This window comes from Quercus suber, unplaced genomic scaffold (genome assembly GCF_002906115.3).
Source record: "Quercus suber isolate HL8 unplaced genomic scaffold, Cork oak 2.0 scaffold_238, whole genome shotgun sequence".
Classification (NCBI taxonomy): domain Eukaryota; kingdom Viridiplantae; phylum Streptophyta; class Magnoliopsida; order Fagales; family Fagaceae; genus Quercus; species Quercus suber.
This window is the reverse complement of record NW_027069695.1, coordinates 691,330-763,418: the sequence shown is the minus strand read 5'-3', so window position 1 is coordinate 763,418 and position 72,089 is coordinate 691,330. Positions and strand designations below refer to the sequence as shown.

General features: G+C 34.4%; 4 protein-coding genes across 7 annotated transcripts; 2 read left to right on the top strand and 2 right to left on the bottom strand.

Moving 5' to 3' along the window:
• Nucleotides 1-8,530: 8,530 nt before the first annotated feature.
• On the top strand, nt 8,531-12,190 carry LOC112004484 (receptor protein-tyrosine kinase CEPR1). The gene is made up of 2 exons (XM_024036743.2): nt 8,531-11,190; nt 11,618-12,190. Exons 1-2 carry the CDS (start codon nt 8,700-8,702, stop codon nt 12,010-12,012), a joined length of 2,886 nt encoding a protein of 961 aa, XP_023892511.2. The 5' UTR covers nt 8,531-8,699; the 3' UTR covers nt 12,013-12,190.
• Nucleotides 12,191-36,890: 24,700 nt separating this feature from the next.
• On the top strand, nt 36,891-38,955 carry LOC112004381 (tubulin alpha chain). 2 transcript variants are annotated; one of them, XM_065780523.1, is made up of 5 exons: nt 36,891-37,108; nt 37,336-37,570; nt 37,674-38,044; nt 38,136-38,596; nt 38,679-38,955. In XM_065780523.1, the coding sequence occupies exons 1-5, from the start codon at nt 37,016-37,018 to the stop codon at nt 38,860-38,862; spliced, it is 1,344 nt and encodes a 447-aa protein (XP_065636595.1). In that variant the 5' UTR covers nt 36,891-37,015; the 3' UTR covers nt 38,863-38,955. The 2 variants fall into 2 exon arrangements, with proteins under 2 accessions (XP_065636595.1, XP_023892391.1); XM_024036623.2 differs by having other exon boundaries at nt 36,892-37,108; nt 38,136-38,955.
• Nucleotides 38,956-41,918: 2,963 nt separating this feature from the next.
• On the bottom strand, nt 41,919-47,381 carry LOC112004467 (xylulose kinase 2). Its single transcript, XM_024036723.2, is given in 12 exon segments — nt 41,919-42,349; nt 42,648-42,822; nt 42,902-42,996; nt 43,446-43,499; nt 43,583-43,624; nt 43,627-43,656; nt 43,743-43,863; nt 44,135-44,190; nt 45,452-45,516; nt 45,849-45,937; nt 46,092-46,743; nt 47,077-47,381. Coding segments are annotated over 12 exon segments (1,671 nt in total). The 5' UTR covers nt 47,136-47,381; the 3' UTR covers nt 41,919-42,116.
• A 1,071-nt stretch (nt 47,382-48,452) lies between these two features.
• On the bottom strand, nt 48,453-60,573 carry LOC112004398 (uncharacterized). Of its 3 annotated transcripts, XM_065780521.1 has the most exons (17): nt 60,417-60,572; nt 59,506-59,683; nt 58,939-59,375; nt 58,599-58,684; nt 57,480-57,634; nt 57,308-57,372; nt 57,016-57,210; nt 56,838-56,889; nt 55,017-55,247; nt 54,778-54,911; nt 53,863-54,052; nt 53,665-53,724; nt 53,324-53,578; nt 51,315-51,573; nt 50,991-51,196; nt 50,150-50,200; nt 48,453-49,236 (listed from the first exon to the last, which is right to left on the bottom strand). In XM_065780521.1, exons 3-17 carry the CDS (start codon nt 59,112-59,114, stop codon nt 48,946-48,948), a joined length of 2,406 nt encoding a protein of 801 aa, XP_065636593.1. In that variant the 5' UTR covers nt 59,115-59,375; nt 59,506-59,683; nt 60,417-60,572; the 3' UTR covers nt 48,453-48,945. The 3 variants fall into 3 exon arrangements, with proteins under 3 accessions (XP_065636593.1, XP_065636594.1, XP_065636592.1); XM_065780522.1 differs by lacking the exon at nt 59,506-59,683 and having other exon boundaries at nt 50,150-50,197; nt 60,417-60,573; XM_065780520.1 differs by lacking the exon at nt 59,506-59,683.
• Between the last annotated feature and the right edge of the window lie 11,516 nt (nt 60,574-72,089).

The following is a 72,089-nucleotide window of genomic DNA, read 5'->3' as shown; positions in this document are numbered from 1 at the left end:
ACCCCTTCCTCCTTTTATAGCACAACTTCGGGCTCTGAGGGTACTAACGATTTCTCTCTTTTGCCCCTTAGAGCTCGTGCCGTGCCAGGTTGCTCAGGGTCATGTCTTTTCCCTTTTTCTTCATAGTTTCTTGCTTTTTGGTCCGACCAAGTGAAAGTCCCTTAGCTAGTTTTCTATTTCCAAATTTTTCTGTTGGCTGGTCTGAAACTTTTTGGCTTTTTTTCTTCTCAGCGCTCCAGCCCTTTTTCAGTTGTACTCTTCCTTGTCACTTTCTCCAAATGGTTGGGACCAGGCTCCTGCGCGTACCTCCTGGCTCTACTGCATGTCTGGAGCATGAGACCCGCATGCCCTTTGTCTTTTATCTTTCTTTGAATTTGCTTTAATCTCACTTCGCACGTCCAGGGATCTTCTAACTCTAGGGGCTTCTGGGATCCTAACCCAGTTCTTCTTTCTGGGCTTTCTTCGGTTCGCTAGTTCCATTCCTCTGGGCTTCTTCCCCTTTCTTTCTTTCTTCTCTCTTTTCTTTATTTATGAGAGCCCAGCCTTTCCAGTTTTATTATTCATTTATTTTTTGTGTGAAAATGGGCCCAACATTTTTTTTTACTTCTTTGGGCCTTAGTTTGTGGCCATTTAGTTTTTGAACCTCAACAAAGTGGTTCAAGATGGAGTATTGGTAATAGGGATAATGTAAAGTTATAACTTATAACCCCTCATAAATTAAAAAATCTCAAGTTTGAAAATCAAACAATCGAAATAGTTTCACAAATATAATTTTGTATTGATAAATTTGTAGGTACAATTCTCTATATTTAGATTCTAATACAATAGAATAATCATTTAATTCAATCTCATTGGAAAAGTCTTCAATTCAAGTATAATGTCAGTGTAGTCTTGACTCAAACACAAGATATCCTCCACTTGGATTGGAAAGTGGATTGAAACGTCGTTGGTACAAAATTGTGATAAATTTCTGGCTATGTACTTGTTAGACATTTCTTGTTCTTCACATTCTTCGTATTCTTTGTGTGTTCTTCAAATTTTCTCTAAGGGATACATGACATTATTTGATTAATAAAAGTGTTTTAATTTAAAATAACACATGACAGCCTTTAATTAGATGGCTTATGTCATTTTAAATTAAATATCAACACATGTCAATTTGTGATTGGTCCTTAAGTATTCTTTGCAATTTTTATTTAGAAACACTTGAAATTTTCTATTGGTCTCTAAATAACGACAATAAGGCCCACTAAATAGTACGTGGCATCTTGTAATTGTTTGCAATATTTCTACTTTCTACACCCCCCTCACCCTCCCCCTCCCCCAATCCCCTCTGCTTTCCTCTACTCTTCCCCGTTCAAACACGTTGTTAAATTTGGAATATCATGATAAAACCTTTGATGTTTGAATAAAGAAAAAATAAAATACTATTTTTTTGCAGTAGAATATTCCTATTTGTTTGTTTGTTGTATGCGCACTTACATTTGTGAGCGTGACGGAGAGAATGCTTACTCTAATGATGAATACTTATAAATTTTATTGGTATTATATTGCACATTATAATAGTGAATAGGTTCTCCAAAGCAAAACCCTATTCTATCATGTAAACAAATATAATATTAGAGAGGAATTGACTTTCCAAAGTAATCTCAATTCCATAGAATAAATTTGCCATGATGTGGTGGGACGCGGCCCCCGGCAGCATGAAAGAAAGAAGCTTATTAGATGCGTGTGCTTATTCTTATCCTCAAATTCCAACTTTGATTTTCTTTCACTTTTCCAGTGGAAAATAACCAATTACACCAGTGAACTAATTGGCTGTCCAATTTGCAATTTGTCAAAAAATGCACTAAAACCATTTTGTTTAATATATAATATATAATTTTTTTTCCCAGTTGGGTGCTCATGATTCAGGCTATTGTTAGCCAATCCAAAAGAAAATGTCGGTGAAAAAAGCAAACGCAACCTATAAGGACTGGCCATGTCAGATTTGAGCAAATTCCCATTTGGCAAATCAATTCCAGTACTTTTGAAGAGTGGGCATCTTTAGCTTTGCACATCATCATTGAGCACTCCTATCCAACAGAGATTCCCATTAATTATGAGCAATGCTAGTACCATAGTATTTTACACCATTTTTATCAAAATTTGTCACTTAGCAAGTTATGTGTGGCTAAGAAAAAAAATGAAAAAATTCAAGTATTTCGGCAAAAATTGTGTAAAATTTTGTGTGCTCGTTAATTATAGATAGGCTGAATTAACTTTTTGGGCCTCTCTATAGGGCCTACTGGCCTGTACTAGACTCCAGCTATAGAACATGACATTTGGCAAGTTGTGGGACCAAGTGTGTGCTGGCAATTGTTTATTTGTTCAATGTTTTTTCCTTCTTTTTTTTTTTTTGTCTCAATTGTCTTTTTATTTTTTTGGCAAATAATCTAACTTTTAATTTTTTTTTTAGTATTAATAAATTCACCTTTAGTTTTTTGTCACATATTTAACATAAAAACTATCAAAATTTATATATTTTAATAAACACAATGCAAATAAGTTACTAAAAATAAACAATTTTCAAACTAACAACAAGTGAAATAGAAAAAAAAAATTATATGTAGAATCCACTAATTCAACTATCAACACCAATAGAGCATGAGTAATACCAATTTAGTTACTATAATTTGAGATAATTCTAGTCTCAACATTGAAAAGCTGAGAGAATTTTCTTGACTTGAAATAATATCCCTTAGTATTTGTCATGTTCAAGAATAATTATTGTCGTATTTCCTCATATGTACACATACTATATCTATCATGAGAGGAAAGAATAAAAAACTTTTTCTTTTTTATAAGCAGCAGATGAAACTCCTGGATTATTCTCTCTCCCATGACACATCACAGTTCTACAAAACCCTTGACAAGAAAGTGTAAAAACATACATACTGAGTATTGAAACAATATTATCTTTATTTCCAAAATAGCCAAAAAGGAAAAAAAAAATGGTTCTAGTAAGATGTTGATTCCATAAGGGGTAGCATAATCATTTTTATGAGTTTTTCTTTTCTTTTTTTTCCTATTTCAGTCAGCAACTAATAGTAATTATTAATAGGACCAGGAGTCTAGGAGTATAGAATTTTAGCGGCTTCCACACAAGTGAGGAAAGTGTATATAGACTAAAGGAATATGATCTACTCTGCCTTAAATAATAATAATAATTAATTAAAATAAAAAAAAATAAAAAATAAAAAAGGAAGATGATCTTTAGGTGATGTGCCTCAAGGTGATGCGTATGCTTGCACTAGGAGGTTCAAAAATATAATTGGCTCATCAAAATGATCCAACTTGGATTCAACTTAAGTGATAGGTCATCTGTGCACTCTCTCCCTCACCCTAAAAAGATCCTCAAAATTGTGGACTAATAGAAATTCAACCAAATTAAAACTTTAAACTTTTTGACAAAAAAAAAAAAATGGGGGGGGGGTGGTGTTGGGGTTTTGTGTGGTAACTGCTCTTGGCTTTTCAAAATTTCCCCTGCTTCTAAAGTTCTTAAACAGAAATCTTAACAAAGCTTTAATTAAACTCCAAACAACACTTCTTAGAAGCAATATTTCGAATTTTATTTTGAGTACCATTTCATATACTATCAGATAGTTTAAGGATGTCAAACAATATTTCATAAAATATTAATACATAAAAGTAGAGTTTGAAAGGCCAAAATTTAGTTGGAATTTAACAAGAATGACCGGTACAAAAAATTGTACTAAAATCGAATATGAGGTATTATTGTATTGGTTTACATACTGAAATAGAAAATTATCTCCCATTAAATAAAAAAAAATTTTAAAAAAATCCTTGACATACAATAACAAAACGAAATTCAAAACTTTGCTTAGACTTCATACATGGGTAAGGAAATTAATACCTTTTCTTGCCAATACATTTCTCCTTTAAGATCATTAATACAACTCACTTTCATAAGAACTCCAACCTTGCTTTGAGAAAACTGATTATGCTTGGCCTTTCTTTTTTCCACGTAATGAATATATTCTTAGCATATATGGTCATTTTAGGTAAACTGAAATAAGTCATTGGTCGTAGCTTTAGAGGTCCAACGATCAAATTTGCTCAAGCCCATTGAAATCAGTCTACATACATGTCAAGCACATCCAAGATAAAGTATTTCATGACAATTACATGGAACTTCCATCTCATATTTATTAGACTTTCTACATACTTATAGAATCCATATATTGTGAGATGCGTATTTTATGAAACAGTCTTATGAGATTAGTTTTTGACATCTAGATTTAACCGCTTAAGTTGGAAGCACTTGGGGGAAAAAATGCTAAACAAATGACACAAGGAAAACGGGAAATGTATGCCATATTAATCTTTCCTGTCTCCACCATTATCTTTCCTGAGATCCAAGCAAAAGCTAATGATAAAAGAAAAGTTTTTTGTTTCAAACAATCTGGTGCCGACAGATCAATGTCTCAGCAAAGTTGTCCTAAGTGAACGACATAGAATCTATACTATGAGAAATACTTTTGAATGTGGTCCCTAATTCAGACCAAACAAAATAAAGAATATGGTACCTTCTAATGCAAAATAGTGATACCCAACTAGTATTTTGTAATAGGATGTTATTCCAAATATAGCCACTCCATCTAGTCAGGAATCTACACACCGAGCAAAAAAAAATCAACAAATTCCATACACGTGCAGTCGTGCGTGTAAATAATAATCAAGAGCGGAACGCTCCAGAAAGAGAAAGTAGAGCCCCAAGCCAGCAAGAAGTACAAATTTGTCCCCTACAAACAAAAAACAAAAAAAAACCTTTAAATATAAATTTGTGGGCCCTATATAAAAAATGAAGTTAAACGTGTTATTGGTATTGGCTGATCCAAGAATAAAAGCAAAATAAAAAATAAATAAAAGGTTTGCACTGTATAATAATTTCTTAAAAAGAAGGCAAGGTGTATATGATTTTTTTATAATTATTTTAATCCTTCTAAACTATATATTTTCTAATAATTTTAAGTGATCAAAATCCCTATTTACTTTTTTCATACTTAGGTTATTTAATTGTTAATTTGTTCATGACTATATATTTATCAATTTTGTTTATATCATTTAACTGAATAAAATATATACATGCAATTACACGAGTTTACGAAGATATTTGAATTTAATAATGATTAGAGTAAGACTTAGGTACAGTACTTAGGTACTGTTACTTAGATTTTTATTTTAAGATTCTGTTATGTAGATTTTTTCTCATGGGATGGAAGTGTATTTTTTAATAAATAACTGTATGATTGAATTTTAAGAAAGAAATTTAAGGAACAACACCTAAAGTACTGTACCTATATTTTGTCCTAATGATTATACTGAGGCCTTATTAAATACTAGGTGAACTCATATTAAGGTAAATTTTGTGAGAAACCTATATGCCAACCACCCAGATAGTCTAGCACCTCCCTAGATAGTTACCTAGGGGTTGAAGTGGAGTGAAGAGGCTTGCGTAGTAAGTAGGAAATTCTAAACACATTAAAAAAACAAAAGTAGGTATGGATAATGAGAGAGTGTTGTACATGGATTTGCCTAAAAATGATGTTAGAGATGTCAATCTAATTCTAAGCTATATAAGCAATGAAGAACAAACAAGTTCAAATTGTGACTTGTCCTTCAAAACTATTGCACATACATTGTAAATGTCTTCTTAGTTTATAAAAGTTATAGTTTAAGGATGCCTATATAAGCTATATAAGCTATTCCGATAAAAGTTGCATTTGTTTCAACAAAAATTAATTTTTTAAAAATATTTTTCTCAATTGCAGGTGTTTGGGTGAAGAAATTGCTAGTCAACCTAGAAATAATTTTTTATTGACCCTAAAATAGAGGCATTTTGTGTGTAAAATATTTTATTTTTTTATTTGTAGTCCTAACATTTTACACCTCACTCAAAACTCATCAACCTAACCTCCACCCTCACTCTTATTGTTAGCAACCCAACCACTACCACCACCCCCACTGCATCACCTGTCTCTGGTCATTTGTAGCTAGCTGGTCACGATTTTCATTTTACCTAAACTTCTTCTTCTTCTTCTTCTTCTTCTTCTTATTATTATTATTATATGTGTGTTTGAGAGATGAGAAGATTTGTGAAAGAAGTAAAAATATGTTTTTCATTGCATTTTCAATAATGCAACCAAATACTTGAAAATATATTATTTTTTTTTTTAACTTATTTTCCCCTAAAAATATTTTCTATCAAAAAAAATGCAACTTAAGTAATTCCATTTAAAATTAGGCTACTTCTAGGCGATTGAACATATATTATATTTGTATTGTAATATAATACAGATATTTATGTTATATATTTCTTTATTTTATTACTCATATATATATATATATATAAGCAAAAACATCATGTGTGAAAGTATGAAGTTTTGCCATATGACACATTCTTGAAGAATTCTTCCATCCCTAAGGTAAAAGTTTTAAAGAATTGATTCATTTAAATTTTCACCTAAACAAAGCTTTTAATAAATTATTTTTTTTATAATTTATATTCCACAATAAATAATTTTATTTGCTTAGTATTTAAATTTTATTTTGTGTGAGAACATGAGGTTATGCCAGGTAGTGCATTTTTTGAGAATTCATTCATTTAACCTTCCACCTTATCTTTTTAATTAATGCTATGTGTCACTCTTCTTTAAAAGATTTTAGGTTTTAATGAAATGGTTCACTTGACCTTCCACCTAGATAAAGATTTTAATGAATTATTTAAATTTTTTCATTCATTTACCTTCCAACTAAATTGTGGTTTTAATGAATTATTTAATTTTTAAAAAATTTATGAGAATTCTATCATTTAGCCTTCCATCTCATCTTTAAGAGCATCCTTAACAAGAATGCTAAATTTTTTAGCATTTAACACTTTAAAAATCTACTTTATTTATTATACCATCTCACTTTAAAATCCATCAAACATCAAAACTTCTATATTTTTTACTATTTTATTTAAATAATATAAAATACTCATTAAAATAAGAATAAAACAACTTAACACAAACAATCAACCAACCACCTCACCAACATGAGAATAAAAAACTATATTTTTTTTTACAATTCAGGCTACAGTGAGCTTGTATTAATACAAGCTCACTGTGCAAGTATGCCAAAAATTTTACAATTTGAAAGTTTTGATGGAGTTGCTTTTTTGGTGTTTTGATGCTAAAATTTAGCATATACCCCTTTTAGCATCCTTAATGAGGATGCTCTTAAGGTTTTAATAAACTGGTTCATCTCATACATAATTTTCGAGCATGTAATCTCATATTTCAAACAAATTTCACTAATACATGCATAATCCAATTAGTAAGAGACTAATTACGTACTTAAATCAACATGTGTGTATCTAAAATCATCCAAACAAGTCATATAAAGGAGCAGAGAGAGACATATATTCAAATAATACAAAATCTCTTCAACATCCGAATTCCTTACATTCATAATTTGCCATTTTCAAAACCTCCAAAAGCTTTAATTTATTTTGCTACGAATAATTATTTGCCAATTGCCCTAAGAAGTAAGGGAAGTGAGGTAGTTCAAAAGGAAAAATTGTAATTGTCTTTTCTATTCACATCTTCCTTCATTTTTTTTCCTCTCAAATGTAGTTGATTGGACTCTATAGGCCCGAAAGAAAAACCATAAACCTTAACTTCTACTCATATACCAAACAGAATAAATTTTTAAGGGAAAAATACACAAATTTCCTATGTGTTTTTGTCCGTCATAAAACTCCTCAAGGTTTTGAGTGTTACACTTAACCACTTAGTATTGCACTATTTTGTGCGTAAAAAAAAAAAAAAAAGTCAGCTACACATGTAAAAAGTAAATTCATCACATGAGCAGCTCATTGTTGATTGCAATAAATGTTTAACTATTTATATGTAAAATAATACAACAAAGGATTATGCATTATACTCAAAACTATGAAGGTTTTGTGTTTTAGGGAGAAACCATCTCTACCATATTTTCATCTCTCATTTTTCATCATCCCTGAAATCATCACAACTAAGTGTGTGTTTGGCATTGATTATTTTTGCAAGCTTATTTTTACTATTTTTCTTGGGTCATTCTGCACTTTTTAATACTATTTATGGATCTCACTCTGTACTATTTCAACTAACTTTTACCTTTATCTATCGTAATTTCAGCAAAAAATTTATAATTTCAGTTAAATAAACTGTTTCTAAACGGACATTAAAAATAGCCTAATGGTCATCAGCATTGTCTCTGATTTTTAGCAGTGGCCATCCAACATAAAGAGATTGACCACATCGAGTTGAACTTGAGGTGCTGGTCAAGAATACAAATGGTGATTAGGATCAGTTGCAGTATATGTACAGAGGTCTTGTCAGTATAAAGAACTTTCACTGAAGTTATATTCTCTACATAAGTTAGTGGAGTATAAACATAAAGCTTCTTTATGCAAAGATATGCACCACTTTCTCTCTCTCTCTCTATCACCCTCGGTACTACTGCACGAACATTGCTTTTCATCATCAAGGCTTATTACTGCTGCACCCAATGATCCCCACAATCATTCCACTTATATACCTACTTCTCTTCCCCACTTCCTTCCTTGCAACAACCACCTTAACAACCTCTCAACCTCCCCAGTTCTCTCCCAAATGGCTCCTCAGTCTATTATCTTCCTTTTTGGGATGGTATTACTCTTATCACTCTCTTATCTCTCTCAAGCAATCAGCACTGACATGCAGCCTCAGTTTTTCACCCTCATGAAACAGTCTGTCTCCGGGAAATCCTTGGCGGAGTGGAATGTCTCAGCTGAAGGAAAGCCTTACTGCAACTTCCGTGGAGTTGGTTGTGATGATCAAGGTTATGTTATCCAGATTGATGTCACTGGTTGGGGACTTTCTGGTCACTTCCCAGCAGATGTATGCTCTTACTTGCCAAAGTTGCGCGTGCTCCGTCTCAGCTACAACAGATTCATTGGCAACTTTCCTTACAGCATCGTCAACTGCTCGGTCTTAGAAGAGCTTAGCATGCATCACCTGAATCAAACAGGACCACTCCCTGATTTCTCACCCTTGAAATTTTTAAGGATACTTGATTTGTCAGACAACCTTTTTGGGGGTAACTTCCCTATCTCGGTAACTAACCTGACCAATCTTGAGGTGCTTAGCTTCAATGAAAACCCGGGCTTCAACTTATGGCAACTTCCAGAGAATATTTCAAGGCTGACAAAGCTCAAACGTATGGTCTTGTCAACATGCAAGGTGCAAGGTCTAATCCCTGCAACAATAGGAGACATGACATCCCTTGTTGATCTTGAATTGAGTGGAAATTACCTTGTGGGTCAAATTCCTAAAGAGATTGGATTGTTGAAGAACTTGCAACTGCTTGAGCTTTACTACAACCAACTTAGTGGTTACATACCAGAGGAGATAGGAAATCTGACAGAGCTCATAGACTTGGACATGTCAGTGAATAAATTACAGGGCAAGATCCCCGAGTCCATTTGTAGCCTTCCAAAGCTCCAAGTCTTGCAGCTTTACAACAACAGCCTCAGTGGAGAAATCCCAGGTGTGATTGCAAACTCAACAACCTTAACTACTTTGTCACTTTATGCCAATTTTCTGACAGGTAAAGTTCCACAAAATCTGGGACAATCATCATCGATGGTTGTTCTAGACCTGTCAGAAAACAATCTGACAGGTCCTTTGCCACCAGAGGTTTGCAAGGGAGGCCAATTGCTTTACCTTCTTTTCCTTCAAAATATGTTCTCTGGAAATTTGCCTGAAAGTTACACAAAATGCGAGTCTGTTTTAAGGTTTCGAGTTAGTAAGAACCGTTTAGAGGGGTCCATACCTGAAGGACTTCTCAGTCTTCCCCATGCTTCAATCATTGACTTGGGTGACAATAACTTCACTGGTCCCATTGCTGATAGAATTGGATATCCTAGAAACTTGTCAGAACTGCTTCTGCAGGGAAACAAGATTTCGGGTGCTATACCTCCTAGTATCTCTCGAGCAACCAACCTGGTGAAAATTGATCTAAGTAATAATCTCCTGTCTGGTCCAATACCTTCTGAAATTGGCAATTTGAGAAAGCTAAATGCACTGTTTTTACAAGGCAACAAGCTTTCATCTTCCATCCCAAGTTCACTTTCTTGGCTGAAATCTCTCAATGTCCTTGATCTCTCAAACAACCTCTTGACAGGAAGTATCCCAGAAAGCCTATCTGAATTGTTACCAAACTCCATCAACTTTTCAAACAATAACCTTTCTGGTCCAATTCCTGTGTCTTTAGTAAAAGGAGGGTTGGTCGAGAGCTTTTCAGGCAACCCAGGTCTCTGTGTGTCAGTCAATGTGTATTCATCCGATCAAAATTTTCCCACTTGTCCACAGCCTTCCAACCGAAAGAAGCTAAACTCCATCTGGGTAATCGGAATTTCAATAGCTCTCATTGTGCTTGGAGCTGTCCTTTTCCTCAAGCGTCGATTTAGTCAACAAAGAGCTTCCATAGAACATGATGAGACCATGTCTTCTTCATTCTTCTCATATGATGTAAAAAGCTTCCATCGAATAAGTTTCGACCAACGTGAGGTCATTGAAGCCATGGTTGACAAGAACATAGTGGGACATGGAGGATCTGGGACTGTGTATAGGATTGATTTGAGTAGTGGGGATGTTATTGCAGTGAAGAGGTTGTGGAGTCGAAAAGCAAAAGACACAGCTTCAGAGGATCAGTTGTTCTTAGACAAGGCGTTGAAAACTGAGGTGGAGACTCTGGGAAGTATAAGGCACATAAACATAGTCAAGCTGTACTGCTACTTCTCAAGTTTAGATTGCAGCCTGCTGGTTTATGAATACATGCCAAATGGTAACCTTTGGGACGCCCTTCACAAAGGGTGGATTCATTTGGATTGGCCAACTCGCCATCAGATCGCAATAGGGATCGCACAGGGTTTGGCATACCTCCACCATGATCTGCTCCCTCCTATCATTCACAGAGACATCAAGTCCACCAATATCCTCCTAGATAGTGAGTACCATCCAAAGGTTGCAGATTTTGGCATAGCCAAGGTTTTACAAGCAAGAGGAGGGAAGGATTCAACTACTACATCATTTGCTGGGACTCATGGTTACTTGGCACCAGGTAATTTTCTAAGACACTCAAAAGGATTGCAATTTAATCGACATGAATTTTATGATGTTAAAATGTTGACGCTTTATTTTCTGTACCATGAACATACATTTTTTTTTTTTTTGAGGTGTACCATGAACATACATGATCGATCATAGAGTTGTTTTCAATTCTATTTTTAGCTGTTACAAATGTTGTTAGTCGTTTTGACTCAAGTAATCTGAAAAAATATTTGATTCCATAATATACTGAGTTGCATCTTAAGGCATATATAAATCCTATGAATACTAACTTTGTGTTGAAAATTTTCCATTTGCCACTTCTCCTTTTAATTTAATTTATTCATTTTGTCCAATTTTGTGTTGACAGCTTTATCACCAAATGTTACATTTTTATTTAATTTCTTTTCTCAATTTAATTGATTAATGTTTTGTGACAGAATATGCATATTCTCCGAAAGCAACAACCAAGTGTGATGTCTACAGTTTCGGAGTAGTGCTAATGGAACTGATAACGGGGAAGAAGCCAGTAGAGCCAGAGTTTGGTGAGGGCAAGAATATCGCATTTTGGGTCTCAAACAAAGTGGACACCAAAGAAGGAGCTTTCGAGGTCTTAGACAATCGATTATCAGGGTCATTCAGGGACGAGATGATCCAGGTTCTTCGGATTGCCATTCGCTGTACCTACAAGTCACCAGCCCGTCGCCCAACTATGAAGGAAGTAGTTCAGTCACTAATTGAGGCAACCCCATGCAGATTCGATTCTTACAAGTTGTCAAATAAGACCAAAGAAACACCAAATGTCACTAAAATAAAGAACCAATTTGATTTATGATTCCATGAGGAGTTTGCAAGGTTCAAGGTGATGTAATATATATCTATAGAAATATAGTCTCTCAAATTACACTAGAGAGAGAGAGAGAGTGAGACTCATCATAAAGGGAAACTTACTATGTAATTTTTAACAATAGCTTGTAGATTCTGTCTTTAATCTATATACTTCTTTTTTATTTTGTTTTCTGCTCTTTTAAGGATTTGAAGAAATTAGTCGTTATAACTGCTTTACAGTAACGCACAGCATCTATATTTCCAAGACCCACAACTGATATCATATCCTAGCTTTTGAGAACTTTGTTTTTTTCTCTTTATCTTTGCTTTTTATTTCATGACACTCATCCAAAAAGAAACTCCACCAAGGGCAGATATGTTGATCAGGAATTGAAGGTTGTGATTTGCAAAAAGCATCTTTTTGCATCAAAGTAGGTCCAGATTATGAATTAAAATTAAGGCATGATTGGTATGTGGAGGCCCCGCTTCATGGAAGCTATCCATTGGAAACAAAATGGGCTTTGATTGATTGATAAGCATTTTTGTATCCATATAAGAATTAGGGACAGATGAGAAAGCAGAGCTTTTATTCTTTGAACAACTTTTATTCTTTTTCTTTTTCCTGTTTCTTTCTTTTGTATTGGGTTTGAATTATTTTGTTAGAATGAAGGTGTATGGATGGAAAGGCACCAACCTTGTTTCACCGTAGATAGTGAGCCATGAGCCTCCACTTAACAAGGTGGAACGCACTTTTTCATCAAAGGTGTTCTGAGTGAGATACTGGATTCTTTTGTTTGTCTGAAATGCATTAAGTTCATATTTCTATTAGAGCAATGTGGAGCCATAAATTTAGTAATATGGCTCCACAAAAAGTTATTTTATCTATTTTATCTTCTCATTTTATAAAACACAATAAAATCATATAAAAAATACAATAAAATAATATATCTACTACAATAAAATAATATATTTACTACAAAGTAGTGTGGACACATAAATAAAATAACATATTTAATACAAAACAGTATGAACACACAATTTAATAATACTTTTTTTTAACCGATGAGCTACAATGCACAAGCACTTTTGACTGTGCATTGTAGCTGTGGAGCCAAATTATTTGGTTTTGGCTCCACTAATGTGGCCATAAATTTGTATTTGATGATATTAAAAATAGCAATATAGCTTTTTAGCACCACTAATACTAATGCTCGATAGTTTTATGCTGTTGTAATATCTTATGATGTCTACAATGCATTCCATTACAAGTGTAGTCATGACTTGGTGTAACATCTAAGTCATGGCTACAACAACATTGTTATTAAACGACTTCTAAATTTCTAATCTTCGTCCATATTTTTATTATAAGAGCAACCACATCAATTCGTCTAAAAATTTTCATCTAATTTACACTAAAAATCTACTTTTTCTATTTTACACTACCACATTTCCAAAACACCCACATCAGTCAATCTATTCTAATTAAATAATATTATTTATTGATTTATTATTATTATTATTTATTAATAACAGTTTCTCTCTTTCCCTCACCCACTCTCTTTCCCTCATAATCTATTTTCCTTTTTCAGCTCACTCACCTGTTTCTCTCTTTCCCTCGCTCACTCCCAGCTCACTCCTAGCTTGCCGATCTAGCTCGCCACCACCATCGCCTTTGCCATCAGTCGATTCGGCCTCCCTTTTGCTTTCGCCCTCCCTCTCTCCTCCACCACTAACCCTTCGCCTGCCACCCCCAACCGTCGACAGCAATGGAAGATCCGTCGGCAGTAATTGAAGACCCGACGGCAGCAGATCAGGCGATAGCAGTGGCAGCAAATCAAGCAGCAGATCCGGCTCTGTTGGGCATTTCACGTGAGTTTTCTGTTGAGTATGGTTTGGGTTGGGTTTTCCTGTGGGTTTGGACTATTTTTGGGTTGGGTTTCTCAGTGAGATTTGATTGATTCTGAGTTGGGTTTTCTAGTGGGTTTGTCTTGATTTTGAGTTGGATTTTTTAATTGCTTTTCCGTTGATTTTGGGTTAATTTTCTGTTGATTTTGGGATAGTTTGTTGTCGTTGATTTTGGGTTTGTCTTGGTATGAGATTTCTTCTTACTTCTTATTCTGCCGCGCTGGTTTGTTGTAGTTTGATAGAGGAGAGAGAAAAAAAGAATTAAAAAATCATTTACAAGGTGAACAGTAACCGTGCATATATAAACGGTTACTGTTCATTTACACGGCCATGGTGTATATTTACACATCTTTACAAAGACTAATGTGGGTGTTTTTTGAGTTAGAATGTGTAAAATTGGTACTTTTTTCTATTTTAGAATATTATAGATGAGCTAATGTGGTTGCTCTAAGTTCAAATACTCTATCTGCAATGCATTTCACCTAGATATTTTACATCTTGTTTTATATATGCAGCTATAAGTTAATAACTAGGTAAAATTGTAGAAAACATTTAAGCTGATCTAGTAATTGATCAACTTGCAAATATTTTTATTCGTTTAGCAAGTCCACAATAAGATCCTTCCCCTTCTTTTCTTCCTAAACATTTCTTCCAAGACTTCAAACAAAAAATCAAAAGTCCTTTAATATCAAAGTACAATATTGAGTTCAAAATTCAACTGCTAATCATGAGTTTGTACTTTTTATTCATTCTGCCTTAAGGCAACCTGTGACAGGCATATATCCTGGCAACAAGTCGTGTTTCTCATCCGATTATCTGAACACGAGGGCGCACATTGCACGTGTATGTGCGTGTGACTGTGTGTGTCCCAAGTCCCAACTTTGCAAGTGGTCCGCGGGGTCCCTTAGAAGAATAGATTCATGGAGGCAAATATTTCCTTTGGCTTGGTGGACAGTCCATAAACAAAAAGCAAGGAATTTTGATGAAACGAATAGTTCTTGAATGAAAAGACAGGGTATCAACTCTATCAAGGCATGACTAGCTGTAATTACAAGCTACATTTCGGGACAGATATGTCCTCCATAAGTACAGGAAGCAAAATGATCAACTACAGGGAACTCAGCACATTTAGTTTTAGTACACGTCCTGTAGAATATGAATATAGTAGTATCATAAAAACCAGAACCATATTCTTCACTTTCTAAATTGTTTGCCATGATAGAGGATCTAATGATAACTTTCACTTAAAAACACATAATCGAATCAATTAATTAAAGTAATCTATGTTTTTTTGAATTTTACCTGTTTGCACAAAAAGAAAATGCTAATCTGAATGCCATTCCCACTGCCTGAAATGACAATTTAGTAGAGTAATTTAAAGTAACTATAGGCTACACACTGACATTGGCAAACAAATTAAAGACAATGATTATGGACTCGACTAGTGAGACACAAAATAGTATATGTATAAAAAAAAATCTATGAATGCAAGCCATTATTATTTTTAAGTGTAATGAGTGTGTTCCATGGTGCCACGATAAGAAATGCACCCCTATTGGGTTGCTTTAGTTATAGATTGACAATACTAGCAAGAAGAGCCAGTAAATAGGTAATCCGTTTCTCTACCCCATAGGACAATTGAGATTCACCGTTCTTATAGTGCATGTGGCCTAAAATTGACATCATCAAAAATAAGAAATAGTTTTTTTAGCCGCACTTAAAAAAGTTGTAGATACCCTTTTAATGATTTTTCCTTTTTCAAAAGAAACATGATGCATGCGCTTCTAGAGTTGATAGAGGAGTGGGTTTAAATGGTTGAGGATGCATTGGGACAATGTTTCAAATGTGCATTATATAAAAAGGTTCATGCTAACAAGTGCACTAGTTAATAATCCATTTTACGAAAATTTTGATACAACTTTTATGGGAAATGAAAAAAACTGTCAAAATATTAATTACATCTTTTTCATTTCCCATAAAAACTTTCTTTAAATGAATTATTAACCAGTGCCCTAAGGGCACTCATTAACATTTCCCTTATAAAAAATAAAAAAATAAAAAATTTGAAAATGGGTGTCATACAATGGTGAGACACATTCAAAATTACCATTAATTTGCATTAGCCTTCGTTTGGATAGTGCTGAAAAGCACTGCGTCTACGTTTCACTTTCTTCTTTTTTTTTTTTTTTTTTTTTTTTTAAGAAGAGCGTTTCACTATGGGTCCTGTGTAGGAAGAGAAAGCAAAATTATGCTCTTTCAGTGGGTCTCGTATACTGTTCACAGGACCCGCAAGTACTTTATAAAAAATTTTAAAAAAAAAATTTAAAACTGGATCCTATAGTACTATTTACCTATTTAAAAATTATTTTTAGTATTCAGCAAAATAAGCGGTACTCAAACAAACCCTTAATATTTTACCTCAAATGATGATTTTATCCAAACTTTTTTTTTTTTTTGATAGGTATCCAAGGAATATTTTAATCCTTGTTAGAATCAAGAACCTTTTTTTTTGAGGAAATGAAGAATATTTTACTCCTTGTTAGAATCAAGAACCTTTGGGCCAGCAGCCAACCATTCCACTACCACTGGGCCAGAAGTCCAATTCTCCCAAATACGAGGAGCCATGAATCTAGAGTGGAGCTTACTGCTTGAATTTTTAATTTATAATAAAACCAAGCCTATTGCCCAAAATTGACAATTTGTATTATGAATTGAGTCGGACCAAAAAATCCTCACTGCTTGCTTATTGGACCAGTAAAGCCCAAATTGCTTTTTTTTTTTTTTTTTTTAAGGAGAGCCCAAATTGCTCAATGATACAAACTGATGGACACTTATTGCACTCGTTAGTCCGGACCGTACCTAGTCAGTAATATTTCTAACGAAGCTAAAAAAAGACAGTAGTTTCTCAAAAAAAAAAAAAAAAAACCGGTACTAAGTTTTAGTTAGTTCAAAGGATAAAATCTCTTATGATTGAATAAAAAATTTGAGATTTATTTTTCACTTTCACCAAAAACCAATTTGTGTCTAAAAAAATAATAANAAATGAATAATACTACATAGTGATACAACGTTACAGGATTTGCAAACAAGTTGTCCCTTAATTGTTACTAAGTAAATGAACAAAATGGTTCCTTTGGATGTTTAAGGGGCTTTTTTTTAATTGATAATTTGATAATTTGGAAAAAGAGGATTTGAACTTTGGATGTCTAATTTGGAAATATTAGTAGATACAAACCAGCTATATAGAGCTATTGGTGGGGATATTTTGTTTATTTTGAAATTTTGGGGTATTTTGATTCCTTTGATAGTTTTATGGGTATTTCGGTCATAACAGTGTAAGATTTTAATAAAATTTTATGTGACCTACATTTAAATGATAAATGAAAATTCATGTCTTAAGGATTTTATTTGAAAATGTTATAGTGAATAACAATTTTTAAGCAACTCTCAATTGGTATAACTCCTTTTTGTTAATAAACACTTTAAAATTACAAGTTTTAAACTTCTTGATGGAAGTAGATTATGGAACAAATCTTAATTTAAAAGGGTCCCTAGTCTAGCCTATATATAGAGCCTCTCTCCATTAAAAGGATATATGTAAGGTAAAAACCATAGATTAGAAAACACATTTTATAGATGCACTAAAATATAATGAATCTTTTTTTTCTCTAAACACTTAAACAACTATGGTTGAAGATGTGTTTATGTTTGTTATTTGTTTTGTTTCCGCTAAACTTTAAATTTATCTTACAAACGGGCCTAGTAACTGGCGTAATCATCTCTATCATGACCAAGAGTTTGGCCATGTAATTACAAATTCTTATAATTGGGGTAACGGTTTCTTGGATATTGGGGGGGTAACGGTTGCCTATATGATGCTCGTCGAAGAATTCTCCATGCGTCTAATATTGTTGTCAAGCCGCAAGCGGACAGTGGCAAGAAGGATGACATCTTCCAAGTCAGAAAGAGCATGATCCCTAGACTCGAGAATGTGATCCTCCCCCTATAAACCCAAAAGTGCTAGACATGGTGCAAACCCCAAGATTCTCACCCATGAATGAAGTTGATCCATCTTTGCACACCATCATTATGGAAAATGAAGGAAATTGTGGGAAAAATAGTCCAACTTAGGCCCTATATAAACACCATATCATACCATTCTAAGGTTCGAGAGAAAAAATCTTACAATTAATTATATTTTCTTGATATTGGGTTTCACTAAGTTTTGACATTATATTGGTGCCACTCTGATAGTATGCCCTTACCTTAACAAATCTTTTCATTGGGCTCTGTCTAGCAAGTGTCTCACAATGATTTGTAGCATCGACATTCTAAACTCTTTGTGCTTAAGCTCAAAGTGCTCGTACTCTTCGTTCCTAGTCATATACTTGAATTATTCCTTAGGTTCACGCTAAACAAGGTTGAGAGATTTCTAGATTGGACTTTTTATTTCGCTATCCCCGCGTATTAAAAACCAAATTCGTTACTTTTATTTTGATAAGCAAATATACATTATTTATTAAATAAAAAAAAAGTCTCCAAAGACAGTACAATATATTCATTTGATTAAAAAGCTTGCAGGCAAGACAATTCAACTATTGGCAATTTAAAAAATAGAAGAGGAAAGAAAATGCGTAGAGAAGATGATTTGAAGGTCATGACTGAGGTAAGCCTCTAAAGTGCCTAATAACTAGTAACTACCCGTTGCAGGCCATAATGTTAATGTTTATCACTTTGTCCTGCACAAAGGTACTTTTAACATAAAAGGAAAACAGAAACTTAAACAACAAAATAATAAAAAATTGTTGCGCATCGGTGTGAGAATGTGAAGGCAGAGACTTTTGGTCATGCAGCCCATGCTTTGAATTTCTAGCCAGGGATGCTTCTTTTTTAGGCCCCTGGCAGGCTGGCCCTAAATGCTGGGGATTCGGATCTTGCGCTTTCCTGACAATAATCGCAAACCCAGTTCAAAATTAAGGCACAACAACAGCAGCTTTCTAATGAATACACACACACACCAAAAAATTTTAAAAAGGTCTGGCTGTCTTCTTACAAAACACTTACTAATAATAATTAAACACTTCATTGACTACACCCATCTACCTCTCCATATTTCCTTTAATGAACTATGGTTGTTACTTGTTACTATAAATAAAATAAATAAATAAAAAATTTAGTAATGTATACCCTTAAAGTATACATTAGTAAATTATTTAAAAAAAATTTATTAAAAAAAAAATTAATTAATTGTTTTAATAACTTTTTTAATTTTCCATAAAATATTTTTTAAAATGAATAGTTTTTTTTTTTTTTTGAGAAAGTTTTAAAATGAATGGTTAATTTATATCTTGAATAAAAAAAAATTAAAAAAAAAACTTATAGTTGTTACTACAATATTTGCTTTACGGATTTAGCTAATGTTTACAAAACTATTTAGTGTATATTTTTCAGATTTGGCTTACCTCCAATTCTTTTTTAGCTGGACATGTCCTTTTATTTTAAATATACAATAACAAATGGTAGTGAGTTTTAATCTCTATCTTTTATTTAGTCAGTGAATGATGTGGTAGTTTCTCATTAAAACAACAAAAATTAATTAAAAATTATTGAAGATAAACCAAACCCTATTTTTTCAATATGGCAGTTTGTGAGTGAATTTCATATTCGACAAAAAACACCACCAAATCAAATCATCCTCCACGTTTGGAGCAACAATTCTGTGGGGACTAGGGCTTCTTATTTGTCTTTTTGTTTGGTGGTCTCATGTGTTATGCCTACCTGTCTCACATATTTAATGGTCCGTTTGGATTGAGGAGAAGGAAGAAGAAGTAAAGTTGAGTAGAGTAGATTTAATACAAAATTAGCTTATTTTTAACCAACTCTACTCTACTTTACTTCCTTCCACTCCCCCCTCAATCCAAACAGGCCATAAATAAACAGCAATGGCCAATGGAGGTATTACTTACCTGTAAAAAAAATTTGTTTCTAATGAATAATATCTTCTTGTTCCTTTCCTAAAATAAAATTTAAAAATTAAAAACCTAGCCGACCTACAACGACGGCTTTGAGAGTGATTAGTGATAAAAATTAAAAAGCCATAGTAGTTGGTGGCAGGTTTTGACAACTATAAAAAATTACCTCAAAAAATAAATAAATAAAAATGGACTAATCTTTCCACTCCTTCAAAAATTAATTTTGCCTTCCCTTTCCATCCAAAAATCATTGCCACATTGTGAAAAACGACCACCTGCAAAATCTTTGTAAGTCGTTCACCTACAAATCATATCTTTAAGTTATTTTTTTAACATATGCTTTTCCCTCTCTCCAAAAGTCGATCAACAAACAATATTACATTTTTCCTTTTTCTTTTTCTTAGCCCTCATTAGAAAGCCACCTCTACAGCAATGGTTCAATTTTTATGAAATTTGACTAGGTCATTGCCGCCCAAAATCATCTCTTAAAATCGGCCACACCAACCAATGAACACTAAAAATTATCATAAGGATAAGAGACTTAAGACTTATAATCGTTTTATAAATTTTATGAATTTCAGCATTTGATCTAAACTTTCATTCTCCGCGCAACGTTTTGGTTATTTTTGGATTATTCATAAGATTAATAAGTTTTGGACTATTTTATTGGACATGTTATCTATATTAAGTAATTAAATGAAAATTTCAATAAAAATTAATTTAATTCACTCTAATTTTGCATTGAGGATCTATTTAGAATTCGTTTATTTTGCTGAAACTTAATTTTTTACTGAAAGTACTATAAATAAAGGTAAAAGTTAGTTAAAATAGTACAGTGGAACTCATGAATAATTCCAAAAAGTGCAGTGGAACCCATGAATAGTAGCAAAAATAAGCTAAATAGTAAAATAAGCTGATTTTTTAATTTAGAACCAAACGCACACTGAATGTCACAAATTAAATTTCAAATCTATCTCATTATATTTTCGTATTAACTGTCCCTCCAATCTAAATTATATTATTCTCCTACTTTCAATCCATTTTATTATAATGAGAATCAAAGTCCAAATATTGCATACCCACTTGTTGTAATAATTGAATAATAATTCTAAGGGCATGTTTTGCTCCACAATCCAAAAAATGGATGGACAAATGTTCAATGAGCCCAAAACAATGAATTTGTTAGAGAGTGGGCTTGAGATTGAACATTCAATGAGTTAGGAAGATATTGGTCACAATAGATTAGTTATTAGTGGAATGAACAAATAGTTTAAACAAAAAAGGCTCTCCTCGGTCAAGTCCGAGAAAGGTAAGTTCTTATATATTTCTCTTAGACTTATACAAAAATTACGGTTCTTTGTTACACAGTGATGTTTTCTCTTGATTTCTCCCCCGCCCCCCCACTCTGTAAGGGAGTTCATCCCTTTTTTACTTCCTTTCTTTCTTTCATCTTAGCCCTCCATATGTAGATCAAACCACTAATCTTCTCGATGCTTGTTCCATTAGCACATTTTTGAAGTCTTTGGGGGTAGCTGTAAGGCTGAAAGTTACTGTTCAGACATCACTTCCGCATTAGTGCAATCAGGGAGTTAGATGTAAAGCATTCAATGCAGTGGTAACAGATTTATTCTCAGATATTTCTCACTTCTCTTTTGTCTTATATATTTTTGACGCTTATCCATCCAAGCACGATTGCCTGCTGCCTAGTACTGGATGGGTAGTCGGACTTTAGTCCCCCGTACTATTGGCCGAGGTGGCATTGCTCCTCGAACAACATCACCTACTCATCATGTCCTGACCTTTTCCCCGGCCCAATATCTATCTGCCTTCATTTGCACTGGTTTGTCCTCGGATTATTTGATGTCCTCGGGCGCGGCTCACATCCCAATATTCTCATCTGGGCGCTTCATCCCTATAATAATAATAATAATAATAATAATAATAATAATAATACTTAGGACTAACCTAGACAATAAATTTTCAATTGTATGGATCTTAAGCGGTATTTAATGTTGAAAATTCATTAAAAAAAAGATAACATACTCATTTTATTGTGTTTTTTTTTGTTTTTTTTTTTAAAAAAAATATGAATAAAGCGTGTTATAATTTTCTCGTCATCAAAATTCAACTTATATGTCTCAAGATTAAATTATACAATTTTAAAACACAGATAACCATTTGTATATCTAAAATTTTAGAGTTCAACTTAAAATAATTTATTACTTATACACTCATTTTTATGAAAAGTAATAACTAATTACTTATAAAGTTTGAAATTTTACACTCTTAGAAGGTAACATTTTTTTAATAAAAGGATAAATAAAATAGAGGGGAGGGTAAATTTTTGGTGGGGCATGAGGGGACAGTTGCCCGTCCCCCTCTCAACTCCCTTGTTCAACCCTTGTTTGAGCCCAGGCACTTAATAGCACTACCTAATTCTCCCAAGAAAGATAGCTTAGCTTTGAATCACCTTCCTCCTCTTGTTATAGGGACAAAAAGTTAAAAAAAAAAAACCTTGAAAGTAGGAAAAATGCAAATTATTAGATGATAAAAATATAAATATATATATATATATGATTTATACAAAGAAATTTTCTGTTTTCATTATATGTATATTTATTTTATCGTAAAATCGTACATATTGTACAATACATAGACAAATGCTTTAAAATAAAATTTTTTGTTAAAATTTGTACTTTTTTTTTAATCTAACAAGTTGTTAGACTTGTTTTTAACACTAAATTATTAGGTTACTTAATTTGGCCTAATTAAATAACATTTTCATGAGTTTTTTTTTTTTCTCCTCTCTTTCTCCTATAAAATTTGAACTACATAGTACACACTTATACTTCACTTTAATATTTGCAAATTTATTTTCTATACTATTAATAAGATATTAATTGACAATATAATTATTTTTTATTTTTGTCATTATTGTTGTAAGTCCAAGAAACTAGAATGCCAAGAAGATTTTTTTTTTTAATTATTAAAATAAAAAGAATAAGACAAGATAGTAAATGTTAATGATGAAAATAAATTATTATTAGGCAATATGATGAAAATAAATTATTATTTTGGGTCATTTGTAATATATTATCACTTTTAATTTTAAGCAATTTGAATGTGTATGTTATTATGTTATAAACACATGCTAGTTTGATTTATTTAGTTAGCTTGTTAAATATTATTACATAAGTGATGAATAAATTAGTGATTAATTGAATATATTTAAAATACCATTTATATATGTATATCTATAATTTTTTATAAATTTGATTAAGTATTTATGTATCTTATGATACACGATATGATATGATATACTATATGAAAAAATCAAAAATTGATTTACAATACGATTCATGTTTTGATAACTATAATGTAAATTATGCTTTTGAAGCCAAACCAAAGTTTACTCTCACCTTTAAAAAATTTAAATTAGAAAAAAAAAAAAAAAAAAAAAAAACCTACTCTCACCTTTAAAAAATTTAAATTAGAAAAAAAAAAAAAAAAAAAAAAACCCTCCATCTTAACCCCAAGCCCTTATATGTAATATTTTAACACACAATTTAATGGTGGGTTTCAATATAAATTTAATTAATAAAATCTAATATGATGTGGGATGATAAAATATCGCTTTCTTAGTACTAAATTGATTTTTTTTTTTAATAAGTTGTACAGAGAAACCAATAAATCATAACAACATGCATTTTACGTCTATATTATCATAGAAAGTCAGTAACTTATTAGTGTAAATTTAAATTTTCTTTACACTCACCTACAATAATTTTTGTTTCTCAAAAAAAAAACCCACAAGAATTTGTTTTTTTTTTTTTTTCCTTTTTCTTTCCCTTAGGAGTTAGGCCCCTTCAAAGTGATATTCCAACCCACAATTTAGTTTTAAAATAATCTCATGATGAGATAAAAAGAATATATTGGTCAAATTGTATTGGGCAATAAGCTGAAGCACAATTCCTCTACTATTTGACCGGGTCATTGTAATGGAATGAAGATGTCAACTATCTAAACTAATAAAAAAATCTCTAGATTAGGATTAAAAAAAAAAAAAACTCTAGATTAGATAAGTGGAAATTAATTATACTTTCACTAAATTAGAAGTTCAGTTATGATTTTAAAAAAATTATAATAAATAAATAGACTCAGCGCTTCAAATTTCAAATAGATGGTTTATCTATTTTATTCTACGAGAGTTATTATACCGACAAAAACAAGTTGTCACAGTATTTTTACAATAGCATGGTTAAGATATGACCTTTTTTTTTTTTTTTTTGAGAAACAGTTAAGATATGACTCTTTTGTCAAGTTAAAATAAAATAAAATAAAAAATATTATTATATTAGAACTTACCATCACCATAACTGAAACAAGAAAATAAAAATATTGTGATGTTTTATTGTACTTTCTATTAAAGTTTTGAAGATTCATGTTTTTTTTTTTTTATAAAATAATATATATTTTTGGGGACAATGGTTAAATGGACAGAGAGAGAGAGAGAGTGGGGAGAAAGACAAAACGGTGAGTCTCTTGGCAGAGAGGAACAAAGAGAAAGTTGAAAATGGCTTTTCACCGGCCTCCCCAAATCCAAAAATGCTTAATGCCTGCCTAAAACTACTTCTCTCAACCAATCAAATACACAAGCCACTCTATTGCACACTGAACCTTATATACTCACTCTCTCTCTCTCTCTCTCTCTCTCTCTCTCTGAAAACACCAAAAAAACCACACAAAAAAAAAAAAAAACCCAAGAAAAAATTGCAAAAACCCAGAGGAGGGAGAGCTTGTGGGTTTGGGGACTTGGGCTTGGCTACCTCTTTCGTTTTAGCATCTCTGTTGTGCAATGGCTGTGGAGGACTCCTTGTCTTTCTCTTCCATTTTGAGCAATGACCAAGCTGCCCTTGCTCCCAAAGAGGTACACTCTCACTATCCATCTCTAACTCCAAGGTCCTTTTTGGGCTTACACAGATTTGAGAGCAGCAGTACAATGTAGCTCTCTCACTGCGTCGAAAAAGGCAGACAGGATGGAGCCAGGCAATATATATATATATCTATAATCTATATATCTATATATATTTATAATATATCATATATCAAATATATAGTTTCTCTCAAAAAACTTTCACACCCTTTTGTTTTTTTTTTCTTCTTTGCTGAGATTTGAAAAGAAAGGAGGAGGAGGAGGAGAAGCAACAGCATCATACGGTTCATCAAGAATCATGGGTATTCATTTGAAATGCGAAAGAAGATGAAAAGTGTGTTAATACATTTGAAAATGTCTTTTTTGTATTTTCTTTTACATGTACCCGATTTTCTGTAGTTAATGTTCTTATGATGACGATGATGTATGTTCTTCTCAAATTTTCCATATACTGATCAAAGTTGGTTTTATTGACACAACCATATGGTTCTTTTATTTGCTGCCTCAATATTTGTTTCCATGTTTTTTTTTTAATGTTAAAAAAAAAAAATCTTTATGTTTGGGTTACTGTTGAAGCTATACCAATTTGCTTTTAATAGCCATTTGAAGTTAGTCTATTGGGTTTCTTCTAGAATTTTCAGTTGATTCTATTAGTCTTCCATCCTTGTATAGTCTGTGAAATTGATGCTATTAATCATTTTATTTAATCTGGTCCATAAATGTTCCTAAGCAAATGGGCTGAGACTTTTTTTTTTTGGGATATGTTTTGGTAAAAGTTCTATTACTAATTTTACATTAGGGAATATCAGTTGAGCCATTTCAATATGACATGAATCCCACCTTGCTATATACAGGAGAATATCATCTGTAATTTATTTTATGTAGGTAGGAATTTGAGCATCTTCCACATTCTTATTATAATCGTTATGATATAGTTGTTTTGGTCCAAGGTGGAAAGCTTTTCCAAGCACAAACCTTGAGTGTGGTGTATGATTATTGCATTCATATTTACCTTTAATCTTTTTCTCTGTTGTATTTTATCATATCAATATTCCTTATGCACGAAGATCCACTCAACATATTTGGAAAAAGATAAAAGGATAAATAGTTGGTCAAAAACATCATCCTAACTCATATGCTGGTGCTAAATGAATCATTGCTGCAATAACAATTTGAAGTTGGTTGACTTATGAAAAGGTCATAAGTGACCATGGGTACTTCTTCGCAAATTATTATTGCATTGCAATCTCTCTTGTCTTATATTTTTAGATTGGGCAACTCCAAAACTTTTCTAGAAAGACTTGTGAGCCAAATTGATGTTCTGTTTTGGAAGCTGTGTACCTCTTATGGTCTTTATGAATCAAAGCCACAGGCAAAGAATGCTTCAAATTTGGATGCTTTTGCTTGCTACACTTTGATTTCTGTTGACAAAAGATTTATAGAACCATGCTTGCATGTGGAGGTCAATTATGTAATTAAATGGTGGTGCTCTGTTTCATTTCTCATGCATTTATTTAATCAAAATCCTACCAAGTAAAACTACATTAGTCTTATCACTGTTTTTTTTTTTTTTTTAAATCCTGAAATTATCATATCAAGGGATGAAACCCTAACTAAAGATATTGTTTACCCACTTTATCTTTTAGCTTACCTACTTATAGTTTGCGTTTCAACTACACCTAGCTTAATTCTTATGTTTGGATGGGACTTGCTGGTTGCTGAGTATACTTCACATTTTATGCTTCTGTCTTGCATATGGCAAATTGACCCTTAGATCATACCTAGCCTGTCTACCACCAATTAGTCTCATGTTGATTCTGTTTGATTTCATGAAAATCAGCTGGTAGTTGGGAAAAAAGGAGACCCGCCGCCTGGGGGTTGGGAGGGTGGAAAACTGATGGTGCATCTACATCATCAGTGCATCTAGATCTATTGTTACCAGTTTTCAATCATCATTTGCACCTTGTTAGTCAAGAAAGAATGTGCATTGTGCCTATGCACTTGCAGCTGATTGTTTGGTGTCCATCTGGCAACTTAGAGGTAGCAATGGCTCTTATGAATCATATGTCACATAGCATTAATCTGTGCCTTTATATTCCTAATTCTTATGAGTAGTTTGTCCCTATTTTATTTCGTAATGCTGGAATTTGTCTCAACTTTATAGTTCTCACTCCTTTAACATACTTGTATTGCATTGCTTGGTTGGATATTCATTTTGGTTTTCATTATGATTTTTTTTTTTTTTTTTTTCTGAAAGAGATTAAATGCATGTTGTAAAATGAGGTGTCTACATATAGTAGTGTGATAGTCTCTCACGGTTTACTCGAGTAGTGGCTGAAACGAGTTCCACTTTACCACAACTGCTGAGCATTCTAGGCAATGTTAGTATGTCCAAGCTAAAGCACACAAACTCTTGGAGCTTAGGCACAAATTGTGCTTAATTGAAGTAAAGTGCACATTTTCAAATATAATTTCTAATAATCTCCTATAGAAATCATAACATATAGTAAAAATAAAATAAAAATTCAAATTTTTTTATATTTTACATTAACTGCAATTGTATAATGTTTATAAGTTCAAATTTTGCTTAAGTATTTCAATTTCAATTTCTTAACAAAATTTATGTAGTAAATTAAAAATAATTATTGTGGGGTCCGTGGCCTGATAGCCTCAGTCCATCATATAGCAGGCCCAAGGCCCATGCCGAGGAGCGCAAGCTATTTCTGAGAAGAAGGGGGGAAGCCTATTCTCGTGAATCCACGCCGAGGATACCTTGTCCTCGGCCTGACAAGAGTGATTTCAGGGAGTGGCTAACCCAAAGCAAGCTGTCACTCTCGCATTTAATGCACTCAACTAACCCCCCTGGCCGCATTAATGGAGAGGTAACCCCTTGGCAGGATAACGTTGGTCAGAGTGAGCCACTTGAGTATCGATAAAGCCTCTGATGGGATGGACGACCAGAGAAAAAGGCGAATAGACAATCAACAGATGGAAGCAAAAGATAGGAAGATAAAAACTATAAAAGAAGAGCTAGTAACGCCAAAAGAGGGGGGGGGGGGAGAAAAAAGGCCTCCTCGGCCACAGGCCGAGGAGCATTCCCTCATTTGTAAGAAAATACTTAGCCATTTTTAAAAATAAGTTTGGGCATGGTGATCAACGGCCAGTACCTAAACCTGTCAGCCCACTCTCTATAAATGTATTGTTTGGGCTTGTTGGGCTGAAAACCCAACACTCAATTCAAATTGAGTCCTTACAATTGGCGCCGTCTGTGGGGAGGATTAGGGTGCTGGCCGGTGCACCAGGTAAACGTTCCAAGTTATAAGTATTTGTTTTACAGTAGGTTGAGTAAGATAAGGTTCTAAGTTCAAAGTGTTTGTTTTACGGTAGATTGAAAAAGATAACGTTCCAAGTTATAAGTATTTGTTTTACAGCAGCTTGAATAAGATAAGAGTTCTAAATTTTAAGTATTTATTGTAAAAAAAAGAAAAAAAAAAAAAAAAAGAAAAAAAAAACGAAAGAGAAAAACAAAAGATCTTGATATTATTAATTCAAATGTAGAAAAATTACATATTACAATCAGAGGCTCAGGTAGGCCTGTGTTACAAGTAAATTTACAAGCTAATAGCCACCTGCTATTCCTAGCTACTCCTACAATCAGAGGCCAGGTGAAGCCGCCCCAAGGGAGAACTAGCCGGAGGGAAGTGTCAACTCGTGCTTTTATTTGGCACCAAGAGAATGGGAGAGCTTGACACATGGTGGAGGAGGTGAGGACAATCATGCCCTCAGGCCCCAACCACTCCCTCCTCGGCTGGGCAGAGCTGGAACAAAGAGAGGAGCAGATGCAGGGGCTCGGGGACCAATTCTAGTGTAATACAACACCTTAAGAATAGTGTTTGTATAATAAATTTAGTGGTCCATGTCATAACCTCTAAGATCAAGAAATTAAATTTCAACTATTCATATTTTTTTAGCAATAAAATAAAAAAGTGTGTCTACATGTACTTTGTGCTTCTTTAGAAAGTGTTCTTAAGGCGTGCTTTATTAAATGAGCCTTGCTTTGGCCAAGTGAAGTACTTAGACCTTGGAGCTTCAAGTTTTGAGTTTTAACAACAATGATTTTAGGGGTGATTAGCCTAGAAAAAATTCAATAGGACCAAAAACTCTGGGAAAATACTATCATGTTGTTGTAGTGAGTTGGCTCTTTTAGACTGTTTGAGAACAACTTATCTAGGTTTTTTTTTTTGTTGAAAGTGTGCTAGAGTATACTTATACCTTAAAAAAATTTGAAAAAAAGAAGAGAAAATATAGAAAAAAAAAATGAAGTTTTAAAAAGTTGTATATAAGAGTTAAAAATTAAGCCCACGAGTTTCCACATGACTGCTACTAGTCGACTACCATTTTAGGAGCAATTAGCTTAGTAGAAATACCCTATAACTAAAAGGCAGATTTTGATCATGTAGGTATTACACTTGATGCAATTGTAATGAATGATTGAGATTGAGAGTTGAAAAAAGTAACTTTCAATCTCAACCATTAAATAATAAAATATTTTTAAAAAAAAGTAAAAATTAAAAATTAAAAAGTCTAAAAAATTTTGTGAAGAAAATGAGTTAATTACGCGGTGGAATTGCAATCTCATTCCCTAAAAAAGGCCTATAGAGATAAGCTCACAAGACTACTGGCACCCTACCAAAATCCTGCCAGAATTTTGCCCACATTCTGGTTGTCACCGTGCCACTACTCATTATTTGCATGATTGTCCTGATGTTGTGTTGTTTTTGTGACATGATGAAGCGTGATGGTATGGTTGAGAAAATGTTGTCCACCTAAACAGGTATGCTGCTTCTAAACATGCTCTCATATTAATATGACCATTCATACATGCATTTGGGACTTGATCTTGATGCTCTCTTGGTACGCTCTATAACATCCTTTCATGTTAACATGACCATGCATACATGATGGTGTTGCTGAGTAGATGTTATCCAGGTATGCTTTCTAACATCCTTTCATTAGCTAGTGTTGAAACTTTGCTCTCTCTCTCTCTCTTTTTTTCTTCTTCTTCTTCTTTTTTTTTTTTTTTCAAACAATTTAATTTCTTGAATTTTCATTAAAAATATATCATTTTTTAGATGTAGAAAATTCTGTGAAAAAATTTGCTTCCATCTGGTTTCCTGATTTTCCATTAATAAAAATTATATATATATATATTTCAAAACTTTTTTCAAATGTAGAAATTCTGTCAAAATTTCTGCTTTCAACTGGTTTCATATTTTCCACCAAATTTCTTTTTTTTTTTTTCAAACGTAAAATTTTTGTATAAAAAAGTTGTTTTCAATTGGTTTCTTCATTTTTCACTGAAAAATCAGAATTTTTAAAACCTTTTTCAAACGCAAAAATTCTATTAAAAATTATGCTTTCAACTGGTTTTTTTTTTTTTTTTTTCAACAGAAAACATCATATTTTTCAAAAACCATTTCTCAAATTCAGAAATTCTATCAAAAATTCTGATTCGAACTGGTGTCTAAAATTCTGTTTTCAACTTGATTTCTTGATTTTTAACTGAAAATCATATTCCTAAAAAATATATGATTTTATGATTTTCCATTGAAAAAATTAATCTTATACTTCCACAGTTCACATTTTCAAAAAATTAAACTCTCATGGTTTTCCATTTCACTAATTTTTTTCAAAAATTAAACTATGGTTATGGTTCATCCATTTCGAAAACCATTCTTTTTTAAACAAAATTTTGGTTTTAAGCTTTTCCTTTTCAAAAACCTTGGAAACAAATAAGATCATGCATGATGTCTCCCTTCGTGTGATCCTTTATTTCAAACATAATTAATAGACATACCACATCATTTGTCACAAATGATGGGATCCTAATGATGGTTGGGAGTTGGGACTCCCCCAAATTATGACTGCAATAGGCAACGTGGAGATTTCTAGTTTATCTTGACATCAACCCCTGCCAATCAAGGTTTTCGAACTAAAATCTTTTTCTTTTCCTTCTAAATCAAAACCATGGATATCAAGACACATGTAATATTCTTGATAAATGCATGATATCATGGGATATATGCCCTTGAGATTGGGCAAGTGGTTTGTCTATATTATAGCACACATTTTTTCAAGGATAATCAAAATTAGGTATCGACTATGGGCAGATTTCATGGGGTGTCTAACACACACCCCGTGTTTAACTGAATCCTTGAACTTATTTTCTGTTTCCAAACATGATTTTATCTAATTTAAGTGTAGTGGAACTAAATTTTGAAAAAAGCCACAACTTTTTAAAATTTAGGTGACCAATCACAATTTTAAGAAATCTCAATGATTGGCGGTCACTTCGTACACTCTCATACACACGCCCCCACAGATGAGCATCGGGAGCACAAATAGTGCATATGACACACCAATGAAATGTGGCGTCGAAGAAATATTTGAAAACATTGATTTGGACGTAAAGGGATAGAAATTGATGTTTGAGTGGAATTTTGAGCTCATTTGACCATCGATCAACTTAGTTAACGTTTGGTCATTCACATGCAGTTTGGTCATTTGGACTATTAAACAGGAAGATTAAGCTAACCGATATTCAAATGGGATAAATTAGATTTTTTTTTACATTTTCATGATCCCATGATTAAAATATAATTTTTTGTGTGTGGAATTTTTAGAATCTTGCATGTAAATCGAAAATGAACCAATTATGATGTTAACAGCCACTATGTGCTACTTTTGCATTGGAATCATTTTTGTTCATAGTTTTCAAAATAGGATAATGTTGCTTTCAATGCTCCTTATCGTGATATAGCTAAACTCATATTTCTTAATTTGGGTTGGGATCCTGTCTAGTGCATTGGACATAAGCCATGTCATTCTAATTTTCTTATTGGTGGCTCCTTTTGATTTATTTATGAAAAGGTACTAGAACTAAACTTCTCATTATCAAACCGGTCTCTCAATTTTTGAGGAAAAAAAATTGGCATGCCAAATGAGACATACAAAATAAGGTATCCTAATCCACATAATATCCTTCTGACCAAATCAATTTTAATTAGGATTTTTTTTTCAATTTTAATTTTGACAAAATTTTATATATATATATATATATATACACACAATTTTTATAAGTATTGTTAATAAAATTTTATAAATAAGTGATGCACGCATTTAGAAAATAATTTAATCTTTTTATATAGTCAAGCATTGTTATATTAGAGCATTCGCATCAGTACCTTTAAAATCATGTAAAACACAATTTTTACACATTTTTGCTCAAAAATGCACTCCATCAGCTCTTCTAAAATTGTATAAAAATGTGTATTTCTTTACACGAGCTACAGTAACCGTGTAAATATACACGGTTACTGTAGCTCGTGTAAAGAATATTTTAATAATTTCCATTCGCTCGTTTTTTTCTCTCTCTTCTCCGGCTCAACAAACTCAGTAAACTAACTTCTCATCTTCTTCTTTTTCCTAAGATGCACACAATCACATCCACACACAAACACATCCAGACAAATCAACAGAGATACACTTGTTTAAAAAAAAAAAAAAAAAAAACACAGAGATACACAAACACGGAGATCGGAGATCGACTGAGATTTGGTGGTGGATTGGAGCGGTGGTTCGGAGCTGCAGCATTTGGTGGCGTAGATCAGCTCGGAGATTGGATCGGATCGTAGATCGGAGATCGGTTTCAGCGTGGTGGATCGGAGCTCGGAGATCGGCTGAGTTGTGGATGCGGAGCTGTGGATCGGTGCTATGGAGATCGGTGATGCGGAGCTTTGGTGGTGGATCGGTGGCGTTTGGTGGATCGGAGCTGTGGCGGATGGGTTTTGTGATTTGGTGATAGATCGGTGATGCGGAGCTGTGGAGATCGGTGATACGGAGCTTCGGTGGTGGAGATTTGGTGGTGGATCGGTGGCGTTTGGTGGATCGGAGCTGTGGCGGATGGGTTTTGTGATTTGGTGGTGGATCAGTGATGCGGAGTTGTGGAGATCGGTGATGCGGAGCTTCGATGGTGGAGATTTGGTGGTGGATCGGTGGCATTTGGTGGATCGGAGCTGTGGTGGATGGGTTTTATGATTTGGTGGTGGATAGGTGATACGGAGCTGTGGAGATCGGTGATGCGGAGCTTCGGTGGTGGATCGGTGGCGTTTGGTGGATCGGAGCTGTGGCTGTTGATTTGGAAGAGAAGACCAGAGAGATGGGTGTAGAGAGAGAGAGAGAGTGAGAGAGTAAAAGAAATCAGAAAATGGTAGAGAGAGAGAGAGCGCGGGTATTTAAGGTAGGTAGGTAAAGAGAAATAATAATAAAAATAGAGTATAATGAATATTTTATTGAAATATCTTGTAAAATAAATGAATTGATGTGGGTGTTTTGTAAAAGTGAATGAGTAAAATAGAAAAAGTAGATTTTTAATGTAAAAATAGATATGTAAAATACACATATTGATGTGAATGCTCTTACAAGTTTGGATATCATCATCATCGTTACTATTTTCCAGTGTTATCTTTTCTTGGTATTATTTCATTATCTTCTAAATTGTCCCCTGGAAAGGTGGCAAACTTCAAGGCAAGATCAAGATCTGAAGATATTGACTGCTCGAATCTGTTCTACATAGAAAGTGACACATTGAAGTTGGCCATCCTAGGAAATTTTGGTCTTGGAAAAGATACATAATGCCTGGGAAAGGTAATGGGATCTTTGTGAGTCGGGTTTATCAAGCCAAGCATTTGTAGAACTAGAATACCAATCTCTCTCATTTATCTTGTTCTCCTTCTTTCTTTCTTTTTTTCTTTTTGTTGTTGTTGTTGTTGTTGTTGTTCCAGTTAGTTCAACTAGTAAGATCTCTAATGGTTGAATAAGAGATCTGACGTTAAATCCCCGTCTATATCAAAAACTGATTAGTGTCTTAGTCTGATGATAAAGAACTATTATCAAGAGCGGATGTCATAGGTTGAAATTTTTTCAAAAAAAAAAAAAAAATTGTTCTCCTTTTGCTTCCCATCACATTCTTGGCAAATAAGTGGTTTCTTAATTAGCATAGATTTGAAATTCAATTGAGTTACAAGAATATTGGCCAGACTCAATTTGATTAATAAATCATTTTCAATTTTTATTATGCTAACAGAATTTAGAGGCTGCGATAGAAAATGTCAAAATTATTATCAATTGATTCAATTTTACTTAAAGTGGTAAAAAGGTAATTGACGACCTATCTACAAGACAACAACAAAATAAATCAATTTCTTATTAGCTTTTAGATTAGTTAATGAATTTTCTCAAAAAAAAAAAAAAAGATTAGTTAATGACTTAATGCATCAATTTTGTAAAGTTACTCTAGTTTAAACTTCGTAATATGGGTTAGCATCACTTTTGCAGCATATGAGGTAATGCAACAAACGAAAATATACGAGCTCTTTTTCTTGGCTGGTAACTCAAGACTCAACCCAACAACAATCACCGAAGCCACTGTTTATGAACCTCCACATTTGACATCCAGGGCAGTGCAAATGTGCAGTTATGGTAATTGCACTGGGAAAACTATTACGAACTTGCCACATCAGCAGGTTTCAAAAATGTTGACAATAAAAAAAAAAAAAAAGATTAGTTAATGACTTAATGCATCAATTTTGTAAAGTTACTCTAGTTTAAACTTCGTAATATGGGTTAGCATCACTTTTGCAGCATATGAGGTAATGCAACAAACGAAAATATACGAGCTCTTTTTCTTGGCTGGTAACTCAAGACTCAACCCAACAACAATCACCGAAGCCACTGTTTATGAACCTCCACATTTGACATCCAGGGCAGTGCAAATGTGCAGTTATGGTAATTGCACTGGGAAAACTATTACGAACTTGCCACATCAGCAGGTTTCAAAAATGTTGACAAATTTTTTTTTTTCAATGTATATAACATTGCTTGTATAACTATTATATATACTATATAGGAGTAATTTTATAACCAACATTTTTTATACCACAACTTTGATGTAGCAGATTGTGAGGTTGTCTATTACTTTTATATAGACCTACCACTCACAGTTTGCCATATCAAAATTATGACAAAGTTATGATTCTAAATTTTCTCAAACAATAGAAAAAGGGCTTTGGAATCTAAGGCTCTGTTTGGTAGAGTTGTTAAACAACTCATTTTCAGTTTTCAAATAATATTACATACATTTTTACGCACTTTTTCACCCGCACTTATTTTAAAAAATACAAATAATATTATTTAAATTCCTCTACCAAACGGACCTTAAATAACGTGAATAGGCTCACTTTCTTTGAGTTACTGCTTAACTTGTTTTAAATATCTTTTATGGCCTTGGGGTAATGTTGGACTTGGGCCAATTGCCTCATTTTAATTGACCCTAACCCACCTTGTGATTCATAATATTTCAGGGGTCATTTAGTGACCCTATTTTATATGATAGGTTGATGGATGAGTTTGGTTAAAAAAAAAAAAAAAAAACCCTATTTGTTGTGAAATAAAAGAAATATAAGGCCAGAGAAAAACAAATGAGAGTGAGATTATATTTGCATTGTTCTTTTCTAGTTGTCATCCACCTAATTATATTATTTCTCATAGTGATACATAATATATATCTTTCTCTTGGTGTGTAGTTTGTAACAATTCATTACACACACATATATATATATATATAAGGAAGGGAGAAACTAAACTAAAGGCTCACAACTTGTGGGATAAAATACTTCAAATCAAGAGTAAATGATCCCTTAGATTTTTCTGCCGAAATTGCTGCCCCTAGTATAGTAGGGTGGGTGGCATGTCAGCCAACTATGTGATAAACAAGAGATATTCAACACTCTTTACCTTGTATGTCATTGTGAATGCACGAGGCATTGCACTAGATCTGGTACTTGACAAAATCGAGTGATTTGAGCTTATCCGAACCAAAAAGCAACTGATTCGATGATTTCGACGGTTGATGGCAGGTCTTTGCTAAGAAAATTCGACACCCACAAGTCGAGTGGCAGGTCGTTGCAAGAGAACCGCATTCTAATTGATTTGACCAATCTTCATCGATAAACATTACCTTTTTTCGCAAAATTCTGGTTAGATCTAATGAGATCCCTGCCAAATTTGACAAGATGTTTGCAAAATCTAGAGAAATCCATCAAATTTCCATTGAAAACTAGAGCTTTGATATAATTTTATGGTTTCCATCAATCCAACTGCTGGATTTGTGAAGCCATGGCAGTTGAAGACCCAAATCCAGATGAGTGGCTTGACTACAAACCCGAGCTGATCGGTTTGAGTCACGATTTGACCCTAACTTGACTTATGGACCCAAGAAGGTTTAATGACACGTTTAGTAAGGTATTTTTTTTTCTTTTTTTTTTTAAGTTTGATAAGATATTTTAAACTATAATTTTTAATATTTAAATAATATTATATATATAAGGTATTTTTTTTTCTTTTTTTTTTTAAGTTTGATAAGATATTTTAAACTATAATTTTTAATATTTAAATAATATTATATATATTTTTATGTAATTTTTTATTTTTACATATTTTTTAAAAATACAAATAATATTAATAGAACATCATTCCCTAATGCTTCCTTAATTATTGCTTCAGCAAATTACTTATTAAAAAAAAAAAAATTTCCAAACTCTTTCACCAAACGTAGTGGGCCTAACGACATAAATGCAGGACCCCCCTTTCCCTGACAGCCAACCTGCTCAACTACATGCATGTGCCATACAGGTCCATCAATGAAAGAAGATATCACATGCTACCAGATAATTAACAATCGAAATGACACAATTATCCTCCATTTAAACTATCTCACTCTCCCATCCCTTCAGTCACAAGAAAGCAATGGCACTCTCGCAATTTAATCAAAACCCAAACCTTCTTTCCACCCTAAATCAAAAATAAAAAAATCGGCGGCAATCAACCACGGTTAAACGGTCAATTAGGCCAGCCTGTCAGCAACCCAATAATCAATCAAACAAACCCTTCGTTAACCACAGTCAACTAACCCAAGTTTAAAAAAAAAAAAAAATTCCAGATATAAAATCCAAAGCCTCTCAGTCTCACTCTCAGCTCACATTTTGAAAGGCGTCTTGATAAACGCCGCTCATCTTTGATCTTCCTTTTTTCTCTTTTGATAATTTCTGTGAGTTTAGCTCTTAAATTTTGCATCCGAGAAAATGAGAGAGTGCATTTCGATCCACATCGGTCAGGCCGGTATTCAGGTCGGCAATGCTTGCTGGGAACTTTACTGCCTCGAGCATGGCATTCAGGTTTGCTCTTCACTTCTGCCTTTCGCATTGTGTTAAATTTTCAATTCTGTTGCGCGATTCGTTAGATCTGATTCGAAACGAGTTCAATTTTGTCACAGAATAACTAGATCTTGTTTTATATTGTGGTAGATAATAATTTTTAGGTTTTAGTTACTTCGAATCTCAACTAGCAACGTGTAAATTTAATTTGCTGAATTTTCGCTTCTTTTTTGTTTTTTGTTTTACAGCCTGATGGCCAGATGCCGAGTGATAAGACTGTTGGCGGAGGAGACGATGCCTTCAACACCTTCTTCAGTGAAACTGGTGCCGGAAAGCACGTCCCTCGTGCCGTCTTTGTTGATCTCGAGCCCACTGTCATCGACGAAGTGAGGACCGGAACATACCGCCAGCTGTTCCACCCTGAGCAACTCATCAGTGGCAAGGAAGATGCTGCCAACAACTTTGCCCGTGGCCACTACACCAGTAATTTTTTTCGAAACTCCGCTATTTTACACTACGTTTTACTTTTACCTCTTGATTGTTAATTTTGTTGACAAATTATTCTGTGTTGTTTAATTTATGGCAGTTGGGAAAGAGATTGTTGATCTCTGCTTGGATAGGATCCGAAAGCTTGCAGATAACTGCACCGGTCTTCAAGGTTTCTTGGTTTTCAATGCTGTTGGTGGCGGTACCGGATCTGGTCTTGGATCGCTACTTTTGGAGCGCCTCTCTGTTGATTACGGCAAGAAGTCGAAGCTCGGTTTCACAGTCTATCCCTCACCACAGGTCTCCACATCCGTTGTAGAGCCTTACAACAGCGTCCTTTCGACACATTCCCTCCTCGAGCACACTGATGTCGCCGTGCTTCTCGACAATGAGGCTATCTATGACATTTGCAGGCGATCCCTTGACATCGAGCGCCCCACTTACACCAATCTCAACCGCCTTGTCTCTCAGGTAGTAATCGATTTCTAGTTTTACTTGGAAATATTAGTTCATTCCTTAAATTATAATGAATGTGGGGATTGATGTGGTTTTTTTGATTTAGGTGATCTCGTCCTTGACTGCCTCTTTGAGGTTTGATGGAGCCTTGAATGTCGATGTGACTGAGTTCCAGACCAACTTGGTTCCATACCCCAGGATCCATTTCATGCTTTCTTCCTATGCTCCTGTCATCTCAGCTGAGAAGGCGTACCACGAGCAACTTTCAGTGGCTGAGATTACCAATAGTGCGTTCGAGCCCTCTTCTATGATGGCAAAATGTGACCCTCGCCATGGGAAATACATGGCTTGCTGTTTGATGTACCGCGGCGATGTTGTGCCCAAGGATGTGAATGCGGCTGTGGCCACCATCAAGACCAAGCGCACAATCCAGTTTGTTGATTGGTGCCCTACCGGGTTTAAGTGCGGTATCAATTACCAACCGCCGACTGTTGTTCCGGGAGGCGATCTTGCTAAAGTTCAGAGGGCTGTTTGCATGATCTCCAACTCAACCAGTGTTGCTGAGGTGTTCTCCAGGATTGACCACAAGTTTGATCTCATGTATGCCAAGCGTGCCTTTGTGCACTGGTACGTTGGTGAGGGTATGGAGGAAGGAGAGTTCTCGGAGGCTCGCGAGGATCTGGCTGCGCTGGAGAAGGATTATGAGGAGGTCGGTGCAGAGTCTGCTGAGGGAGAGGATGGTGATGAAGGAGATGAATACTAGTAGTCGGATGCAATTCCTTTTATATGTCTATAATAATAAGATGGTTTTTGTCACGGTTATTTCCTTTTAATGTTGTTGCTGGGGGTTTGTATGTGCTTTTGCACAGACTTGGTAGTATCAATGTTTATATTGCTATGATTTGGAACCTATCAAGCTTTCGCTCTGGAATGGTTGTACTTGTATGTCATGATGCTTCGTTAAATTTGTTCACTCTGATACATATTCTATTTCCTATCGTCATGATAGTTGAAATTCGGACTAAGAGTTAGGAGTTCTATGATTAAATAGAATAAAAAAAAAAATTGCTCTTGGTTTGATGATAAGCGTTTCTTACATATTCTTTTTGAGTGCCCATATGCCACCATTGTTTGGAGACACAACCAAACCTCTCTTCCTATCATCCATTCCAACAAAACCAGCCCCAGATTGGATCAAATTGATTATCTACCCAAAACATCATTTTGGCATCAACTCTCAAGATGAACATGCTTTTTCTCTCTAGGCAGCAATAACTTGCGAGATCTTATCTGGTGGAGTTGGAACAAAGTTTATTTTCGAAAACTTTTTCCTCATCCTCCATGGAGCTTGCTATGGATATCAACCAGGCATTCCCTTCCCATTTTGACGCTTGGAAATCCAAATTAAACCCTCATGCCCCCACTTGGGAACCTCCACCTTTAGGTTGGGTGAAAATTTAATTCTGTTGAGGCCATCACTCCTACTACTTCCTCTTAGGAGTTTTATGTGACTCAAATGGTCAGTTCCTCTTAGTTACCACTGCAAAAGAGACATTCTCATCTCTAGCCTGGGCTGAAGCTAAAGCGGCTCTCCTAGCAGTCTCCACTATAGCCCGCTTTGATCTTAATCAGGCTATTTTTAAAGGCGATGCTAAGACTATTAGAGCATCTTCAGTAAATTTATCAAATTTTTGTACTTTTTGGAGAATGAACAGTAACTTTTACCTTTATTTACCAATTTTTTCAAATATACTTTTCAATAGATTCTTTATCTCATTTAAATATTATTTCTTAATTCATTATTTATTCTTTTTTTAACAACTACACATCTTTCAATATTTTTTTATTCAACACCTAATTATTATAATAGGAAAAAAGTATTTGAAGAATGAACAATAGCCCATCAAGTCTGATGGGCTACTGTTCATTAGCCCAAAAAAAATTGAGGTATAGAGAAGCTGTTGGAGCATGAACAGTAGAAATTTGGAGCATATATTCTCTATATTTTGGCTATGCATACTCTATTGGAGATGCTTGACTCAATTAAGTCCCTCCATCTCTACTCCTTTATGGGATTTCAGGGCCACAATTGCCGATATACAACTCTTGCTCCCCTGTTTCTCTAATGTTAAATTTAATTTTTGCCCTAGGTCTTCTAATGGCCTAACTCATTCTCTTGCCTATTGGGCTTCTTTTTGTTCAACTTGGGGATCCCAACTCATCTCATCCATCCCTTCTTGGCCCTTTTGTAAGGATGTTGATGGACATATTCCCCCTTTGTTGTATGTATCTTCCTTTGGGCTTTCTTAATAAAATTATCATCTAACTTGTAATAAATAAATAAAAAAGCATTTCTTGCATGGTACGTGGTGCCAAATTCCATTTGTGGTTAATTGAAAACTGTAATGGAGGTGCAACTAGGAAACAAATTTACAAGCTCTAACATTTAAACTTGGTTAGAGGGTCTTGTTTCACATCTTGTGTTGATTAGTATTCAGCAGATTTTTTGTAAAAGGTTCTATAGTCCGAGAAAATCTATCATGCATTAGGTGAATATATCCCCCCTCACACAGGGTGGACCTCACATTGTGAGGGGATGGACTTCATAAAGTGTGAGGTCCACCCTATGTGAGAGAGGGGGAATACATGAACCCTTAGGGTCTAACTTGCCTCCTACTAATACATAAATGACATCTCCTTTGCTTTTAATGTCATATCACCTATTCTTTAAACCGATGGTTGAGATTTAAAAAAGACGCCATGGCGAAAATAGCCCACTACCACTATTTAGCAAAAAAATTAGCAATTTATTATTGTTTTGGAAATATGTAGGGATTTACTATCTTTTTGAAACTCGAGGTCCAAAAACTCGAGATCTTTAAAAAAGTTTCAAAATTTTTCCATAGTACTTGAGTTCCATAAACCTGAGTACCCAAAAAGTAATAGATTTTTACATATTTTCGAAACAGTGGTAGATTGCAATATAATTTGCAAAAATGTGCTATTTATCTATTTTCGCCATGATGCCACATCTTTTCTTTTTTCTTTTTATTTATTTTTTTTTTTTTTTTTGTGTTTTTAAGAAACTTGTCAATAAGTCACATGCAAAAATGCAAAATGAGCCAATACTATTTTATCGCCCAATTGTTTCCTAATTTCCTCTCTCCCTCAATTGACAATCTGTAAAATCCCCCCCCTCCCCCCTGCCAAAGAAAGTAATAGATCTTTATATATTTTCGAAACAGTGATAGATTGCAATATAATTTGCAAAAATATGCTATTTAGCTATTTTCGCCATGATGCCACGTCATTTTTTTTTTTTTTTTTTTGTGTTTTGAGAAACTTGTCAATAAGCCACGCGCGAAAATGCAAAATGAGCCAGTACTATTTTACCGCCCAACTGTTTCGTAATTCCCTCTCTCCCTCAATTGACAATCTGTAAAATCACCCTCCCCCCCCCCAAAAAAAAAAAGAGCAAATAAAAAGAAGCAATTTAAATTGAAATCTCCGTATCTCTTTCTCAAATTATCAAAGGTCATTTAATCAAGTATTTCCATCCCTTCTTTTGATTTCTTATTCAATTCAATGTTATGAGATGACAAAATAATTGAGAGAATTTTAAATAATATATTTTTATTTTGTGTTTTAAAAATTACTACATCGGTGTGCAAGCCTTATGTAGTGAAATTTGTTTGTAATAACTACAGCATCACTACAAATGAATTCCTTGGACTAATCAATAAAAGTAAAGGAAAAAAAAAAGCTATTTGTGAATTATTAATATTCTTTTGAAAAATTCAAATCTTATAGCTAACTTTCTCAAGATTTGAAAATTAAGTAAAAGTCCTATTTATTATCTAATTATATTTCCATACCACGCAGAAAAATATTTGATTCAACCCCCAAAAGCCTATATCGACCTTTATGTATTTACTGAAATATAATTAAATAAATGTTTGTAAGATTCCGCTCAAAACAATGATGGATCTTTTCAATGCTCCGCTAAATTTATTTGGTAGCCAAATGATACTAGTGAAACATCATTGTGGTTACATTCGAAATTTTAACCTATAGCCGGTTTTTAACTTCACCAACGTCCGAGCTTTTGCACAAGGCGGTTCTCTATCTCCACCCTTTTCTCCATGAACAAGGCATACTTTGAAACCAGTTGTTTGTCACCAGCATTCACTGATAGCTTGCAGCTGAGAGATGTCTTCTCCAACTTGTCCTTGTACAAGAGTGAGATGGGTACAAAACTGCCCTTTTTGCTGCACAGCCAACCATGAGCAGCCCTCAAGGCAGCTCCTAGGGATGCTGAATCTGTTAGGAGGGAAAAAAAAAAGATGATCCAGAGGTTAATCCATCAGGCACAGCTCAAAATTACAAAAGGAGATTAGGATATTGTGCCACTGGGAAACTTAGAAAAGGCATTATCTGACTTGTTTAGACTGGGGTCTTGAAGGAGTAATATGACCAAGGATATGTAGGGTGATCAAGTTTTTACTAATTCACATATGTAGATGAAATATTTCTTTGTTTAGTGTTCTAATTTAAGATTAAGAAGATAATAACACTTAACATAAACAAGAAATCATAGTATCAGGTGTATTCTTGTTACCAGGTCTTTTGACTGTATAGACGTCACAACCAAAAATGGAAGCTATTGAGCTAAGGATGCTTTGATTTGCTGATGCTCCCCCAGTAGCTATTATTCGTTTTGGAGGAGAAGGCATCCCAAATCTTTCTGCATGAGCTCGCATTGAGAGGAACTGACCTTCAATTAATGCCCGGACCTGGAAATGGTTGTAATTCATGAAGAGTTCATGTAGGATCTCATCTACCAAAGTAAACAATCAAGATTCAATTACTGACCTCAGAAGGATGATCAAATTCCTCTACTTCCTTCTCATTCACACCCTCCAAGGTGTTGCCTGAGAAATTTTCAAGTACATAGCGATGGAAGCCAACTGGGAGCATAAACAGAAGTGAGTTTCTCATTTTAAATTTTACAATAAAAGTAAAGGGATATGCACCACTAGCCATTGTTGCAATTTGGATATGCCACCAAATCTAAAAAAAAAAACAAAAAAAAAAAAGGACAAGGAGCCCATAGTTGGTCCTACTCCCATTGGAGGAACTAAATATAATTACATCTAAGTATCTAATTAATCACTGAGTCATTATTGGTCTACTTAAATCCTCATGAACCTATCAGATCAGAAACAACCATAATTTTAACCAGTTGTTCTCCAATAATATATTCTGGTGGAAACCACTTAATGGTGGATCTTAGTGCTTTCAATGCATTTTATAAGTTTAGTATAAGTATTGTATATTGAAAACCAAACCAAAGTAGGGGGAAATTCAGCAGCAGAAGATATTGAACAAATACGCATAGCCTCATTCTAAAACCTACCTGGGAGGGGAGGAAGAATTTCATGCTCCTTGTAGTAGAAACCCATCTTTCCACCTAGTTCAGACACTAAAATGAGCAAAGAACGAAAATATAACAATTAATTCCAGGATAAGTAATCAAAGCGGGACATAACATACCATTCAAAGGCGGAGTTTGCTGAAGAAATTTATTGAAAACTTCCAAGACTTCTCCGCATAACGGTTTCGCACATCTAACAACAAGATAAGAGTCACTCTATGAAACAAAAGATGTTGCTTGTTGGAATTTGTAAAAATATGTATTAGACAAAAGTATTACCTTCACGAGTAAGGGAACCATTCTTGTAGACCAGCATTACCATGTAGTTTTCAGGGTCCACAGGATTCGGGAAAACATGTCCTTCCAGTCTAGGTTGAGGCTCTTTAGTGATCCCAAAGACCTGAGCAATAAGCATGAAGAGATTACAACTAAAGGGACCTATATCAATCTAGATAGAAACTGAAGCTTGAGTAGTAATAAAGTAACATTAATATTCAGCTTATGACTCTTATATTATGCATATTAAAACTAATAACACCTAATGATGATGGTATGTGTACCTCCATATAAACTGTCAAGGAATGCTACTGTCTGTGGTCACAAAATAAACTACTCTACATTCTAGCTTAAGAATTCAAACACGGACAACTAGGATTGTATGTTTAACTTACAGTGTCACTAGTGCCAACACTAATTGCCAAATCTCCTGGAGTATTTAGGGTTAAACCTGCAGGATCAAGATGCTTTTAGATGATAAAAAGATAGGAGTGCAAGCCAAATTAGAACAGTTGGAAGAGATTTTTCACTTTTTGGTTGGGGGGGGGGGGGGGTTGATAAAGCTGAAAAAGTGAAAGGTTTAAAAACAAGGAAAACCAACTAGCACTGAATCATTACAAATAGCCAAGGATAAATAAGCCAATTTCTCCATTTCAAGCAAATGTCTTAATTGGAATAGGTCTTGCAACACTAACTTGGGAGACTTATGAATTCACTGTATAGTGTATACTGACAATTTCGATAGTTAATCATTTCCAGTCATCAGGGTACATGAGCAGATGGTTAGTAATTTGATAGGAGTTTACTACAGAGAAATTTTTTGTAAATATTTTAAAGGAAAAAAATACTACCTTCTTTGAATTTTCATTTATCACTTATTACTAAAAACCTATATAACATCTTCTGCATTGATCATTAGATCCATTGCTAGCGTATGATTTAAAATACATTAGTTAGATAAAAAGTTAATTCAATTCTTCAACAAAGTTTTCAATGTATAGAAGCTGATTCAAAAAGTTTCAAACATTTAAAAACCATCAATTGTCTAAGACTATTTTTTTTACTTGTAAGTTAAATAGCACCTGGTGGGTCTTGAACCCACAGCCTCATCCTCCACCTTGAACTTACAAGGGGGTGAAGTGCCATCTGAACTAGAGCTCTTTGGTGTCTAAGATAGTAAAATTTTTAACAAGCTAAAGTTGAAGATTTTAAAAAGCCTTCACTCATTTAATATTTATAACATTTGAAATCGGATTATATACCCAAACTGGCATTGGGGATGTCAGAGAGACTGATTACAGACACTATTGGTGGATCTTGAACCTGTGACCTCACCCTCCACCTCGTCCTTACAAGGGAAGGAGATATCACTTGAGTTTAAATTGTTGTTTAAAATAAGTTTAACACAAACATTTAGAGAAGGCCTTCTGTTGAGTATACCACTCGCTCAAAAACCAAAATAAATATATTAAACATGCTCTGTACTGACTTTGCATATAGCTAAGTTTATTTGTCAGGAAAGCATGTCCTGTGGTTTAAGTAAACAGGTAGCGAAAAGGCAACCAGTGGCACTTTCGGAAAATAATAACATAAATTACATAGAAATAAACCATATATCATGGTAAGAGTGTGATGTTTAGAAGGTGTCTAAAAGAATTTTCTAATCGAAAAAATATGGAAGTAGAAGTTAGGGATGAAAAAAGGTTATGCACCTGCAAGACTGTTAGGGTTGTCTCCAGACCACTGAACAACCAAGCAATTCTTATTGAAGTGGAACCTGAAAGTAGATAAAAATGAAATTCTAGATGTCAATCTAAATGTATTTTGCAAGCTAGATGCACAATTTTACATATATAACTCTGTGACATACTTATTCCAAATTTCACAATACTTTTCAATGCAATTTTGATCCATTTAGGTAATCAAATGCACATGTCACTCGTAGGTTATGTTACAACTAAAATAATACAACTGTTCAGGTGTGGAATAAGTTTATATGTTCCTAATGCATAGAAAGAGTTAACACACGAAATTGGAATTAATCAAATGTCCACAAATTGCATTTTACAGAACATCAAAACCATGATTAATAAAAAATATAATGCTAACCTCTCCACAAAGTAGGAAGCAATAGAACCTGCAACAGCATGGGCAGGGGCTAACTTCCCAAGTTTCTCCTCCAAATTAGGGGCAGTGGCCTGTAAGAATTATAAAAATCAATGATTAATAATTAAAAAGGAAAAATCAAACTAATTATCAAGCTCCAAGGCAATTTTTCTAAAAGTAACAAAATTGATTCCAGAAGAATCATGGGATTTATCATGAACCAAGATCTGCCAAAGTACAACAAACCTCTAAAGCTATCTTAGACCAGGCCCTTTGCTTTATGTCCATCAAGTTCATCCCGGCACCATCAGTTTCATCAATACAAGCATAAGAACCAATCAGAAGAGACGCCACAAAAGAGCTAACAAGAGATATCCTCTCAGTATCATGATAAACTTCCGGCTGCATCTCAAATATCTTCCTAATTTGGGGGCCAGTATATCTTTCATGAGCACGTGACCCGGTAAGTCGAGCTAACTCCAAAGCTCCTCCAACAGCCTTTTCAATCTCTCTACATTGTGCAGTAGTGCTGCTGTCCATCCATATAGGTGATTCCTTTACGGAAAAGGCACTGCCAAGCTGATCCACCAATGCCTTCTTGGGATCCAATGAAGATAATATAGCAGAACTGCCACTCTTCCAATACACACTACCGTGTTGCTGTCCACTACCTGAAACAGCAGCAATTTTCCCAAAATCCAATTTTTTTGACAGTTTTTGAAGCATGAGATCCAAAGCTTCCACCCACATTAATGTGGGTGAGACAATTCTGCCATTATCAGAGGGGTCCCTGTAAACCCCATCTTTGGTTTTGTAATGAGGCAACTCAGTATCAAAATGAACCAGCTCTGAATTAACAACGTTGAGATTGCAGTCCAACACAGTTGCCTTTAAGGACCTTTAAAAAAAAAATAATTGATGCAATTCAGATTACAAATATTCCAATCCCACAAAATAATTGTCAAAAATAAAAATCTAATAGACCAAAGAAAAAGAAAAAATAGAGACAAGTCACTGATTAATAACAGTCTTATCCCATTGTATGAAATAATTCCAAACCCTAATAAATTTCCCAATGAGAATGAAATTTGATCAAAATCATAAGAACCCATTAACACAAAGAGGCCAAGCAGTCAAAATAGTAATCTGGGTACTTCTGATTTGCTGATTATCATAAAAAAATGAAGTGAAAAAAACAGAGTAAGAAAGAGATCAGAGAATAGTGGCTTACTGAGTAGAGCTGTCAAATCCAAGAAAGTATGAGTCTTGAGGGAGAGACAATTCCTCCATTGGAGCAATATACCAAGTCTAAGCGGTTCTATCTGGGTTTCAGAGACAAAAGAGATGAGTTTTAAATTTAGAATGAAGTTGAGGAAAATTGACAGAGCTCACTCTGTTTCTTCTTCTCTGTCTGTGTTTATATATAGTATTGGATAATGGATATATTGGCGCTTGAAATGAAAGGTAATAATTAATATTATAAGATCCAATTAAAGCGCAGAATTTCAGGATAAGGACGAGTGACTGGGCAGTGATTAGTTAGTAGTATACAAATTAATCAGGAGATAAATTTGGATACAAATTAATCTGTATCATAATCTATCTGAAATAATCCAGTCAAATTTTATTCACCCAATATAGCCAAGAACAAAGAGAGTAATTTTTTAATTTCACAACAAAAGCAGACTGAAATTGTCAACTTTATGCCCCCCCAAAAAAAAAAAAAAAAAAAAATCCTATTGTAAAAAGATTAAAAAAAAAAAAATCAAGTTCTAATGCCACTAGAATTATTAAAAGAGTTGTAACTTGTAAGTAAAAGAATACTTATATACTACAAGCTCTCATATAACATGTGAACTCTACAAATTAGTGGAACTTATATATTGTGAGAGACTCGCTGCAACTGTATGCAACAGATACAAGATATACCTTTTTGAAATTGTAGATCGTGCTTTACTCATGATGCATTAATGTTGTTGTGAATTTTTTATTATTATTTATTTTAAGTTATTATAGTATTGGTTAAGACCGTTATTAGGTTGAGCGGTGTTTAATTTTTTTATAATAAATAAAGAATAATATTTGAGAGAGAAACTTATATGGATTCTCATTCCCTTATAATCTTATTTGATATTGATTTTGCTAAATAACAAACATACACAAAATTTTCCCGTGTCCAAAATAGTCTTAGTCTTGTTAAATAAATAAACATTCCACGAGTTTTTCTCAAAGTCCAAAATAGCTAAACTTATTTACAACCCTACTACTAATATTACCTTTTTATTTAGTCCAAAGAATCTACTCTGAAAATAGCTAGGGAGAAAGTTATACGGAGTCCAATTATAGACGAGTTTCCCAGCCTCTTTTCATTGGGAGGGAGGTTGCCATATAAATGGTCAAATCGCACTAACAAACAATGAGTAACTTTGCCTTCATCATATAGGCAAGAGACCTGAACGATTGAAAATGCTCAAGAAAGGTTGTCCCTCGCTAGACTATTTTATAAATAAATATTGCTCTTAACCTCTCGTACTGCCTATAAGTCCCAACAAATTGCTCATCAATCACTTTAAACTGGCGTATTGAGAAGGTTCAAGGCAATGAACAAAAAGAAAGGCGTTACACTAAACTGTATTATTGCATACAAATTGTATGCATGAGTCATGATCCTTACTCTTGTTCACAATAAACTATCCCTGTATCTAATAGTAACTGCATCAAAAGTATAATAACAACATAGGAATCTACCTGACCTAATCCGTAATTACATCGCTATTTCTTGAAGCCTGTCTCTAGAAATAAACTAAGGTCTACCTTAACATCGTCCCAGTTTGAACTATTTAGCTCAACCCCTCAACCTTTCAGTAACATGATTCACATTCAGCTAAACAAATATTCAATTTCCTTCACTTGGAACCAGCTTTAAGCCAGTAATTTACAGTGGTCAATGGCTACATATGACCCGGCCCTTCCCATACGCAAGGACATGGCTGCAATTATTAAGGCATCTGATCCCCAGAAGGCCATCATTCTTGGTCTCTGATGCTGAAAGACAAAAGGTGTGAATGCCAAAGACAGCCAGATTCCCCACATCCCCCCATTAACGAAATAATTCAGGGAAAGACCACATTAAGAATCTTGCAAAAATGTCAGTCTCCAAAAACTCAATATGAGCAGCACGTCCGATGAAGGAGTTCAAATTCTTGCCATAGGAGGACGTATCAAAGTTGACATCACAGCGAATGAATACTCGCTGCTCAGAAGAAGGGGCTCGTATCTGGTCCAAGCAAGCATTTAGCATCTCTAGAAATAGTTTGCCCTTTTTTGAGAAGTCCCAAGAGGCTGCTTGGCAAGTTTCAATTCTGGCTGAATGGTATGGAACATAACCATCCTGAGAGATAGTGAATTAATAGCATCCGTTAAATGGAGAAAAACCGACACTAAACGGTAAAAAGAAGAGGCAAAAAAGTATCTCAATAGGTCTTCCTACTTGCTCAGTCAACTAAAACAGAAGTGGTTCAAATATAAAATTGATGTAATCAATAAGGACTTTTTTCTTTGTTGGATGAGTCAAATATCCTTTTATGTATTTATTTTTATAACAAGAGTGTCTAAATCTCTTCGAATATCTGACTATTCTCTTGGGCATGTGCATTCTCTGCGTCCCTTGGGAGTGGCTCCAAGATGCTGCCAAAAAGTTTCGAACCCAGGATCTCATGGATATCATAAGACCTTAAGAACCACTAAGCCAACCCCTTGAGGTTGGACAAGTCAAATATCAAAAAGAACATTTACATAGAAAATGCCAAAAAGGGTCATAGCAATAAAAAGAAATGCACGTCTTTCAAAATGACTTTAACTTCATGAAAAGTTAAAGAAACTGAATTCCATCCAATCAGAATTTATTAAAATTTATCATAAAATCCTCCTAGCTTTTCCATTTGGGAAGAAAGAACACTGTCATGAAGTTGCATTTCCATGTAGTACTTCTAAAAGTCAGTCTGGTAATCATTAAATACAAAGTAACACTACCATATCTTTCACTATCAGGCCTACATTAAATCTTCCAAAAAGTAAAAATGAAGAACAGAAAATCGTGTCCCAACGCTCCAGCATATGAGGGCATGACTAATATTAGGACGGGAGATTTTACCAAAGAAAAAGTATGAGTGGTGCTAGCAAAATCCAAACACAAATTTAAAAGAGAAATATTGATAGAATGCAACCCTAATGAATGTGGTGAAAACAAAGGGTCTGAAGAAATAAGACTATTCCAAATAAGCCTGTTGAATAGGAAGGGATACCTGAGGTGAAGATAACAGGATGATATGCTTGAAATTCTCCAGTGTTTTCTGCTGAAATAAGAAAGAGAACCGTTTGAGGCTTCAAACAAAGAGTTAGGTTGCAGGAAAATAGCCTCCTCTCTCTCTAATAGGTCCTAGCCTCAATTATTCACTTTGGAAGTCAGAAAAATACATTAAATTTTCATTGTACTTATATCACAATTTTATATCTTCTCCCAAGAGTGCAAAAAATACACAAGGCCTGAATCTCATTGTTGTATGAAAATAAATTAAATATTATGTTGCAATCTCTCTCATTTTCTATTTTGTGGGGAAAAGTTAAATAATATATATATATATATATACACACACGCACTTGATCATCTTTTTCTTCATTGTCTGGTTGCAATGGATATGTGGGATATGGTGTTCAGAATGTTTGGAGTGAGCTGGGTTACGCTGCAATCTGTAGTGGGGCTTTTAGCATGTTGGCAAGGCAGATTTGGTTGTCATCGAAATGGGTATATATGGTTGATTGTTCTCCATTGCTTATTGTGGTGTCTTTGGAGAGAGAAAAATAGTAGGTGATTTGAAGATAAGGAGAGATCAATATCAGACTTGAAGCTATTTTTCTTTAGAACTTTAATTGATTGGTTGGCTGCATTGCGGAACCAATCATTTTTATCTTTTCTTGATTTCCTAGATTCTTGTAATTTTTGTTCTTGATTGTTTGACCCCTTCCACACTCCCTGTGTACTAGGATGCTCCCCTTTTTGATATCAATAAACTTATTACTTATCAAAATATATATATATATATATATTTTACCTAAACATGATCAACAGAAGAACTTGTCCATTACCTTACACAGCTTGTAGAAGAATGTATTTTGGAGATCCGGGTCATCTGTGAAAGTAAGCTGATGAATGCACTGTGTGCCCTTAAACTTCTTCAAAAGCCACAGCCCAGAGTTAAATAAAGAGTTTGAACTATAAAGATATCCCAAGTGCGGACCAGATATAGAAACATATGTATATAAGTATCTTAGATATGGCTCCATAATGCTCTCTGCAAAAAAAAAATTAAAAATAAAAAAAAAAAAGAAAAAAAAGAAAGAAAAGAAAAGGCAGAGTTAGAACCAAACTAGAAACTGGAAGCATCAAGGCATCCAAAGCTACGGTCCTACCTGCTAATGCTGTTCTTAAAATCACATTTCCAATAGAATGTCCCACAAAACTAAGCTTAATGTCTCCTAAGCGTCCAGATCTTGAAAATTTATCCATCTTTTTTTTAACGAAACAAACCACTTCCTGAGCAAGCCTTAGTCCCATTTCTCTGAAATCATCAGATGTTTTGTCTTCATTTGCTTCAGACATAAGAAACTCTGTCTTTGGGTCAATCAGAAGCCACTGATTTCTAACAAGCCGTAAATCCAGGTGATGCCCCTACAGTGTTTTGAGTTGTAACAGGTAAAATTAATCTTCTGTTCTATGCTTTACCCACAATGCAGTACAGAACATGAATAAAATAGACTTCAAAAGTAATGTTCTGCTAACCAAAATGGGTCTACACTCTGCACTTTTTTTATCTAAGAAATTACCGATATTGAACAGGACCAACACATACCATAAAAACCTACCTCAAATACTAACAAGATATACAGGCATGCCAACAACAAATGATGCAGGAGGCAATGGGAAAACAGATTTATTATATTTTATTTGATTTTATGTATCATGGGCAATTTTGTAATTTCATAATATTCTGGAATGGGCTGTGTTAACAGTCCATTAGATCTTCTTTTGGGCTTTATTTTAAGATTGGTTATTTAGTTGGGCTTTAGTAGTAAAAGCCTAAGGAGTCCAAGTCCAAGTCCTATTAGGGTTTTAAGAAATCCTAGTTCAACTAGGATTAGGTATTAGACTTCTATTTAAAGAGTTGTAATGCTTCATATTGCGATGATGAATGTTTTCAGAATTTTTTTTTTTTTTTTGATAGACAAAATATATAGAATGAATGTTTTCAGAATTTAAGAGCTATGAAGCTTTCTTTTATGGTTTGTGTGATGCAACCTTCTCCAAGGTGTGATGCTTAGGAAGTCTAGGTGTGATTCCTAGATATTTAGTTCTATTCTTTTAGCAACTGATACACAAATAAGGTGAAATAGAAGGGTTGGGTTCAAGTTACACCTAGTGTAACTTTAAACAATGTTAAACCACTCAATATTTTTAAATTGGATGTGAATTTTGACAAATCCACCGTTGGTTACATTATCTTCGTATAATCTTTATGCTTGCAAATTTTCAAAATGATCAAATATCAATAACCATGTCATCAATCAATTGTTTAAATTCAAGGTTTTGTAGTTTATAATAATAAATAAAAGATAAGTATATGGATCAAATAGTAAATAACATTCGATTGACATAAAAATTGGCACTCAAGTAAAAAATATATAGAATATGTAATACAACGGTGGGATTTTCAAAATATGAATTTAATAATAAGTTATTAGGTGGTCTAACATTTCTTAGAGTTACACTAAGTGTAATTTGAACCCAACCCGAAATATAAATATATATATATATGTATATATGTATACACACACATATATATATATGTATGTATGTATAGCTTAAACATGCTTTCCCTGTCTCACTGGACTCACCTTGCGTCATTTCATTCCTTGTCAGAAAAGAATCATGGGAAAAAGGGAAAAGGACTATATTTAGTAATGTTAAAATTCGATCCTATCAATACCCTTCAGCCTAATAATTGTAAAACTGGAAAAATGAATCAAGAACCTTTCCTAGCATGGTGAAATTAACTTGAAGTGAAATGTACCATGTTTATGACCAATTAAATTAGAATGGAGCTAGCATGCTCGCAATGGACTGTACCATTGCTCTATGGTTCTTTTCAAAATTTCCCTGATGAGCATCACTGGCTTACAAAGTGCTAGAAACCTCATTGAAGTGTCATAAGACATGAATATATTTCAATTATGTAAGCAACAACTTCAGACCAAAAGCAATTTCAGAACCCTGACAAGTATTACTTTGCAATAACAGATAATTTACATTAGCAAGTAAGATTTTCAATGTGGCAACTTCTAGAAACATCATAATGAGAATGATATACAAAAAAGCAATGGCATGTTCATATTTAGGCAAGGCTGTAGAGAGTAAAACTTGCCTGAAACCCGTGCACAAAGACAACAATCCTCAAAACACGACCATTTTGGAGTGAGCCAGAACCAGATTTCTTGTTGGCAGCTGCAGAGCTGGGTCCAGTGAGTGGGCCCATCAAATCTATCACATCCAAATGTCTCAAGTATGAATTTTCACTAGAAGAGCGCCGCCTAGCATTCATCACACGTTCTACAATTACAATAGGAATATGTGATGGATTTCCAAATATTTGCATGTCTTGGATTGACCGATTGTTGATCTGCATGAAGCAATACCTATTTATAGAAATCCAATTATACAGGAAACAAGGATAAGAAAGAAATCCATTTGAGAATAATTACTCACATTCATCTGTGCAATACTTCGCCTATGAAGCTCAGCACGTGTAGCCGCAGTTTGGGCAGGCTGTACAGATAAAATACAGTTCCCACGTCAGACACTGAAGTGAATGACTATTTGTCCATGTAGTTGAAAGGGTAAGCCAAAATTAACATTATGTAAACAGTGGTAATAAAGCAATGTAGTACAAATATGAGCACTTACATCATCAGTTAACTTCCACAAACTTGAAACTCTTTTATGGGAACCATTATGGGAAGACTCATCACCTCCACTATTTAAATAGTGATGAGGCATCTCAACCTTAGAGTGTACCATCCATATTGACCATTCAGCTCTCCGATCCTTAGCCCACGCATCACGCAGGAATTCCAATATCTTCCTTTCATTAGCCCTAGAATAATGAATTATAGTTCGGCATGAAAAAAAGCTTAAAAAGAGAAAAGGCAACCACCATATCACAGGTTCAAGTGTTTATTTTGTTAACTTGTGGCTATGGACAGAGATGTCATAATCCACCAAGAAAGGGGTCCCAAGCTGGTTATTCAACTCTTTAAATGAACTCAGGCTGCTCCTTTGAAAGTTGGAATTTATCAAAAATCTCAGTAACCACTTGGTATCTTGGCAAAAATCCCCTTTATTATCTCAAAAACCTATTTAGCCACTAGCTAACCATCTCAATCCCCATAAATATTGACCTATAAAAGTATTCTCATGGATGAACCACCAATAACCACAGCAATTAATACAATTCATATAGAAAAATTGTTGAATTAAATAAAATTTCAGCTGCTTATTTTAAGCTTTGAGGGTGTGATTGCCAACTCTTTTAAAAGTGTGATTGACTAATTTAGTAGATATATCTAAAGTAAAATTCATTTTACTTCACTGTTATATTCTGAGCTATCTCATTTACTTTTCAATTAGTAACATTCATTTTACTCCACTTAGGCTTTGTGCTTTTGCACCTAGGCTATAGTGACGTTAGAGCCTTAATAATGCACCTTGATCCTTTAATAACACTGCTGAATGTTAGAATTTGAATGGACTTTTGAAATTAAAATTAATAAAATCAGGCAAAGTTTATATACAATTTCAAGGATATGGAGAAAATCTAACCTGTGGAAATGCAAAAAAGTATTCCATAAATATGACACTTGATCACCCAGTGAATGAAAGGAGTTCAACAAATCACCCCTAGATAAGCGGCGAAGCAATTCCTCACTTCGAAAATCTAGACTACCATTTGCTCTCTATTCAATAACAGAAGACATTACTAAGTAAGCATTACAAAACCTTAGAATCAGAGGAAATTACAAAAAAAAAGAATCAAGAATACTCTGCTGAAAAGTAAGGACCTCAAGACCATTTCGTGGCTTGCCTTGTCCTGAAACTTCATCTGCAGCACCCAAATTTTTTTTAAGGACAGAACCAAACAAATTTGTATCATCCATGTTGGATATAAAATCAGTCAAATCAACAGCTTGGTCAATTGCTCGGCTAAGCTTTTGTAGCTCTTCAAGCAAGATGTCACGAGCAGTTAATAATGCTTTAACAAGCATGACGTCTTTAAAATCTACAGAAGCAACCTGGTCCAATGCATAGCCATCACAAATACAACTGTTAATACTTGAAAGAACACTGTTTAAAGAACTGGAAACAAAACACTATTAGCGGGTAAAATAAAATGTGCAAGCACCTCCATTCTGAAATACATTAAAACACTGGCTTACAAAAATTGACTCTTCAGATTCTATTAACAAGTCTTTACTCCTTTGGGCATTAGGCACAAAGCCATTAGTCATTATGGCAACTTTCTACCAAACCAAAGCTTTCTTATTTTCGTTTTTCAGCAAAACCATACAAGCAAGAAACATGTTGATGCAGTCAGCAAAGAGATCAAGAAAAAACAAGATTAAAAACCCAAAAACTAAAGAATTGTCGTCTAATTTTGATGTGGGACATTCTTTGCATCCTTCATAGGTTACCTTAGTTATTTTTGACTTTTAGTAACAACTTTCTTCAGGTTGGAAAGTTCCAAGATTAGTTTTAATTAAGTTTCACTAGGATAATTTGGTAATTTCAAGATATTCTAGAATGGGTTGTACAAGAGGTTCATGACACCAATTTTATGTCCTTTTTCTATTTGGTTTAGAAGTTCTTAACAATTTTTGTTTGTTACTAGCAAAGCTTTAAAACGGAACCGTGATGACCAGTTTAACTGTGAACCAGTCATCAGTCTGATTTTTAAAACAAAAAATAAAAAATAAAAAATAAAACTCTAATAAAAGCTTCAAACCATATGAACCAAGGTCAGAACCGTCAAACACACAGCAACTATTGTGAGGGTGGATGTGGGCAGTGGGTTTAGAGGCAACCCTGAGGCTGTCACGCATTGCGCAAGGCCACACCTCAACTTTCCAGTCACCATCACTGGAAACCCTCCCAACATAGGGACTCATACAGTCTTAAGCAGAACCAAAATGGCAAGATACACAAAATCCAGAAACAGAGACGCCTTCAAATTGAAGGGGAGAGAGACTGAGATTAAAAATATGCACAGCTTGAAAGATAAGCTTTTGACAGCAAGACTAAATGGTTTTATTATTACGATTCCTTTCTATGTCTACATGTTTGTAAATGTGGGGAAGAGAATTAAACATTATTTGTGTTTTGTTATTATTTTCTATTTGTTTCATACTAATTGTGAAAACACATTTGAAAGGTATTTCATCTTTTTAGATCATGCAAAATAAATTGCATTGCAAAGTTGAATACAAAGTCATCCTATTTGTTAAGCAAACACTGCCATTATGCCAAGAAGAATATGACAAAAACCGAAGCTACAGTATAAGTACAATTTACAGTAACAAGCACATCCACCTGCGCGCACAGATAGATACACACACATTCCACAACCAAAACATGCACAGACGGAGTATTGATAAACACAATTGTCATCGTTGGGTAGATGCACCAGACAGCTAATTATTTGGTTAAAAGAAACAAAGATCCAATGTGCTTGAATTCAAACGGATCTTCCTACTCAAAGAACAGGTTGTGGGGGAGGTTGTGAGTTCAATAGCTAGGTGCATGTGCAAGTTACCAAAAGAAAAAGAAAGGAACCAAACAGCCAGGTAAAAGTTTTAGCCAAATAAATAAATTGTGCTAGAACATACTTTCGACCCAATGGAACTGTCACCTGCATCGTCTTGAGCAGTGCTGGAACCACTGAAATAATTCAACTGACCATGTTACTTCAACAAATAAATACAATAATGAATTATCCAAAGAAAGTGTAAATAAAGAAATGTGATAGCAACCAGGTTATCCATTTTAGTAGCATATGCGACAAACCTGGGTACCTTCAGGGGGGACATGGAAGAACCAACTTTCAGTAGACTGGTGTGTATGCTTACATCAACAAGCACAGCATGGAAAGCATCGAAATGAACAGGGCAATAAGAATGCAACCCTAGAAGAGCTTTAGGAGGAATTCGAAATTCATGCACTGCAGAAGGGGAAGTATCAAGAGAAGCCAGTATCTCAGACCTACAGAAATTAATAACAATCACCATCATATTAAATTCCAATGTAAGTCCAAGCATGCATTAATTGGAAAAAGCAGACTCTTAGACTTTCAACTCACCCTTTTTTAAGGGCTGGAGCATACATAAGCTCAAACTTCAAAATAACTGCAGAAGTGGGTGGACCCTGCAAATAAAGTGCCATATAATTAGGCAAGACATGATAACAGTGGTAGATACCAAAGGCCAAAAAGCGAGCAGAGAGAGAGAGAGAGTGAGAGAGGGATACACTACCTCATATCTACCAACAGGTAGATTAAATGAGATCATGATGGATAAGAGAACATCCTGCCTTGCATACTTGATCCGGAAAGGCTGGGTTGAGAAACTGTTGTCTGTGTCATCAATCCTCCATACTCCGTATACATCATCAGAACCCAGATCAGGAACTACAGCTCAAAAAAGTTTCACTACCTCTTAGTCCCTTAGCTCGTCTAAAGAAATATCAAAGATCCCAACTACCAGAAAAGTTTCTATTTAAGCGATGCAAACATGTCTCCAATCAGTGATAAAATGCAGAATATCTAATAAATCAAAATCATTGGAAGTCATCTAAATATCTTGAAGAACTCCTTGTCAAACATTCTGAAGCAACCATGTACTTCATCATGGGTGCACCTAACTGAACTGAGCTACCTTAGAATCTAAATGCTAGAATAAAAATGACCACCTAATCACAATCTCAGCCAAAATGAGGGAGAATTAAGGGGGGGAAATCTCTGGAGGGTTTTTTTTTTCCCCCTTCATAATTCAGATGAGTAAACATCATGAGCAGGGAACATAGATCTACAATCCACATCAAGTTGTGGCGCCCTACAATACTAATACTGGAAAAATGTGCAAAGAAGGCTTTTTCTACATAAATGAGCTAGGAAACATTAACTTGTAAATTCTTTATTATTCAGGCCATCGAATTCTCTCTTGAAATGTTTTAGCCAAATCATTATAGAATTCAATAAAAAAAATTTTAAGATCAAAAGAAAATAAAAAATCAACTTTCCAATCTACCATTGAATTATTTAAAGAAGCAAATAATATTGCCATTAAAATTGAAATAAAATTGTCAGTTTTCACTGCAGGCTAATCAATTAGCAACATAGCTCAATCTTGAATTCACAAAGCCACTGGCCAATTGCATAAACTGCAAAGTTCATATTTGAGTTTTAAAAGGAGCTGTTTTAGACCATATACTTGTAATTTAGGTATGCCTCCAAATTGCAAGATGCACAGACACAAATATTAAATCTTCAAAGAGCTCTGGACAACTCATTAGCAACACACACACAGAGATCAAAACCAGATACATAATTGATAAAAGCAAAGAGGATAACCATTACAACAAGAATAACACACCTTCATATTGAACAACTCTTGCTGGAGTTCCCAAAGAAGTATAGTCATCATCTTCCCATCTCAAAGTAATCTTAATTTGATACCATCTGGACAAAGAAAACACTGATAAGCAAAAGAGTAATTCATCTCCAAAATCTAGTCTAAGCGTGTTTGGATGCCATTTGATGATTCCTTATTTACTAAAAGTAAAAGTACAATAGAAAACAAGTTTTTTTTTTGGAGCACACCAAAGTTCAAGAGGCCCCAAAAGCTGGTTTTTTTGGGCTTACCAAACACACAAACAGGCAAATAAATAAAGAAGATCAAGTTCACAATAAGTAATGAATTTACAAGCACATACCCCTGCTGGAAAAGGTCAAGATTGTGAAACCTATGAATGTAAATGGCAATTTCCTGTGCAGTGTCCAACATAGCCACCGGCTTAACCCTGGCCGAGTGGGGCTTAGCATCAGGCAACCTCTTTGCTGACCAAGTCCTATATTTCAAACCAATGAACCACCCCAAATGCCGATACATATGTAACCCACTATTAGTGATTTTTGCATCCCTTTCTTTTTCAACCAATATCAATTATAAGTTACAACTGCAACCTCCCGCCAAATCTACATATTTCTTTTCTGAAGCCCCATAATTCACAAAAAAATCAAACGAACTCTCTCACACATCACTATACGAGACACAAGAATTTCACAACCGATCACGAAAATTCTCACTCTTTGCTGTATGAATCCACTTTCAAGAGTTCTCAATCTTCAAAATCATAAGAAACTTCTAGAGCTGCAAAGAAGTTTATGACATAATCAGGATGGTACAAGAGTGAAAAACTAAAGAACTTTTCATTAAGCCCCCCCAAAAGAAAAAAAAAATATTGGTCATTTAGAGAGAAAGCATGATGTTGATTTATTACCAAGATTATTAAGTACAACGAATGTAGCTTATCAATTATCCTTATAAATTTACGCCGTAATGGTAGTTAGAAGACGCGCGCGCACATTAGCAATTGCAAAAGGAAACAATCAAGGGTCCTCCTCCTAAGATTTGCCCTTAGGGAAGCATCAAGAAACATTTAAATGCTACTTTATTAGCTGCATTTTGTAAACAAATTCACAGTTTGTTAGCCCTTTTTTTATTATTTAAATAATACTCCTATATATTTGTTCAACTTTCTTTAAGGTAAAAGCAAATAGGAAAAAGATAGAGACACATTAATAAATAAACAGAAAATCCATGAAATCAAAGCGTGAAAAACACTTTGGGGCCTTCAGTGAAAACTAATGTATGGAAAGGCTCGGACACTTCGTCTAATCCATTAGGTTCGAGTCCCACTGCCAGCAGAGTCCGTTGGTGGGCATCTACACGGGTTGGCCCAAGGGTTTAACCTTAGCGCCCTGCCCGGGGCAAGCATAACCTCGCGAACCCCTATTTTCATTTACCAAAAAAAAAAAAAAAAAAAACCTAATGTGTGCATTAATTGATAGTTCAAGCATTTCTGCAGCTCAATTCTCAAACTATTACACATTCACTTCTTCGGTATTAGATTGCATTTCATTTTCTTAAAAACAGCTATAACTAAAAACATACTCTTGAAAAAAAAAAAAAAAAAAAAAAAACGCGTGCACACAAAATTATCAAAGAAACAATTGGTCAGACATGTAACATGTTACAGACAATTCAGATATGAGCTCATGAATCTTATGATCAAACTTTGAAGGGAAACAAAATACGAGAAATGCAACAACGGTGTAAACCTTAAAAAAAAAAAAAGACAATAATTAAATAATTAAGAAGTGAATGGAAGAAAGAGAAGGGAGAAAGTACCACGTGGAGATCTGCTATTTGTAGAAGAGGTCGAAAGCTTTTTTTCGCTAGGGTTCGTAGGTAGCTCTGGGTGCAGAGCAGAGGAGCCAAAAAAACTCACAGAGAGAACAGAAGGAAAAAGAAACTCTGTGAGCTGTACGATGATGTATATTAATCATAGATATAAACGCTAATTTGCTTTTTCTACTTTCTTTTCTTTTGTGTGTGTGTATGCGTGTCATTTACCATGATGTCCCTGACAACAATGCCTTTCTGTTTTATGCATTGTTCAGTGAGACCGAGTCTTAATAATAATTAACAATAATGGAGGGATATTATTGAGAATTGGGTCAGCTTAGCCTAAGCTATTCCCTGTTGTTGCTTTTGGGCCTACAATTTTGATTCGGGCTAATTCGGTTGTGTTTAGGCTCAAACTCTCCGCTAATCCCAGTTAGCTTTTAATACTTTGGGCATGTTGTAGGCTTCTATGGCCGCAAGGCTAAAGGAGATTTATAAGCCCGGTTGGTCCTACTAGTATGCCAGATTTGGGCCCAAATTTAACTGGACTTGAAGATATGATTCAAGTACAAAAAAATTGCTTATTATAACTTTTTATGACAAAGTTTTACAACTCAACTCAATTTTTTGTATTTTCAATTGCCAGGACATATATGAATCATGTTATGAATATATGTCAATTTAGTATTGGCTAATCTTTTGACAAAACGCACTTTACTTGTAATTTGATAGATCTAGAATGTATTTAATACTTCAAGAAACAATATTTCAAATTCAAGTGTTAAAGTCATGCAAATATATCCAAGATTCAAGTGAAAAAATGCTAGTTTTTAAATCTCGACAGCTAGTATCTATCGAGATTTAAAAAGTTATTTCAGCCTGATGCTCGATAGCTTTTAACAGATAACCTATCTATTGAGATTTATGAAAATCAGATTTTTAGTTCTGATTTTCATCCAATCCATGTATACATGTTTGGGTTTTCTTTTTTCACAACCCTAAACATATATAAGAATTATTTTAAGGGCTATCATAGCTGATGTAGGTGAGTACAACTTGATGCAAAGGGTTTTCACAAACAAATTGTGACTGGAGACAATTTCTCATAGTTTATCTTTCTCTTCAAGAATCTACTGCTTTTGAACGCCGTAGGATTTTGTAACCAAGAAGCTTCGTGATCTTCATTGTGTGGATAAACTGAAGAACTTTGCAACTAACATCTTTCTCAAGTTGGTGTGTAAGCCACATACTGGGATCTGCACATCGATTGGTTAGTCACGTACTAGGAGCTATGATTAAAATGAGAGATTGTCACTACAGAACAAGTCCAATTGGGTATTGGGGTAAGGGTTCAACTGTAGATTGGTATAAGATATTGAGATTCCTTTACTTGTAACCATTTGTTGTAATAATGGTAGATTATCGAGAGTGGTGACCTTAAAATCATCTTGTGAGGTTTCTTCCTTAGAGGTTTTCCTCACTCATAAACAAATCATCGTGTTAACTTTATTTTCCACTGCATATTAACTTAGTTGGTGATTTGTTTATACTACCACGCGTATTGCAGATTAATTAACTTAATTAATTCACTTGGCTAATTAATTGGTTAATTTATCACAAGGGGTCAATACATTCTTGGCCTATTATCAATGAAAACGTCTAATGATCAAATCTCTCCATTAGGGATGGCAATTTTGCCTCGCCCATTCCCGCTTCGCCCTGCATGGGTTTTTCTTGTCTCGCAAAAGTGGTGGGGCGGGGATGAGGCAAGATTTTAACCCCAGACCACAAGGCGGGGTAGGGATGGGTTTAGACTTCTTAAATCCACCCCTCCCCGCCCCTCCCCATCCGCACCCCACCTCGCCCCGCATTAATAAAGGTTATTGTGGGGCCAGAAAATCGGGTGGCCTCGGCCCACTTCAACCCAGGCCCAAATGGCCCATGCCGAGGACGCATGATGGGTCCGAGGATGACCCTATCCTCGGTCGTCCGAGGCTTCAGTATGAAGAAGGGGCAAGCCCTGGGCGAACTGTCACCTCGGCATTGAATACGCTCACCTAATCCTTCTAGCCGCATTAATGAGGATGTAACCCCTTGGCAGGGTAACATCGATCAAGGTGAACCACTTAAGCACGGATGTGACCTTTGATAGGATAGACGGTCAGGTGGAAGGCCAATAGATGACCAACAAGAGGAGGAAGAGGAGGATATATAAGGGGGGTGAGCAAAATGTAAGGGGAATGGGTTTTTGGAGGAGCAGAAAAGGGAAGGAAAAACCTCCTCGGCCAGGAGCCGAGGAGCATCTCCCAGTTGTAAATTGTTCTAAGTATTTTTCAGTAAAAGGAAAGAGTTCATGCTACGTGAACGCCGGCCAGCGCCTAAACTTCGATCCACTCTCTACAAATTCATTGTTCTGGGTTCGTTGGACCTTTAACCCATATCCTTTGGGCTTGGGCAACAAAAACAGACCCTACAGTTATAATTGCAAATTTTTCATACCCTAAAATCTTACTATTTAAACAAACATATCAATATTAGCTTATTTTATTATACCCAATGTGGTTCTCTGCCTTTATTTTGTTATGTGTTATCTATAAGTTTTTTTTTTTTTTTTTTTTTGTGATTATCTTGTTGAACACTTGGATATATTATTCAATTTTGTCTAAAAATTGATTTGATTTGATGGGATAAATTTAGTTGTACTTTCAAGTATATTTTTATTAATGAAATAGGTTTAATTAAAAAAATTGTACTAGTTGCAGGACAAATTAACCCAAAAAAAAATAAAAATAGAGTTTTACGTGATGGGGCAGGGCTTTGCGGGGCGCCAAGGGATGGGGATGGGGTAAGAAAGTTTTTCCCGTCATGCGGGGCGGGACGGGAATGAGGCAATACAAAACCATGCAGGACGGGAATGAAGACCCCATCCTTTAGCACTGCTCCGCCCCATTGACATCATCCCTACTCTCCACCCATATTGTTGTAACTATCGAATTAAATTCTAAAAAATAATTTCTATACTTTTTTTTATTAAAAAGAAAAACCTAAGAGCGAAGCGCACGATGAGACTAGTAACACAAATGATAAAGTTTTTAACCCTAATCTAATTGTAATCTGTTATCATTCTATGTAGCGATATATACGTTTAAATTTGTGAAAAATAAATAAAATTTTTAACATATAAATAGACAATCTCTAATGCAAAACAAATAAAGACATTATGATCCAATTTATAGAACCAATTATGCGTGAAAATTTTTTTTATAGACAATCTCTAATGCAAAACAAATAAAGACATTATGATCCAATTTATAGAACCAATTATGCGTGATAAACAATTTTATAGAAGCAATCATGCTCCTTGCATGTATCTCCTCTTACAAGGTTGACCTCCCTTAATTGCGTCCACTACTGATTAGAACGGTATATATAGGATGACATAAAAGTAGATGTTTTGTTTTTTTGATATGCCATAAAGAAGATATAAAAGTAAAACGCAACTAAAATCCAGAAATTATAGACAGATAGGAACATACGTGGTCCCTTGGGAAGAAGAAATATGGAATAAAAAAAGGGTAAAAAATCATGGCAAAGAAGAAGAAAACAAATAAATGAGTTGTTTTCAAAGTATAAAGAAAGTAAAATGGAGTTGTCTCACTCCGCATGACGAGGAAAACAAGTTTTCCCCGTCATGTGAGATGAAGCAGGAATAAGACAAAACAAAACCATGCGAGACAGAGATGAAGATCCCATCCTTCAGCCTCGCCCCGCCCTATTGCCATCCATACTCTCCACCCATATTGTTGTAACTATCGAATTAAATTCTAAAAAGTACTTTCTATACTTTTTTTTATTAAAAAGAAAAACCTAAAAGCGAAGCACACGATGAGACTAGTAACACAAATAATAAAGCTTTTAACCCTAATCTAATTGTAAACTGTTATCATTTTATGTAGCGATATATACTTTTAAATTTGTGAAAAATAAATAAAATTTCTAACATATAAATAGACAATCTCTAATGCAAAACAAATAAAGACATTATGATCCAATTTATAGAACCAATTATGCGTGAGAAACAATTTTATAGAAGCAATCATGCTCCATGCATATATATCCTCTTACAACTTACAAGGTTGACCTCCCTTAATTACGTCCACTACGGATTAGAACGGTATATATAGGATGACATAAAGTAGATGTTTTGTTATTTTGATATGCCATAAAGAAGAATGGAAGATATAAAAGTAAAAAACAACTAAAATCCAGAAATTATAGACCGATAGGAACATACGTGGTCCCTTAGGAAGAAGAAATATGAAAGAAAAAGTGAAAAATCTTGGCAAAGAAGAAGAAAACAAATAAACGAGTTGCTTTCAACGTATAAAGAAAGTAAAATGGAGCTGTCTCATCTGTGACTTTGTATGGTCATGGTTGGTACTGTGTAACAGAGTGGGGCTCGAGGTAGACCCGTGAGCTGTGGTGACCTCAAATTAATGTTCGTACTATTCAGTATTCAGAATAAAAAAGCCATGGACCTATTTACTTTGTCTTCCTCTCTTTTCTCTCTCTGTAGAGTCAGTTCAGTTGGTGATAAGATCCTCCCAACTTTGTTTGATTTCGTTTTCATGAACATGACTCATGGGGCTGTTCCAATCGACTGAAACATGGCCTTGTGCGTATTCATTACTTATGGTTCTTTGTCATACTGTGCTATGTGCGCACCATCAATCTCTGTAAAGTACCTTATTTTTTATTTACCAAAAAAAAAAAAGAGTACTCTTTTTATTGAGTTATTTCAGCCTTACATTTCTCTCTTAAAGTAAGGTGTCAATCACTGTCTCCAATTTATGTCCAATCCTTGCTATTGAAGAGGAGCCAATAATGTGTTTCTTAAAAAAAAAAAAAAGAAAAAAAAAAAAGAAAAAAGAAGAGCCAATAATGCAAGCATGGTACAACTACATGATAGTAGCACTTATCCCACCAATCCTCCGAACTCATTAACCCTAATCCCACTTAATCAGTTAATCTCAACCACTCTTGGAATTCATTTATCCCATGATCACGGGATTAAAATAACTGTTTTAGACCAAGTTATCACATAAATTTTTTTCCAGTTTGATGCAATAAAGTATTGACTTAGCCTTAGTCAGAATATTTCACTCTTTATCTATAAGACACTTAAAGACCTCATGATCTGATAATATGATTGATGAAATTAATTTGAGACATTTGAATTTATGACATATTTTTCAAATTTATTAATTAATCTCATCGACTGGGTTTCTCCTCTCAACTTAAATTGCCCCAAATGCTATTACAAAATAACTTACAATCTTGGGAGTGTAAGTTATTTTACCTCTATCAGGTACTCTTTGTTTGATATAATGGAGAACCCAAAGGATATATCAAATCCTAGTTGGGATTGCAACAGGGCGATCCACTCTCACCATATTTATTCCTAATCTGTGTACTTAGCTTACAAATTAACTCTGATCAAGCAAGCAGAAAGCACAACTAATGAGGTGTTTGTTCCAACAGAAGCACGACTGATAAAATCCATTCCCTTGGTAGAAGGGTTAATGGGGATATGTAAGGATATGGAATGGGACAACACACGGAGTATTTAACTATTTATTGGCAAAAGTGCATATCATATGTTGAGGGGTGATAGAATTAGGAGCACACTGGGAGAGTCCTCTAATACTAGACTAGCACCGGTCACGGCTTCTTACAGAGTATTCGGAAAGTTATAAGTTGCCTCCAAGAATCAAATTTTCATTTGGAATGCTTCATGTGATGCTTTTCAAACTTTCAAAGGGCCCGTGTGCACCGTCAAATATTTCTACATGTTGAACAACGGGCTTCTTGTTGTAAATGGACAGTCTTGATTAGTCCCCAGTTTCCTTAAATCCCATATATAATACTGAAACACAAAAATGGCAAAAGTCAAATTCTTCCTCGTGGCTCGATTGCTCCTTTCCCCTTACTGCTAGCACATCAGCATAGCCATTGGCTTCACGGTACACATGATGTGGATGGATGATTCAGTCACGCTCAATCAGTTTCCTGCAGTAAAGTCATAGATCAACAAAGAAATATTCGAGGCCCCTGAACCACAATTTGTTAGCCAATTAATAACCAATATGGAGTCTAATACAATATATTTTATATCCTAATCGCCAAGCCATCCCAATACCATATCTTAGTGCCCAATGTTCTGCAATATTATTCGTTGTGAAGCCAATATTTAATGAAAAGCCTCTGTATCAAATTTTTTCAGCCAATTACAAAGCACACCCCCACCCCAGGCCAACCCTGGAATGGAATGCCTAAAGCACTGCCAGCAGTGTTAAGGGTTATAAAAGGAGAATCTGGCGGGGTCCATTTAATTACCTTGGTTATGCGAGGTGCATGCTTTCTAGTGTGAATGCCTAAAGCACTGCCAGCAGTGTTAAGGGTTATAAAAGGAGAATCTGGCGGGGTCCATTTAATTACCTTGGTTATGCGAGGTGCATGCTTTCTAGTGTTCACTTGTTCTGGTGGCATAGCCATCCTAATTCGAGAGAAATGATTGCGGCCTATTGTGAAAAATTCATGTATGCTTGCTGCTGGTGATGTAAACCAATTAATGGCATAGGCTGTAGAGATATGGCTTGAATTGTGAGAAAGGAAGTTTAAACACGTGTTTAAACAGTTAGATTCCAAACTCAAGTAGAATTCAAAGACTCGTTTGAAAACCACCGAAGGAGAAGTCGGCCAAAACAAAGAGTACTAGATCAATCTTGTCCCGTTTGGTACACAAGTTTAAACAAATGTTTTCAATTTTTAAATAACATAATACGTATTTTCACATACTTTTTTACCTACACGTATTTTTAAAAAAATTGAAAACTTGTTATTTAAACATGCGTACCAAGTAGGCCCGAATAGTACTCTTTGTTTTGGCCGACTTTTCCTTTGGTGGTTTTCAAACTAATATTAGAATTCTACTTGACTTTGGAATCTAACATGTGATTGGATTGATAGTCTACTTTCTTCTTTATATAAGTTGATGAGTGCGATGTAATTAGGAGTGTGTGAAAGAAGCTTTTTCTTATGGTGTGTTGCACACTTTTGGACTTGCTTTGCGACTCTGTCTTTGGTTTGTGCACAATTGGTATTTTTGATTGTGAACCTTAAGTTCATTGGTTTTGGTTTGTATTTATGAGAGAGAGTTATTAAGGTGTATTTGGAATTTGGGTTTGTTAGAGTGCCTCTGCACCAATTTGTATCATCCTAAATTTGATATAATGAAACTTCTTATTCGTGGCTTGTGGATGTAAGCTATTACCAAATTACATAATTCTTAGTCTTTTGTGTCTATTTTTTTTAGATTAATGTTTTTACTCATATTATTTGTTTTGAGATCTTTCTAAAGCCTAAAATAATTTCAATCAATCAAAGCTAATTTGAGCTTCTGCTATTTTAGGCGGCATTGCAAGCCTTGCAATTTGTTATTGATCTGGGTTTGTAGGAAATTATTGTAAGGTGATTGTGCTACATTGTTCTCCGCATTACAGAAGCCTAGCTAGGCCATGCCTTTTGATTTTGGGGTGTCGTAGAAGATATTAAATGGACAGCCTCAAGATTCAAGGATGTTATTCTAAATTCTATCAACACTGCTTGTAATCATGCATCTCATGTTTTAGTTAAAAAAAAACTCTCTCAAAAGAACTTGTAAGAATTTGGATGAGTAATGTCTCCCTTTCATTTCGGCATCTTGTACCAAAAGAGACGAATAAATCAATAAAACCAGCTACTGTTTTAATTTGGTCAAAATTGGCATCCAATAAAAAAACATTGAGTAAAGTCGTAGTCATTGAGTAAAACTAAGTTTGTCCTTTGTAGTCAAACTTAATTCTTTAAATTATATTCGTTCAATAGGTCTGATCAAAAAGATTTTTTTTTTTTATTTTTAAAAATTATAATAAATTGATAGACTTTTAGAATCTTGGTGCACCTTAACAACCCTAGAAAATGATAATCTTGCTAGAAATGAAGCAACGTTCGAATTTGTAGTCAAAATTGAGGTGCTTGACTTATGGCTAGCATGAGGTTCCATACCAACTCCCACGATACATGAAAGAAAAGTCCTACTTCGATTCACAAATAGACTTTTTTGGCCAAATGCTATTATTATTAATAATTGGGTGTGACAAAGTGAAGGCAACCCCACCGGGACAAATATGCTAGGTAACATAATTCTGTCCAATGTTTACCCATAATCTCATTCTCGGGGATTAATATATTCTGATTGACAATGAGTCAACAAAGCAGATAGCAACTTAACATCTAGCGGTTACAATATCAATTTCAGGCTGTCATATTCGCCGGATGTAAATTTATTGCAACATTATTTGGACTCTGTTACGTGGGGTGTTTGGACTTCGGACAAGAATGTTTTTTTATTAGTATTCTTGCAGAGTAGAATTTGCTGCTATTTTGTAACATGATGTTTAAGTATACCTGTCTTTCTTTGATTAATTTGATAGAGATGTATGTGTTTTTCTTGCATCCGCCGCGTAATCAAGTTGTTCGTTGATAAAAATACTAGCAAACAAGACTTACTCTGTGAAAAACATACCTATAGTTTTTCTTTCTTATCTTTTTGATGAAAGAAAAAAAGCATAGTGATTGTGACAACAACAAAGAAAGACAGGACTAGTGAAGAAAATCCTGTGCTACTTCTTTAGTATTTGATGAGATTCGTAACTGAGGCAGAAAAATCTTTTACCCTTAATATATATGCAGAGAACATGCTATTATATATTAATGATTCTTCAGAGAGAGGTTGATATATCACCAGACTTGTAGGTTTTGTAGCTAAGGTGGTATCTCTCCCTTTTAATAAAGGTTTAAATCATCACCCATCTTTTATAACGTAATAGACTCCATTTTTTATTTTTTTAGTTTAGTAAAAAATACAGAAATATAAACTAAGAAAATATGCTTTGACGGTTACTGATACCAATATTTGAGTCCTGATTCCATCAAATTGGCTTTTGCACTATATCACAAAAAAATTGCGTGGGGGAATGACCCTACTAAAAGTGAAGGAAGAAAGTGGGAATTAAGGATCTTAATTATACAACATACATAATTTTTATCATTTGAGTGATGGATTTAATACTAATGCTTCTTTCTAAAAAATGATTAAATTTGAGTGTGGTTGAGTTTTAGTGGAAGGTGTTGTGTAGGTTTGAGAGAGAGAGAGAGAGAGAGAGACAAAAAGGTTGGGAGGAAAGAAAGATAGAAGAGAAGAAATAAAATTTGAATTTGAATTTTTTTTATATTATTTGTTGGTATAATTTATATTATTTTAATAAGTTGTATGTAAAAATAAAATCTAAAATGTTAGGTGAGTTGTAAAATGAGATTGTAAAATAGATAAAGTAGGTTTTGAGAATGTAAAATAAATACTTTTTTTGCATTACCGGATGCTAATGCTTTTAAGGATCTTAATTATACAACATATATATTTTTTATCATTTGAGTGATGAACTTAATACTAATGTTTCGTTCTAAAAAAATTGATTAAATATGATTTTTTTAGATATGTTCAAAAGTTACAAAGGGGATGAGATTTGAACATTAAATGTTCTCTTTTGAAACACAAAAAAAAAAAAAAAAAGTGTTTGTGGGGGAAGAGGCTGAAGACCGAGGAATCCAATCTGAGGATGAACTCGCCCAACCTAGCTAAGCAAAGGAAGATAGGCAAACTCCAAGGACTACACCTACCCGAGGAGAGCAAAAAAGCCAAAGGACGACTACCAACCCCGAAAAGCCAAAGGATAAAGGAATGAATGGCAAAGGGAAGGTACAAGACCTGTAAGGGTGGAGGGAGGAAGTTTCCTGAAGAAGACACCTCCCACCTCTGCATCTAATATTTTACATCAACCTAACCAGCTGCATTAATGAGGAAAATGACCCCTAAACAACAACTTCACAGCTCACAACTCTATCTACCACCTCCAAAAGGATCCTAATGAGACAAGTATCTTAAAAGATCACCTAAACACATACAGATGGAGGCCTGTAATGCGAGGGAAATAGCTATATAAGGAATTAGGCAACCCCCCAAAAAAAGGGGCTGAACATTTTTTAAGAAAAAAGAATACAAGGGAGCGAGTAAAGAAATACCCTATAAAGGAATATTATCCTAACTTATCAATATAAGATCCATCCTCGAACTTGCTCGAGGAAGTATTTTCATTGAATCATTGGTTCATTTACTCCTATTTCTCACTTAGGCTTTGTCAGCTTTAGACTTGGAACAATCTCAGTGTTGCGCTTGGCTTAGAATCCTGCTCTATTAAAAATTCATTGTTTGGACTTGGTTTGAAAGATCCAGGAATCACTATTTTAAGTGGGTTTGGGCTTTTACATTTTGAGTTCTTACCGTGTCAATTGAATTATAAACTCTTGACTAAATATTAGATACTAAGGTGTAGGGTTAGGATTTGTGGCCCAAGCCCAAAACAATAAATTTGTAGAGTATGGGTGAAAGAGCTAGGTTAAGTATTGGATTGACAATAATGAATCACAACTTTCAAACACAAGCCAACATGAATTTACACGTAAAACCTGAAAATCCGAAGAGCTATACTATTGTTTATCTGATGAACAAAGATCTTAGGGTTACAGTCAAGTTCTCTTGTAGGGTTACAGTCAAGTTCTCTCTTTCTTCTTTTGTTCTTCTTTCTCCCCCCCCCCCCCTCTTTCGTTAGGAGCCTCCTTCCTCTATATAGCCACCCTTCTCCTTATCTCCATCGTCCACTTATTCCTCATCCACGAGTTTGCTTGAATACATGTCACGTCAAGCATCTTCTTTTAGCTCTGTGTGAGTGGCGGTAGGTTAGGATGCACTGTTCAGGGGTCTTCTCCACATAAATGCGGCCAGAAAAGTTGCTGCAGAGTATTAAATACGGTGGTAGCAGCTTTCTTTTGAATGTTGGTCATTGTCAAATAGTTTAACATGTAGAAAATGTAGATTTTTCACATGTTCATGCATTGTTTCATATACAAATGGTATGTGTGCACGTAAAGCGTTTGATAAAATGCCTCAAAGGAGTTTTCTACTATATATATATATATATATTTAATTCACACATAACTTGATTTTTTGAAAATCAAGTTCCATTATATTTTTTTTAAAAAAAATTATATAGAACTCGATTCTCTGAGAATTGAGTTCCACCTTACACAGATCAATTTTCACAAAATCGAGTTCAATGTTGCATTTTTTATTGCGAAAAGCCACATCACTTGGTGCTATTGTGGCAAAAACTCATGGAACTCAATCTCTTTAAAATCAAGTTATATGTGGAACTTGATTTTCACAAAATCGAGTTCCAAAGAGTGGTACTCTGCTACATATTTCACGGATAGTACTATTTTACTGAATATTTCGCGGAAAAGTGCTATTTTTCCCTACTTATTATTGGATCAATTCCAAATCATTTGAAAAAATTTTCAATTCTTCTTGAGCATAAAATTCTATTTTTATTATTGTTATTGTTATTGTTATTGTGATCCTTGTTATATATATTATTTTAATATTATTTTTTTAAATTATATTTTAATAATCTTTATTATTATTGTTGTTTTTTTTAATACTACTGTTTATTATTATTA

What these genes read in the sequence shown, in the direction of transcription:
- LOC112004398 (XM_065780521.1), bottom strand. Translation starts at nt 59,114, where the DNA reads ATGTATCGGCATTTGGGGTGGTTCATTGGTTTGAAATATAGGACTTGG. An exon ending in TACCTGTTGGTAGATATGAG is followed by an intron (nt 57,373 to 57,479) that starts GTAGTGTATCCC and finishes CTTTATTTGCAG; the next exon opens with GGTCCACCCACTTCTGCAGT. An exon ending in ACAGTTCCATTGGGTCGAAA is followed by an intron (nt 55,248 to 56,837) that starts GTATGTTCTAGC and finishes GCATTGGACCAG; the next exon opens with GTTGCTTCTGTAGATTTTAA.
- LOC112004484 (XM_024036743.2), top strand. Translation starts at nt 8,700, where the DNA reads ATGGCTCCTCAGTCTATTATCTTCCTTTTTGGGATGGTATTACTCTTA. An exon ending in TCATGGTTACTTGGCACCAG is followed by an intron (nt 11,191 to 11,617) that starts GTAATTTTCTAA and finishes GTTTTGTGACAG; the next exon opens with AATATGCATATTCTCCGAAA.
- LOC112004381 (XM_024036623.2), top strand. Translation starts at nt 37,016, where the DNA reads ATGAGAGAGTGCATTTCGATCCACATCGGTCAGGCCGGTATTCAGGTC. An exon ending in GCCTCGAGCATGGCATTCAG is followed by an intron (nt 37,109 to 37,335) that starts GTTTGCTCTTCA and finishes TTTGTTTTACAG; the next exon opens with CCTGATGGCCAGATGCCGAG. An exon ending in TGCCCGTGGCCACTACACCA is followed by an intron (nt 37,571 to 37,673) that starts GTAATTTTTTTC and finishes AATTTATGGCAG; the next exon opens with TTGGGAAAGAGATTGTTGAT.